The sequence below is a fragment of the Leopardus geoffroyi genome, chromosome C1, assembly GCF_018350155.1.
Source record: "Leopardus geoffroyi isolate Oge1 chromosome C1, O.geoffroyi_Oge1_pat1.0, whole genome shotgun sequence".
In the NCBI taxonomy this organism is placed as follows: Eukaryota; Metazoa; Chordata; class Mammalia; order Carnivora; family Felidae; genus Leopardus; species Leopardus geoffroyi.
Window position 1 is genome coordinate 15,022,014 of NC_059328.1, and position 70,201 is coordinate 15,092,214.

General features: G+C 49.6%; 3 protein-coding genes, 1 long non-coding RNA gene and 1 pseudogene across 5 annotated transcripts in view; 4 read left to right on the forward strand and 1 right to left on the reverse strand.

Annotated features, from left to right (window-relative positions):
- The first annotated feature begins 1,161 nt into the window (after positions 1–1,161).
- Positions 1,162–3,787, forward strand: FAM43B (family with sequence similarity 43 member B). The gene has a single exon (XM_045475921.1). It carries the CDS (start codon positions 1,725–1,727, stop codon positions 2,700–2,702), a length of 978 nt encoding a protein of 325 aa, XP_045331877.1. The 5' UTR covers positions 1,162–1,724; the 3' UTR covers positions 2,703–3,787.
- A 19,822-nt stretch (positions 3,788–23,609) lies between these two features.
- Positions 23,610–37,929, reverse strand: LOC123597321. Its single transcript, XR_006712074.1, has 2 exons — positions 37,817–37,929; positions 23,610–24,166 (listed from the first exon to the last, which is right to left on the reverse strand). It is a non-coding gene; the product is annotated as an uncharacterized LOC123597321 (long non-coding RNA).
- LOC123597320 lies at positions 31,798–32,656 on the forward strand (annotated as a pseudogene).
- On the forward strand, positions 36,466–58,371 carry CDA (cytidine deaminase). The gene is made up of 4 exons (XM_045475922.1): positions 36,466–36,695; positions 48,482–48,593; positions 54,135–54,192; positions 57,837–58,371. Exons 1-4 carry the CDS (start codon positions 36,542–36,544, stop codon positions 57,951–57,953), a joined length of 441 nt encoding a protein of 146 aa, XP_045331878.1. The 5' UTR covers positions 36,466–36,541; the 3' UTR covers positions 57,954–58,371.
- Positions 58,372–69,899: 11,528 nt separating this feature from the next.
- Positions 69,900–70,201, forward strand: part of PINK1 (PTEN induced kinase 1) — a 23,315-nt gene continuing 23,013 nt past the window's right edge. Inside the window, exon 1 of one of the 2 annotated variants that reach the window (XM_045475923.1) lies at positions 69,900–70,201. This exon is cut by the window's right edge and continues 195 nt beyond it. In XM_045475923.1, coding sequence (XP_045331879.1) covers positions 70,001–70,201 — 201 coding nt within the window. In that variant the 5' untranslated portion in view covers positions 69,900–70,000. The other variant, XM_045475924.1, reaches the window with a different exon arrangement.

A 70,201-nucleotide genomic window follows, 5' to 3' on the forward strand; every position in this document is an offset into this window, starting at 1 on the left:
CCTGAATGCTGCTGGGCTGTGGGATATACAATCTTCCCACTGCCCCCACTCTCCGAGGTCACCTGGTTTGGCCTGGCAGGGCCCAAGCCTCTGGGCTCAATCCTGACCTGCGAGACTCCCCAGATGACCTATTCTGAGCCAAGGAAAGAGCCCGGCTGTTGGCTGTGTGACAGCCCAAGGCCATGAGTCTCCTGGGCCCCATCAGAGCAGGCCAGGGATTCTACAGAACTTGTGGCTTAACAATAATCCTGACAGGGGGAGATGTGTCCCCATACCCGAGGACAACTGTCTCTTTCCTAGTACACTAGAACCCCTGCCTAATAAAAGCCCCCACTGATGGGTCCCGGGGAGGGTGGAAATGTCCCATCTATAGGCATCATATGTGGACTCATAGAAGGGTGAGGACTTGCTTATGGATCACCCAAAGCTGTCATGGAGCCCTAGTCCTACCCCTTACCAGCCCTGTGACCTTGGGCAAGTCATATAACTGAGCCTGGGTTATTCCAAGGATTAAATGAGATAATGAATGCAAAACTCCAGGGCTTTGGGGAACCTGATTGGAGTTCACAAACCGGAGTTTTATCTATTTAATCCTCAGAGGGCCCAGAGGCAGCCCTTTGGCCAGAATGAGCTTTTCATCTGCACTTCCCACAGACCCAGAACTGCTCTGGAACGTTCCCCCACCCTCAAAAAGTACCCTCCCTGCTTCAGGCCAGGCGAGGGGCTCGGTGACTGCTCTCCCAGCTCAGGCGCAGCGGCCTGGCCCACGACCTTGGAAGAACCTAGGAGAAAGCTTCACCAAGCGACAGTACTTTTCCACTGCACTGCTCGGCCACCTCAGCAGGCTTTCTGCTGTGCAGACAGGAGGCAAAGTGCGCCAGGCCAGCCCCATCAGGAACCCACCCAAAATCACTCTCCGAGATGGGGGTAGGGACAAGCAGTGGCTGAGAAGCAGCTGGAATCCTAGAGAGAGGAGGGGGGTCCCGAAAGTGCCAAGGGGAGCGTGGAGACCACGAGTGAGGTCAGAGAAATTTGCATTCGCAAAGCCCTCCGGTACATTTCAAAAGATCCCTACTTCTTAACCGCCCCTCCACCCTCACCCCTCCAGTAATAATGATTAAACCCGTTCCACCGCGCCTGTGCCGGGTCCCGGGCGAAGAGCAGCGCTAGCCGGCGCGGGGGAGGAGAGAGAGGAGGGCGAGGGGAGGGGACAAGAGATCTAGCGGTCCCGCCCGGTGATGTAGACAGCCCGGGGAGGTGGAGCCGCGACGCCTGAAGGAGTCCCCACCGCAATCGCGCTTTCGGTCTACCCCTCCGAGCGTCCAGCCGCCAGCCCCAGCTCCGGCGACCTCCCTGCCGCCGCAGTTTGGGCGGCGGGGACTGCGGGATCCTCCCTGCTCGGGCCTGGGCGGGGGGCGCCTCCACCACGCCCAGCCCCTCCCCTCCTGGCTTCCCGGACGGCTGGAGCTACTCCCGGGGGAAGCTGTTCCCGGACGCTCGGCCGCCGCCCGGGCATCTCGGCTGCCAGCCCGGCTGGGCACCGGGCATCTGCGAAGCCAGCCCTGCCAGGCACTGGGCATCTCCGGGCACCGACTGGCTCCGGCGCCGCCCAGCTGCTCGCGACCCCCGGGGCCGCGGGCTTCTCCGCGCTCCCTCCCCTCCCCCCGGCCGCCGGGCAGGACGCCCGTGAGCTCCCGGTGCCCCCAGCCCCTTTGGCCGCCGCGATGCTGCCCTGGAGACGCAACAAATTCGTGCTAGTGGAGGACGAGGCGAAGTGCAAGGCGAAGAGCCTGAGTCCGGGACTCGCCTACACGTCGCTGCTCTCCAGCTTCCTGCGCTCCTGCCCGGACCTGCTACCCGACTGGCCGCTGGAGCGCCTGGGCCGCGTGTTCCGCAGCCGGCGCCAGAAAGTGGAGCTCAACAAGGAGGACCCGACCTACACCGTGTGGTACCTGGGCAACGCCGTCACCCTGCACGCCAAGGGCGACGGCTGCACCGACGACGCCGTGGGCAAAATCTGGGCGCGCTGCGGGCCGGGCGGGGGCACCAAGATGAAGCTGACGCTGGGGCCGCACGGCATCCGCATGCAGCCGTGCGAGCGCAGCGCCGCGGGGGGTTCGGGGGGCTCCGGGGGCCGCCGGCCGGCGCACGCCTACCTGCTGCCGCGCATCACCTACTGCACCGCGGACGGGCGCCACCCGCGCGTCTTCGCCTGGGTCTACCGCCACCAGGCGCGCCACAAGGCCGTGGTGCTGCGCTGCCACGCCGTGCTGCTGGCGCGGGCGCACAAGGCGCGCGCCCTGGCCCGCCTGCTCCGCCAGACCGCGCTGGCGGCCTTCAGCGACTTCAAGAGGCTGCAGCGCCAGAGCGACGCGCGCCACGTGCGCCAGCAGCACCTCCGTGCAGGGGGCGCCGCCGCCTCGGTGCCCCGCGCCCCGCTGCGCAGGCTGCTCAACGCCAAGTGCGCCTACCGGCCGCCGCCCGGCGAGCGCGGCCGTGGGGCCCCGCGCCTCAGCAGCATCCAGGAAGAGGACGAGGAGGAGGAGGACGGAGACGCGGAGGAGCGCGAGCGGCCCGAGGTGCTCAGCCTGGCCCGGGAGCTGAGGACGTGCAGCCTGCGGGGCGCCCCGGCGCCGCCGCCGCCGGCGCAGCCCCGCCGCTGGAAGGCGGGCCCCAGGGAGCGGGCGGGCCAGGCGCGCTGAGAGCGCGGGGGGCAGGACTTGCGGCCCCAGCCCCCGCCGGCCTGACTTCCAGCCTCCAACCCCGGCCCTGCCCGCTTCGGCTCCCCTCCGGTCCCCCGGCCCTTGCCTCCCTCGTGGTCTCTGTTGTCTGCCCCGCGCCTCATCCTGGCTCAGGGTGACGCCTGATACGCCCTTGATTACTGGGGGACTAAAGGGACAGGGGGAGCAGCGGTAATCGATTGTTCACCTCTCCCCACATCCGGAGTTTCCGAGAGCGCCCTCCATCGTGGAATTGCCCATAAGCTTTACAACAGGTCTTTGCCCATAGACCACCCCCTCCCTCCCAAAACAACCTCTCAAAAGAAGAGGGAAGAAGTTTCCAGAAATCCAGGAGGGTGGCCTTGGATCTTGGCCGGGTGGAAGCCGTGGTCCTGCCCTTGGCCAGTCAAGCCTTCCTCCCTGGGATGGGACCAACTCTGGGGAGGCATTCTTGCAGGGGAAGAATAGTGGCCCCGGAGAACTGAGGCCGGGCCCAAGGCGGGAACTGGGTCGGCGGCGTTCATATACACAAGGTTTCTCAGGCCCTATGCCTGGCCTCTCTACCCCTTGGAGGATTTCTGGACTTCACTGCTCTGCGTCTGGAGAAGACTGGGCTGGTCCTACCAACGCAAACAACAGGCTAGACCAGGTAACGGCCCCCTGCACCAGGCAGCTGCCCAAGACTGTGCCCGGGCACCTGGCACCCCCACAAGGCTCCTCACCCACCCCATCTCTCTGCAGACAGATGTGTGTGGTTCCCCACTAGGTTCCCCCAACCGGGACCAAGATGGGGCCTCCAAAGGAGGTAAGGAGAACCTTTGGCAGGTGCTTGAGGACACGGACTACCCAGGAAGTGGACACAAGAGGGATGCCCCCCAATTTGGGGCTCGTCACAGGGGAAGGGTCCTGACAGCCTTGTGTTCTCATAGCAAGCTGAGGAAGGAGAGTGTGTTAACCCCACAGTGGGAGTGCGCCCCGCCCAGGTGTCCCTCAACAAGGCCACAAAAAGCCCAAAGATCTATGTGTCATCAACTGATCATTGTAAATAAAGTGGACCTGCTTTTTCATCCTTGTCACCACTCCTGTGTTGTGTTTGATGCCAGGCCCGCTGGGGACAAAAAGACTATCATCAGAACCCCAAGGGACAGGAGAAGTGGCCCTCTTAAGCAGCTAGAGCCAACCCCGCAGGACTGGGGAGGAGGGGCTGCTTCCAGGAAGCTGTTCCTTTAATGTCAGGGAAGAAGACACTAGCAGGTGTGAGGTCGTACCTGCCAAGCCTTGGAGGAGCGTCAGCTGTCTGTCTGGGCCGCCCAGGACGTGTCTGCCTGGGCACTCACATGCGAGTGTCCCCGAGACATTTGGCAGGGAGGGGGCACTGGGCTGGGGACTTGCCATCGGCCACACGTCTCTGAGAAGATTCCTATGTATGTCAAAGCATGTGATATATATATATACTGCATCTCCCCGGGGACGAAAGTGGGGCTAGGTCGTAAAGGAGAGGGGCGGGGAGCCCATTTTTCCTTCAGGGGAGCTCGAGACGTCTGTCCAGACGTCAATGACAGTGCGAGTCTTGAGCTTGGATATCTTCTTTATTCCTGTGCTGAGCCGGGCACTGATCCCAGACTTCTCCAGAGCCCAGACAAGTGGCCTCTGCAGCGGCCAGCAGTCAGGACGGTCCTGTTTCCTGGAGCTACTGGAACAGAGGGTCCCACAGCCACTTCACCCGGCAGAACCCAGGCCGGGTCGGGGGACTTTGAAGGGGAAGCTGGGGTTGACGCCACATGTTGGGGAAGAGGGTACCCTGCACGTTCATTGCCTCCCTCTCACGCACGGGCAGGGGTTTTGTTGGTGTTTCTCCCCATTTGCAGGAAGAGCCGAGGAAGCGGGAAGAATGTCAGACCTGGGAGACCAGGATGGGCTGCGGGTGAGGCAGCCGCTGGTGTTTGAGGCAACCTCACCCAGAAACAAGGTCACACGCGTGCCCTCTTTAGTCAGACTCAAGCGACAGATGCTTACTCGGCGCTTGTGTTGGGACAGGCACTGAGCTGGGCACTGGGGGTCCAGGAGTCCCTCCCCTGTGGCTCTTTACGGTCTCAAGTGAGATGCACGTGATTAAAGGAACCGTTGCTGTATAATAATTCACGGGTATGTTCTCAGCCTGAGCTCCTACTCCACTTTTCTCTGGCGGCCTCCCCAAACACACACCCACACACCCTTCCTTCCCTCCTCCACAATATACCTGGGTTGAGGAGACCAGGGTGAGGGGACTCTGCCTCCTTACCAGCTGTGTGGCGTTGGGCGACTCACTCAGCCTCTCTGAGCCTCACCTTTATCGACAGTAAAATAGGGACACTATCCACCTCCCAGGCTAATTGTAAGAAGGAAATAGGATCCCATCTGAAAACGCGTTGGTAAACAATAAGACACGTGTGGAGAACAACCATTTTACCCGGAGGGCCCTTCTCTTCAGATTAAGACTTCAGTGTGTTTCCCCACAGCCCCACGCCACCCCTGGCAGCAGGGATCATAAGCTGTCTTCCCGGCCTCGTCTCCACTTTCGATGTGTGTGGTGGAGGAGGGACCCAGGGCAACTTCTGTCCATCAGCGGATTGTGTCTGAGCCACAGCACAGCACCGGCTGCCCCCAGGCCACAGAGAGGGATCTCTCTCTGGGGCTGCTCCAGCCACCAGACCCCAGGCAGCCTCACCACCAAGAGAGGGAGACCACTCCCACCTCCATCCCCGCACTGACCTTGGCTTTCTCCCTGGTCTCAGGCACAAGATGGAGAAGAACCTTGAACCACTAGTCAAGCTGTCTGGTGCCCCTGCATTACCTCTCCTGCTGGTTTCAGATCCCCCACCCGTGAAATGCAAATTGAGCGGGTTGGGCCAGTGGTGTTCAAACTGTGTTCCCCTGATTCCCCGGGGGTGCCCAGGGAGCTGCTGTGGGGAGTGATGGGGAGACAGAATGGGAAGGCCCCCCCCCACCCCACAACCTGCTTTAACTGAAGCAGCTTATCTGTTTTCTCTTTGGGGGTTTCTGGGATCCCATTTGAATAAGGGCGTCCTCCCGATTTGTCTTGCTTAAGTTTAAATCGCTGGGTGACACGCTCCATAAGCTCCCCTTCCAGGCCTGACGCTGCAAGTGTCTAAGGCCCCTGGGGCTGGTGAGGCCTGAGGAGTAATTCTGGCGCGTGTCAGTGAGACAGTGGGGAGGCTTTCCAAGAACACACAGCCGAGGGCTGTGTGGGAAGTATATCTCAGCTAGACCCCTCTTCACTTCCCCGCCCCCTTCAGTACCTGGACCGTGGTGGAGCAGAGAGTGGTGCTCAATACTAATTTGTTGAATGAGTGCATGAATGAGTGAGCCAGATGGAAGGCCCAGCACGGGATAGGGAACCAAGTGGGTGGAGAAGCATTCCTTCTGCCAAGCTTCTGCCTGGAGATGCTGAAGGAGAACTATATCCTCAGATGCCCTGTTCAGATGGATGGCTATTCTTGGGGGGAAATCAGCAGTCTGAGATGGGACCAGTGGAGGAAACTGAAGCCTCCGTCCATGGAGTGTGCTCCAAGCTCCAAAGCCTCAGGACTAGATCTGCTCTGTGGACTAGACCAGCACCCAGCACAGGACTGGCACTCACCATACGAGCTCCTCACCATAGGCACTCACCATACCCTCCAGGCATGCTGGCTGGGCAGCAGGAAGACCATCCCGATAGCTGCAGACTCTGATTTAACACACAGGCAGTTAAACCTGGCCTTGGGCGTCAGACACACCCGAATACCAGTCCCAGGGCTGCCTTTTGATGTCCGTAAAACTTTGAGCAGGTTTCTGAAAGCTTCTGGAGCCTTGGTTTCCCATCTGTAAAAACAGGGATAGATGAGTCTGGGTCTTCTACGGTTGTTAGAATGATGTAAGGCACTGTGTTGGGGTAATTTACTTAGCACAGGGTGCCTGATGCACCCAGGAAGTGGTAGCTGATGCTATTCCGGTTATTATTAGCATTTTAGCTGACACTGCTAACCGACAGCGCTGGGCTGAGAGCAGGTGCCTGGTCTCTGAGACACTAAACATGTTGCTCATTCACACCCCAGGTTGGCTCTCCACCTAAAGTCCCGTCATTCAACTACAGCTTGTCTCATTTTTATCTCCAGTTATTCAACTAACATAAACCTGATCATCTTCACACTACATTAATATCTTATGCTTTTTGTATATCCCTTTCTTTTTGCCTTAGCTCCCAGCACAATGCCAGGCACACAGCAAAGCACTATGAGGTGAAAGAAAGAGAGAAAGAGAGAAAGAGAGAAAGAAAGAAAGAAAGAAAGAAAGAAAGAAAGAAAGAAAGAAAGAAAAGAAAGATAAAGAAAGAGAGAAAAGGGAGAGAAAAAAAGAGAAAGAAAAAAGAGAAAGGAAGGAAGAGAAAGGAATAAAGGAAGGAAGGAAGAAAAGAAAAGAGAGAGAGAGAATAAAAGAGAGAGAAAGAAAAAAGAGAGGAAGGAAGGAAGGAAGGAAGGAAGGAAGGAAGGAGAAAGAAAAGAGAGGAGTGGAGGAAAAAAGAAAAAAGGAAAGAAAGAAAAAGAAAGAAAGGAGAGAGAAAGAAAGAAAAGAGAGAGGAAGGGAGGAAAAAAGAAAGAAGGAAAGAGAAAGAAAGAAAGAAAGAAAGAAAGAAAGAAAGAAAAGAGAAAGAAAAAGAGAGAGGAAGGGAGGAAGAAAGAAAGAAAGAAAGAAAGAAAGAAAGAAAGAAAGAAAGAAAGAAAGAAAGAAAGGGAGAGAAAGAAAGAAAGGGAGAGAAAGAAAGAAAGAAAGAAAGGGAAAGGAAGGAGGGGAAAGGAAGAAAGGAAGGAAGGGAGGAATGAAGAGAGAAAAAGTGAATGGTTGTTGCGGACAGGGACATTGACACATAGCCTTCCCAGCCAGTTGGGCAGGCAAGAAACTGAAGGCAAAGCTGGAGGTCAAGCCATCATGAGGGAGCCCTCGGCCGGAAAGAGTGGACCAGTACTGCTGTGTGCTGGAACACCCTGGCAAAGAGGCTCAAGGATTGTCCTGGAAAACTCAGGCAGATCTTGGTTTTGCCTGCCCAGCATCCCACCATTGCTCCGTTTTGGTGGAGTCGCCTTCCTCTTCCTCCTGGGCACACAACTAAACTCTCCCGTTCTATCCCCGCCCCACCCACCCTCTACGACCTACCCCTCCCACCCTCCACCTCCCCATCCCACCCCACCCCCAACTCAGAGGTGTGGCCACGTGACTGGGTTCTAGCCAGTATACGGTTGATGAATGTCACCTTGGGGGCCTGGACCGCAAAACATCACCTTTGCCTTATTTTCCTGCCTTCTTGATGGATGCCAACACCCAGAGTGTCCTTGGAAGCTGTGGATTCAAGAGGACAGAGCCTCCACCAGCCTGGGTCCCTGAATGACCACATGAAGTGGAGCCCACCTCTGCCACCAACGGGAGCAAGAAATACAATTTTCTTGTTAGCCACAAACACATCAGGGTTGTTTCGGGCAGCACATAGTTTAGGCTATTCTTGTGACCCACTGCCCTGATGCTCCCGCTGAAACCACGATCCACTGCCCTCAGAGCCTGGATACTAATGGAGCTGACTTCACACACATGGGTTCCAAGGAAGGACATGTGATCCAGGCCTGACCAATCCGGATATCCTGTCTCCTCAGCTCCAGAGATTGGTTCTGGGATGGGCATTGGCTTGATCAGAGCCAGTGAAACTTAGTTCTGGGGCTACAGTTGAAACTTGACAAAAAAAGACACTCACTTTCTGCCGGAGTTGCTGAGAGGTGGGGAATATATCTGGTGTTGCTGGCAGCCATCTTGTCACCATGAGGAAAGAGGGCCTGAGAGCCCAGCAAGGTGAAAAGCAGAGCAGGACACAAAGAGAGCAAGACCAAGTCCCATGACATTGCTCCAGCCCCTGGATCCCACTGGACATGCCCAGCTCTGCTCTTGGTGTTTTCAGTTCCTTGAACCAATAAGTTGTACTTAAAAAAAAATTTTTTTTTAATGTTTATTTATTTTTGAGAGAGAGAGAGAGTCAGAGTGTGAGTGTGGGAGGGGCAGAGAGAGAGGGAGGCACAGAATCTGAAGCAGGCTCCAGGCTCTGAGCTGTCAGCACATAGCCCAACGCAAGGCTCGAAATCACGAAGCAAGAGATCATGACCTGAGCCGAAGTCGGATGCTCAACCGACTGAGCCACCCAGGCGCCCCATAAGTTGTACTTTTTGCTTAGGCCAGTGTGAGTTGGGCTTCCTGTCCCTTGAGTCATAGAGAAACCTGGTCCTGCCATCACTGTTCTCATCGGGTCCCCCGCTCTGGAAAAGGGGGATCATCGAAAGGCTTCAGGGTCTGTCACGGGTCAGGTGTGGTTATGGGACATCAGGACAGCTCACAGGATCCAAAAGCTCCCAGGCCCTTCCCCTCTGTGAGGCCACCCGGTCTTCTGTCCTGGCTGCCCCTCACATACCTTCCCAGTCTCCACTCTGTGGAGTGACTTCCTTCTCTGTTCACAGCACCCGTCCCTCCATGCCTTTGGCCGGCATGTGGCTCTGACCCCAACTCCACATGCCTCCCTCTTCAGTATCACCAAAGCCTCTGGCCTCGGTTCCAGTGCTAGAGAATGAGGCGGATCCGCGAGACCTCATCCCCCGGTGGTCACCCCCGATTCACGAATCCACCCTGGTCCGCGCAGCTGCAATGGAGGAGTAGGCTTACCGGATGTAAATTTGGCCAAGAAGCCAGTCTCTTAGGGGACCTTCAACGGGGAGGGTCCCTTCTGACAATGGAGCCCAGGGTGAGCAGGCTGATCTGGAAGGCATAGGCCTGAAACCGCCTTTTATTCAACCCTGGATGTTGGCAAGTCACTTAACCGCTCCAAATCTCCCATTTCCTCTGTAATATGGAGGTAACACTCCCAGCCACTCCTGCCTCCCAGGGGTGTCCTCAGGGGCCATTCAAGTGGGACAGAATGCCAGAGGGCTCTGAAAAGCCGCAGGTACCACACACACACAAGAGCCTGCGGCAGGGAGTTTCCTCATTGGCTCCAGGACAAGAAAGCTGGAGTGAGGCAGCTCCACAACATCCAGGCCGAAGGGTTCCCATTTGGAGGAAGGAGCCCGCTGCAAAGGAAATGAGCCCAGAGCACATAGCAAGGGAGGTTTAAAATAGACATCTGCAGGGATTTCCTGAAGGGGAGAGCCACATGGCCAGGAAACAGCTTGGGGAGCTGCGGATAAGCCCACACCTTTGCGCGTGCACACATACCTCCCCCCAGGGTGGACTTGGGGGACGCATCGTGCACCCCTGTCTGCAGAGGGGCCCCCAAAGGCCCTGGCACCTGGAGCTAGCTCTGAAGCAGGAACAGGGAGGAACTTAATCACACCTGGGATCTCCCACCCACAGGCCCTGGACAGACAGCCCGGTGCATCGCCAGCCGCCAAAGCCATCTCAGATCTCATCAGTCAGCAGCCTTTGACATCCGGGTGTGGATGCAGGGAGGGGAGAGGGACATTCCAATAAGATCAAAGTGGACACTTCCCACTCACTCAGTCTCCAAAGGACAGGAGACTTACAGCAGGTCAACCCCTCCGCCAAATTCCATTAATGTGCAGGCACAGGTGGCAGGATGGGCCCTGGGAAGTCTCCCGCTATCCTTAGGGGAAGCACACAGGGGGATGACTTCCGAGGGTTAAGCATCGCCCACGGAGCAGTGCACGCGGTCAGTGGGCAGGAGATGTCCGCAAGGATGTGTCCCCCAGCGGCCTGACTCCTTAGAGGTGAATTAAATTCTGTGTCCAAGGTTATAAAAGTAACATGTTTTCATTTGCAACTAGTGGAACAGCAAAGATGTAAGAAAAAATTAATACCCTCTCCCAAGCCCTCTCCATTCTCTGATCCCCGGGCCCTCAGCACACACACTGCTAGACAACTTCTGGTACAGCCTGGGGGTTCCTCCCTCCCACTGTTCTCCTTACTTGTGAACACAAATAAACCCACACGCACACATAGAGAGATTTTGCCATTTGCCTTCACGAAAAAATGGAGTCGTTCTCAAACACATTCTGCAACTAGCTTTAGTCTTCTCACTTCCATCAAGCACTTCCCTCCAGTCCCCTGGATTTGATCCTAGATTTTATTTTATTTTATTTTATTTTATTTTATTTTATTTTATTTTTTGAACACTTATTTATTTTGAGAGAGACAGACAGAGCATGTGAGCAGGGGAGGGACAGAGAGAGAGGAGAGAGAGACAGAGAAAAAAAATCCCAAATAGGCTCCGCACTGTCAGCACAGAACCTGACTCGGGGCTCGAACTCACAAACTGTGAGGTCATGACCTGAGCTGAAACCAGGAGTCAGTTGCTTAATGGACCGAGTCACCCAGGCACCTCTTTGGTGTTTTTAAAAGCACCAAATAAACACCGGCTGTGTGCAGATCTCCAGACCACGCCTCTGGGAACTGGACCACAAGTTCCTATGGGCCCTTCCATCTGAGACACCCCAGCATTATGGAGCTGGAGGGGCCCCTTCCCCGGGGTGAGGTCTAGGAAGAAGGAGGAGAGGTATGCTAAGCATATCCACATGTGGGCTGAAAATAAATAGAATCAAGAAAAGCTGGCAAGAATTCCTGGTGCCAGTAAGCGACCACTTCTGCTCAGGTCATGATCTCGCGGTTCTTGAGTTCGAGCCCCACATCTGGCCCTGTGCTGCCAGCTCAGAGCCTGGAGCCTGCTTCCAATTCTGTCTCCCTCTCTCTGCCCCTCCCCCACTCACACTCTGTCTCTCTCTCCTTCAAAAATAAATAACATTAGAAACAATGAAAAAAAAATTCCTGGTGCCGGGATGTCTCAGCCGGAAGGGCCCCTAAAACTTGTGGTCCAATCCCCTGATTTACAGAGGAGAAGAGGGATTTGTCCAAGGTCACTCCCCCTGCCCCTTGCCCGCCCCCCCTCCCCCTGCTCCCCAGTTGGAATCCTGGCCTCCCTGTGGTTTTCCCAGCAGGTAGAGGAGATACTGACCATCTGTCTAGGGCTTGCTGTGCTCTAGGGATTGGGGTGCAGACCAGGGATCCATAGCCTGCATCCCTTCAACTTGCTTTTGATAAATGCTGCGTGCCTACTGCATGGTAAGCACTGTCCTAGGTGCTGAGGAGACAGTGGTGAACAAAATACACAAAGATCTTCGTGCCCACATCCTAGTGGGGGAGGGGCCAACAAGAAGCAAGAATCAGTGAATGAATAAATTCTGTTCAAAGGTGACACATATATGGGGGGAAAAAAAAGTAGAGTGGTGTAAGGAAAGTGGGTACCTCCTCCTTCCCCTGGTGCCTTGAACGGGAAGATTCCAAGGCTATCAAATTTCTGGGCTAGCAATGGCCATGCTGGCAGAAACTTGTTTAGAAAGTCACCCAACCCCTTCCTCCAGGACCGTAGCTGTGCTTGGCCCAGCCTCTCGTGCTGGCGGGTGTGGCCATGTGACCAAGTGTTAGCCAATAGAATGCGAGCTCTTTCAGGCCAGGCCCAGAAAACCTGCCCTGAACACAGCCTTGTTTTGCTCTCCCGCTTTGCTCTCCTGTTTTGCTCGCCACACACCCGCCAGCTGTGTAGAGAGGACACTGAGGAACCAGCGGACAGCAGAGCCACAAGATGGAAGGGGTCTGGCTCCCCGAAAACTGGGGGAAGGGGGAGTCCCTGAAGAGACTCCACCACCAGATTAGACTTTGCATGAGAAATAAGGGGGATCACCACGGGGCTTGAAGACCAGGGAGGTAGTTTGCAAACCATTTCAGGCAGAGAAGAGAAGCCAGGGGCTTTTAGACATTTTTTGAAAGACTTCTCGAAGCCACGCTTCTCTTCTTTTCTCACTGTCTGCAACCTGCCCTACTCCTCAGCCCCCATTCAGCCATCTATGTGCATATTCACTCAACCAATGTTTATCGAGCACCTACTCTATTCCAGGCACCGTTCGAGGCACTGGGGATACAGCAGTGAACAAAGCAGATGAAAATACCAGCCCCCAAGGGGTTTCCATCCTCTCCAATCTACCAGTCATCAGACAAAAAAAAAAAAAAAAAAAACTAAGAAAAGAGAACACTATTACTAGACCCATTTTACAGATGAGCAGCCTGAGGAGCAGAGGGTAAGTGACTTAAGTGGATATAAGTGTGGCTGGCTGTAATCAAAGTGAACCTGGGAGCCTGGGAAAGACAAATGACATCTCATCATCTCACGAGGTGGGAACCTAATTGCCTTTACAAGGCAGTGGGGCTCCCGAGGCCAGTGAGCCAAGGACGGAGGTACCACTCTGCCTCTCAGCAGCTGAGACGCCTAGAGCGTGTTTCTTAACCTCTCTGATCCTCAGTTTCCCCACCTGTAAAGCATGGGTAATCACATATTAACCTCCGTGGCTGATTGTTCTATAACGGTCTCTAACGAATTCTCTCTCCCTGGACCCTCTCCTTGTGTGGTCCCCTCTCACATGGAGTCGGAGCTCGGCCACGTGACTTCAGCAAACGTGACTCGCGCAAAGGCAGCGAAACCGCACAACGGGGCTTGCTGCCTTGGAACTCTGCCGTCATACGGAAGACGCTCAGGCTGGCCTGCGGGAGACACGTGGCCCAGTCCGCAGTCAGTGCCAACCTCCAGACAGGCGAGTGAGCCCGTCTTAGACCATTTAGCCCCAGTTGTGCCCCTAGATGATTGCACACGAGGGACCCCAGGCAAGACCATCAGAAGAGCTGACAGCTGAGACCAGTCCACGTTTGCTGGCCTATAGAATTGTGAGCAAATGCCATGGGTATTCTTTTAAACCACTGAGTTTTAAGGTGGACAGTTTTACAGCGGTAGATAGCAGATTCCACAGCCTCAAGGCGCGTTTCTGAGGATTCAGTGAGCAAATGCATGGAAAACATTTAAAATCTTGTTTGGCACGAAATAATGGCTCGATGGAATGTAGTTATCATTAATACCGTATCATTTGGAGCCAGGTTTCTTAGTTCCGGGAACCCTGCACATTGGCCTCGTTAGTTACCCAAGTGTGCCCAAATTCTGGAGAATTCTGTGAGTTCACTGAAATCTGCCTGCGGTGGCTACAGACTGGGGGGTTAAGAGCTACCTTGGGTGGACTTTAGCCTGACTACTCTTGAATGAAGAAAGAAAGGAATTACGGGCAGAGACCGGGTGGGTGGCCCCAGCAGGGAGTTATTTAAGGTTAAGTAACCAACTGGTAACTCTCTTATGGACTCTTGGGTGTTTTCTGCGGCCCCGGAGTTTGCCCTGAACTGTATCTTGGGGGCTTCTTCCCTCCCTTCCACGTCTGTTTTATGAACCTCTCCTGTGTGCCAGGCACTGGTCTAGGTGCCCAGGACACAGCAGGATGTAAGGGAGACAAGCATCCGTCTATAGGCAGAAGGGCAGTAAACCCATCACCGATATGCTATCAGACAGCAATCACGCGCTGAAGGAATGTGGGTAGGGTAAGGGTAGGGTAACCGTAGAGGGTGATGGGGAAATGCGGTCAGGAAAGGTTCATGAGGCAGAAGCCATGTGAAGACCCCTAGGGCTGTCCAGGGAGATAGAGGAACCCGTGCCAAGATTCTATGATGAGAAGAACCTTGGGGTGTTTGATGAGGCTGGCAGCCGAGGGGAGACTGGCCGGGCCTGAGGCCAGAGGGATGGGTAGGGCCACTCAGGCCACGGCAAAGACTCTGGGTTCTCTTCTAAGCGGTGGAAACATCTGGAATGCTTGCGTTTTTGAAAGCTCACTCAGGCCACATTTTATAGGATGGGCTTGGGAGAGGGAGAGAGGAAACAGGAGAACCAGTTAGAGATGCAGCTGGGGACCAGTGAGGTCTTGGAGTAGGGCTGGAGCCGTGACCATGGGGAGAAGCAGCCGGACTCAAGACCGAGTTTGAAGGACGAGCCGGGGCTTCGTGCTGGAGTGCGGCTGGGGATGAGGAGGAGTGAGGCATGGGGAGTCACTGCCAGGTTTGTGGCCTAAGTAACTGGGTGACCGGCCAGGCCTTCAATGGAGGCACAGAGGGGGTGGGGGCAGGGCAAGTCGGGGGCTGGGTGAGGGGAAAAGCAGTTCTGGTTCAGACCACCTTGAATTCAGATGCTAACAGACATCTCAGCCGAGAAGCCAGTGGGGGAGCTGGATGCCATTATTCTAAAGCCATACTTCTGGATGGAGTCATCTGGGAGAGGAGAGGATATAGACAGAGGCAGAGAGGCCCCATCGTGCTTGGTGGCTGAGCAGAGAAGGAAAGAGCCCAGGCTGCAGACACAGAGCGGCAGGAGGAAACCGGGAGGACAGGGCTTCCCGGAAGCCAAGGGAAGAAAGTGAACAAGAAAAAGGGAATCCACACATCGAACAACACTTCGAGGTCGAGGACGATGACCTCAGAAACCTGACTAATGGCTTTGGCAAGATGGAGGTCACTGGTGACCTCCGCCAGGGTGACTCCGGCATTAAAGACAGGAGAAGAGGCGCCTGCGTGGCTCAGTCAGTTAAGCGTCTGACTTCGGCTCAGGTCACTATCTCGCGGTTCGTGGGTTCGAGCCCCGCGTTGGTCTCTGTGCTGACGGCTCAGAGCCAGGAGCCTGCTTCAGATTCCGTGTCTCCCTCTCTCTCTGCCCCTTCCCTGCTCGCGCTCTGTCTCTGTTTCTGTCTCTCCTCTCTCTCTCAAAAATAAGTAAACATTGAAAGAATTAAAAAGGGAGGGAGAGAGAGAGAGAGAGAGAGAAGTGAGAAACAGACCGGGAGGGAGTTTTGTTGAGAGCACCTAAAACCAGCAGTGGCTGGTAGGAACTGAGGTGTCAGCCCCTCACTCCCCCAGCTCGTGGCTTATGAAGCACCAGAAAGGGCAGGCACCGAGCTCTGGGGGACGGTGGGGAACGGGACAGTCCCCTCCTTCAGCCTCGGCTGACAAACCACCTCCTCAAGAGGACTTCTCAATCCCCCTACCTAAAGTGGGACCGCTGTGCTAGTCGCTGTGCCAGATCCAACTCATATTTATGAGATTCGAGAGGCGCTTTCAGGGAGACTGACAATGGTGACTTGATCCCCCTTCGCTGCTGACTGCAGTAGTGATTTGGAGTTAAAGGAGACATACTCGGGTGCAGAAATACTCAGGTGCTTGGAGAGCATCTCACAAGGGGCCCCGACCTGGCCTCAGTGAGGGGTCAGAGGCCTATTGAGGAGCTGACATTTGAGTCAAGCCCCAAAGGACAGTGCATCTCAGGGAAGAGCATCTCAGACTCAGGGAACAGCAGGTGCAAAGGCCCTGAGGCAGCAAGGAGTTCAGCACCCACAGGCTAGAAAGTAGGCTTTGGAGAAGGATGACCAGGACAGTGATGGCTTGGGAGCTACAGCTTGAGAAGGGACATCTGAAAGAAGCTGGATATAGAGCCAGGAGGGAAGAAGACTGGGAGGGGGGCAGGGGTCAGGAGGTAAGATCTCTGTCCCTGCCAGTCTGTCCCACCCTCAAAGCTAAACCTGGGAAAAGGAGCAGCTTCCTTCCTCCCTCCTGTGCAGTTCCGGGGTCCAGTAGGCAGCACACCCATCCTCTACAGGCAGAATGTGGTTTAAAAAGACCAACAGGGAGAGAAGTGACAGGGGACAGCTGAGGTGGCTGGCTGTGAGTAGGAGAAAAGAAAAGGGAAGAAGGCTTTTTCTCTAGGGGAGGACTGGAGGGGGCTGATCAGGCCCTACACTGTAAGGGTCTCAGTCCTTTAATTAGCAACCACTGAACCCCCTTCTTCTCCCTCTTCAGTCCCCCAGCCCTATTCCAGGGGAGATTTTCCCCTGTGGGTGGGCCTCATTCTGGGTGAAACTTGAACCGTGTAACCCCCCCCCCATTTGAATCTTTGCTGGCAGGATGGGGCCATCATAGCCCCCCAGCCCCACCCCACCATGAGCCTCGACTCAGCGATCCTCTCATTGTCCTCTCCCATTTACTGGCTTCCCCTGGGGTCCCCCTGAGCATCAGGGCTGGCGGGGAGGTGAGTGCAATGAGTCCTGGGCCCTACAAAGGCCTGGCCCGCACACCTCACCCCATAGCCGGTATACTGGAAGGGGCTTCTGCCTCCCCCACCCACCCACCAGAGCCCCACCCCAGGGAAGGCAGAGGGCTCTTGTCTTTAAAGAACCAGGGTGTGTTCCTGGAATGGGACAGTTGGGCTGCCCATGCACAGGAGAGTAATGCCGCTGCCTAGTTTTGTCACGTATTCTCTTCCTTGATGGCATTTAGGGTCATGAAAATCGCGGGCCTCATCTTGGTTCTGCCACTCTCTCGCTTGCTGCAGGATTCTGCGCGAGAGATGTCACCTCACAGAGCCTCAGTCGCCTCATCTATGCAGTGGGCAGCACATCTCCCTTGCAGGGTGGCTGTGAGAATGACAGGTGTATCACAGCATCCAGTTCAAGGCCTGGCACTCGGCGGGCATTCATCAAACTCTGATGTCCCCCCTTTCACGGCTGCCCGATCCAGTCAATCACTTGAGATGTCTTTTCTCTGGGACTAGCCATGGCCTCGAAAATTCTCCCCAGCATCCTCCTTTGCGGGCCCCAGAATAAGCCCACATACCTTTGACACTTTAAAGATGTTACCACTAATCTCTATAGGGAGACAGAAAGTGCAGCAGGAGAGTGGACAGCATCTCTGAGCCATTGTGCAAGCTGTTCCCTCTTCTTGGAATGCCCTTCCCTGCTTAACTCACTGGTGAGCTACTCATCCTTCAAGATCCAGTTGTCATCGCACCTCCTCTGGGAGGAGGGGGAGTCGTTTCCTGCTGCCCCCTTCCCAGGCAGACAGAATCCTACAACCCCTCCTTGCAGCCTTGACCCATGAGGGGAGAGAGTATTGCACAGATGCATCCTGGCTTGCCTTGGTCAGAGCTGCATGGAGGGTGAGCGCAGAGGGAGCGTCTCTGTTAGCCCCCCTGCTGCCCTCCCCCCAAGCCGACCTCTACCCTACCTAAGGATCTCTGGAAGGGAATGGGATTCAGGGTCTCAGAGATGGGAACTCAGCCCTTTAGACCCCGGACCGTGTTAAAAATTAATCTACAAGTACTTCTCGCTACCCGGAGTAGGCCACTCAGCATAGAGTTCCAGAAGAAGTCGTCCCTCCCCCACTAGCTCTGCCTGATTCCTCTGTCCCCAGAGCTGTGAGAAGGGGAAGGACTGGCCTGGGGGCTCCCCCAGGATGTCTGGAGCAAAGAGACTATCGTCTTCAGGTACTCGGGTAGGAAGGAGTAGCTCAGCCAACAAGGTCCCAAGTCCCAAGGTTTATAATAATTATACTTTTGCCTCAACAACAACAATAGCCATAATAATAATAGCAGCTAAGAGTTAGTGAACATTCACCCTGTGTCAGGCCCCACGTGCATTATCTCATGTTATCCTCAGAACAGGCGCAGTAGGGAGGCGCTGATGTTACCCCCACTTTACAGATGAGGAAAATGAGGCTCAGAAAGAAGCTAAGTAACGATCGAGGTCATGCAGCTAGCCTACTGGTCCCCATGTGACTTAGCCATTACCTCTTTTTTCAAATAAACTTATAAGTAACTCATATATGAAACAGGAGAGGTCAGTGCTTTATTAGTGCATGTGTCTTCTTGGTTCAAACGTATACATTCATTTAATCTTAAGCCAATCACTGAGAACCAGGAGCCTGTTGTAATTTTTTGAGAATCTCGAGCTGGAGGTCTTGGCTGATCTTGCAACCTTACGGCAGCCTCAGTATCCACTGGACTCCTATGGTTTGTATGAACAGGCAGTAGTGAGAAAATCCTCATTCTTGCAAAGGTAACCACTTGTGAGCAGTTCACCCACAGTATCCCAATATTTTCTAATTGTTCTGATTCAGAAACTTAAAAGAGGCATAATAGTCACATTTTATTTTAAAAATGAATCGGTTAGAGGCGCCCGGGTCTGTTAAGCGTCTGACTTCAGTTCAGGTCGTGATCTCATAGTTGGTGGGTTTGAGCCCCCCCATCGGGCTCTGTGCTGACAGCATGGATTCTGCTTGGGATTCTCTCTCTCTGCCTTTCCCTCTCTCTCTCTCTCTCTCTCAAAATAAATAAACTTTAAATAAATATGAATCAATTGTCTAAAAGATGTTCACCTTCCTAGCAGAGAAGAGGGTCAGGAGTCTTCAAAATGTATCACTAGCAGTAAAATACACCTTACACAAAGTCATCAGTTGTTGTACAATCGTCTAACTCAGGGGTTAGTAAATAGCAACCTATCTAGGTATTTCAAACAGAAAGGAATTTAATACAGGGAACTGGTGCTTACAAAATCATTGCAGGGGCCCGAGTAGTGGAAGGCAGGGGGTTCAAGGTCATACTACAATAGCTGCCAAGGTCACTGCTGCCTCTGCTACTGCTGCCCAGCTGTCTCATACCTATGACGCTGGTAATTAGACTCTGCAACATAAGAGTCTGGTCAAAACTTGCCTACCAGCTGCTGGTATCACAAGGAGATAGCTCAGTCCCATGTGGGGCTTCCATATCTCACGTGAGTGAGTCTCATCGGCAGAAACTACACCTCATCCAGACCCTAGCTTCAAGGAGGGGGGGTCCTGAAAAAGTAGTTTTTGGTCATTTCACCCCTATAATAGAGGACAGAACAGAGGAGGAGTCGGAGTGGATATCAAGTGCCAATGGACAATATCCGGCCCACCATGCGGCTAGGCACACACTTTAACATGCAATAATGACCAAGACTTGCCTAGTATTTAAGCAAGCATGGTAAATGATGGTGCTATAATACATATTTGCTTATATAATTGTACATAGCCTGAGATTTGAGAAATTCAAGGGGGTAAAGGATGCTTATCAATGACACATTTAAGAGAAGTTAAGATACAGCAGACTCGCTCCAGGCTCTGGGGCCCTTGCTACAGCTGTGCCCTCTGCTGGGAACTCCTTTCCCTGGATAACATCTGTGAGATATGTGTTCACATCCTCACCTGCTTCAAGTCTTTGCTTCTTAATGAGGCCTGACCACCAGGTTCCATACCACGACCTGCCTTTCCCTCCTTCTCCTGACCCTGTTCTACTTGTCTATAAGACTTATCACCTTCTCACATACTAGATAATATACACATTTATTATGATCATTTCTATGACCCTCTCCCCTGCTAGAAGGTAAGCTCCACAAGAGTAAGGATCTTTGTCTGCTTCATTTACTGGTGCATCCCAAGAGCATGGGACAGTGCTTGGCACATAGTATTTACTCAAGAAATATGTGTTGAATTATCAAATGTATACACAGAGGGGGCAGTAGAAATCTGATTCCCAGGCCTATAGAAAAACAAGCTAACTGTGCCCATTAAAAAAGCATTGGCAGGGCACCTGGGTAGCTCACTTGGTTGAGTGTCAGACTTCGGGTCATGATCTCACAGTTTGTGAATTTGAGACCCGAGACAGGCTTTAAGCTGACAGCTCAGAGCCTGGAGCCTGCTTTCAATTCTCTGTCTCTGTGTGTGTGTGTGTGTGTGTGTGTGTGTGTGTGTGTCTGTCTGTCTCTTTCTCCCCCCCCCTCTCTGTCCCTCCCCTGCTTGTGCTCTCTCTCTCAAAAATAAATAAATAAACATTTAAAAAATCATTAGCACTCTTCTATGTATTAACATTCTTATGTGAAAAATTGGGGGATGCGTTGTTCTTCAATACGATTTTTTAAAGAGTTAAAAATACATGTTAGAAATGATAGACTTCTGATTTATGATGATTATCAGAAACTAGCAAAGTCCACTGTCTCCCTCCCTCAAACCTTGCCCTGGGAGTACCACAGAAAAACAACCTGGCAGTGGAGTAGTGGTGGACAGAAGGAGGTGAGAATATACTAAGATGTTGTCTTGTTGGGAAGGAAAATATAAATATTGATAAGCTTTAGAAATTGACAGAGGAGGGATGCCTGGGTGGCTCAGTCAGTTGAGTGTCCAACTCTTGATTTTGGCTTGCTCTGATCTCACAGTCATGGAACCGAGTTCTGCATTGGGTTCTGCACTGAGTGTGGAGTCTGCTTAGGATTTTTGCTCTCCCTCTCTTTCTCTGCCTCTCTCTCTCTCTCTCTCTCTCTCTTTCTTTCTCAAATATAAATAAATAAACATTAAAAAAAAGAAATTGACAGAGGAAATTAGGATAAGCGTGATTCATAATAATTATGGATAGCTGCTAAAAAGAAAAAGAAAATGAATAATTTTCAAACCAGTAGGAAAAAAACCTATGGATTTAATAAAAGTCAGAAAAGGTGGTGAGGGGAGAAAACAAAAACACTAAATCAAAAAGATATATGAGCCCCATGTTCGTTGCAGCGTTATTTATAACAGGCAACAAATGGAGAAACCTAAGTGTCCGTCGATGGATGAATGGATAAAGAAAATGTACCATATACATGCTGTAAAAAGGAATCATCTTGCCATTTGCAACAGTGTAGATGTACGTTAAGGACATTATGCTAAGTGGAATAAGTCAAACAAGCAAACAAAAAAAAAATACTGTCTGATCTCACTTACATGTGGAATCTAAAAATTGGAGAAAAAAAAAAAGAAAAAAGAAACAAGCTTAAGGATGGAGAACAGACTGGTGGTTACCAGAGGTGAGGGGTGGGGGTGGATAAGATGGGTGAAGGGGATCAAAGGTATAAACTTCTTGGGGCACCCGGGTGGCTCAGTTGGTTAAGTGTCGACTTCAGCTCAGGTCACGATCTTGCATTTCCAAGTTCGAGCCCTGGGTCAGGCTCTATGCTGACAGCTTGGAGCCTGGAGCCTGCTTCAAATTTTGTGTCTCCCCCTCTCTCTGCCCCTCCCCACTCACACTCAATCTCTCTCTGTCTCTCTCAAAAATTAATAAACATTAAAAAAAGGTTTTTTAAAGGTACAAACTTCCAGTTATAAAATAAGTAAGTCCTGGGGATACAATGCATAGCACAGTAGCTATTGTTAATACTATATTGCACATTTGAAAGTTGTTAAGAGAGTAGATTTTAAAGTTCTCCTCACAAGAGGGGCACCTGGGTGGCTCAGCTGGTTAAACATCTGACTTCGGCTCAGGTCATGATCTCACAGTCCATGAGTTAGAGCCCCGCATCGGGCTCTGTGCTGACAGCTCAGAGCCTGGAGCCTGCTTCAGTTTCTGTGTCCCCTTCTCTCTACCCCTCCCCCGCTCACACTTTCTCTCTCAAAAATAAATGAACACTTAAAAAAAAAGTTCTCACAAGAAAAAAAATTGTAACTATATATGGTGATAGATGTTAGGTAGACTTGTGATCATTTCACAATATGTACAAATATCAAGTCATTATGTAATACACTTGAAACTAAAATCATTTGTATGTCAATTCCATCTCAATTAAAAGAAAGGAGGGGTTGGGGCACCTGGGTGGCTCAGTCAGTTAAGCATCTGACTTTGGCTCAGGTCATGATCTCATGGTTGGTGAGTTCGAGCTCTGCACTGACAGCTCAGAGCCTGGAGCCTGGTTCAGATTATGTGTCTCCCTCTCTCTCTCTGACCCTCCCCTGCTCATGCTCTCTCTCTCTCTCTCTCTCTCTCCTCCTCCTCCTCCTCCTCTCTCTCTCAAAAATAAATAAACATTAAAATTTTTTTAATAATAAAAGATAAAAGGGGGTGACTAAGGTGATTAGGTTGGCTTCAGACTCGTTTGAAGGGCTGAGAAGCAGAGTCTTTCAAGAATAACCACCCCCCACCCCGAATCTCACTGCAAAACCAGCCTGGTAGGGGAGTTTCTGCCACCACTATCACCATGGCTGATGTTAAGAACCTTAGGGCCCCAGTTACAACCAGGAAAGCTTCCAAGCAGGCAGCGGCTGCTCTGCACCAAGAAGGCAAGCACCGTCCTGGCACTAAGGCTTCCACCCCAGCTGCCTCAAAGGAACTGAGACACCTCCAACAGTGCATCCGGAAAAGCCACACGGCCACCTCCTGCCAGGACTCTACCTTACACTTCCATTTGCCTCTCCCTGGAAGAAGCCAAGCAATGTACGGAAATCCTAGCTGCAAGAGAGTCTGGAAATGTCCTGCCAGGCTTCGTGGCAGAAGTCATGATGGAAGGAGCTTTGGAGGGGTGCTGAGTAGAGTTGGTCTTCAGTACTTGCCACAGTCCACTCCTTAGTTCCTCAACATCCAACACCACCCTACTTTCCATTCTCTCTCTCTCTTTTTTTTTAATATTTACTTATTTTTGAGAGATGGAGAAAGAGGGGGAGGAGCAGAGAGAGAAGGAGACAGAGGATCCAAAACGGGATCTACGCTGACAGCAGAGAGCCCGATGCGGGGCTCCAGCTCCAGAAACGTGAGATCATGGCTTGAGGCAAAGCTGGAAGCTTAACTGACTGAGCCATCTAGGTGCCCCCACCCTACTTCCATTCTTAACCTTCCATAAAATGTTACCACCCAACCTAAAACAAATATATCTCAATCAAACAAGAGCATCTTTATCCTTCCCTCAGAAAAGCAAATCCTATATTTGTTACATATTTATTTTTATATTTAGTGTTATATTTATTTTTTCTTGAGAGAGAAAGAGCGCAAGTGGGGAAGGGCGGTGGGGGTGGGGGGACAGAGGATCTGAAGCTGGCTCTGCACTGACAGCACTGAGCCCGATGTGATCATGACCCAAGCCAAAGTCAGACGCCCAACCAACTGAGACACTCAGGCCCCTCTCCCCTCTCTTCTCTAGTCTTAACCCCATCTTGATATCCTGTAATCTATGCACTTAATTGTAAAGTGAACCCCCAAACAAACACACTATCCAAAATGGCAGAGGAAGGAGGGACAAATGGCACCATCAGTAAACATATACATGACTAAGGAAAGAACGTATAAATAAATGCTATAATTCTCATTTCTGTCACAGGTGATGAGGCATTTATAACATCTTTCCTGTACTATTTATTCCACATTCCCTTTGCCTTCAGCAACACCTCGTGTAGTCAGGGTTTTTACCTCATAGGATGATCTGAGCTTCATTCAGGAGGAATCTGAGCCCACAGTGGTCCTGCTCATTCTGGTTTGCTGTCCTCTTCCATTGACTTTTACCACCAGCCTTGGAATTAGAAAGCACCCCAGAGGATTTCAGGGGATCCAGAGACACACGTCTCCCTGTCCCCACTATGCAGCAGCAACTATATTTCCCCCTTGACAACCAGAATCAGTCACTCCAGCCAACACAGAACAACCCCCTGACCCCTTGCTTTTTTTTCCCCTGTTCATCCAGGGCATGTGGAGTCTGAAATGGCCAGTCTGAAATTGGTCTCAGTTTCCAAATAAGTGGGATCTCTGTGATTTGCTCTGGTGGAAACATTCTTCCTGAGCATATGTAGACCTCTAAATTAGCAGAGCCCAAGGTCTTGGAGAGCAAAGATTTTCGAAGTTATCCAGCTCCAGATTCCCTGATCCATGAATTCTGGAAGAGAGAGAAATATCATCTTGCGTTGGTTACTGACTCACAACATATGCCAACTTTAGGCCAGCACTTCAGATTCATACAAGGTTGCCTTCTGGTGGATACTAGTCAATTCACCAACCCATAAAGCAAAATGATTCTGGTAATAAGAGCATAAGACCAGTGAATAAGACCAGTAAATCTCATGCTTACATATCACTTTCTTTACTACTTTTGCTGGAAAATGAGGTCTCTGGTCAGAACCAATGTTATCTGGACTACCATGATTGTGTAAGACATTCAGTAAATCTACAAATGATGTTGGTGGCAGAGAATGCAAACCCATAGCCAGAATAAACGCCCTTTTTAGGAAGGGCAAATTAATCCCGCCTCCATAATGAAAGGATTCCAATGTAACCAACCTGCCACCAGATGGCAGGCTGGTCTTCTCCAGATCAGGTACCATATTGAAGGCTTAGAGCTGCGGCTGACAGTTGGATCCTCAACTGTGGTGAGACTTAGGCAGAGATTGCTATTATTCACTCAATATCAACTGTCCTCTTCTTCCTTAGTAAAATAACCCTGATTTTGTTCATGCCATCCACGTATGCATCTGAAAGAGAGCGTTTCCCAGCTTCCCTTTCTATTAGGTGAGACCACATCACTAAGCTCTGGCTAATGAAATGTAAGTAGAGATGCACCCTTTTTACTCTTCTACCATTCTTCCTGCTGCTCAGAATGAGTTTATAAATGCTAACGCTCCAATTAGCCATCTTGGGTCATAAGATGAACTTGAAGATGGAAACTACAAGCTAAGAAGGTGGAAACTGGGTCCCTGATGACTGTGGGGTTCTAGACTAAAAGAATGATAAAATTGTATGCTATTTAAACCATTATTTGGTGTTTTTTTTAAATATAAGTTAAACCTAGGGGCGCCTGGGTGGCTCAGTCGGTTGAGTGTCCGACTTCAGCTCAGGTCACGGTCTCGCGGTCCACGAGTTCGAGCCCCGCGTCGGGCTCTGGGCTGATGGCTCGGAGCCTGGAGCCTGCTTCTGATTCTGTGTCTCCCTCTCTCTCTGCCCCTCCCCTGTTCATGCTGTGTCTCTCTCTGTCTGAAAAATAAATAAACGTTTAAATAAATAAATAAATAAATAAATAAATAAATAAATATAAGTTAAACCTAATTCTAACATATATATATATATATAGACATCTTATTCATTATATATATAATGAATATATATGAATAAATATAGATAATGAATAAGATGTCAGAGGAAAATCTAAAACATGGCAATAATTACAATAAGTATAAATGGACTGAAGTATCTGATCAAAAGACAGAGACTTTCAGAAGAGTTTTTTAAGTGACCATTAATATGTCATTTATAATGGATTCATTTACAACAAAGGACCAAAAGATTAAGAATAAGGCAGGGGTTCTTGTCTTAGGGCCATTGAACTCTCAGTGAGTCACTGAATAAAATCCAAGGAGACTATGAACTTGGAAGGAAAAAATATGCCTTTATTTTCACTAACCTCTAACTAAAACTTAGCATTCCTGTTATTTATAAATGCAGACAACAAATCACAGAAATATTGGTGCATCTGTGATTTTGTCACCAATGTAAATCATAAATATTTTCATATCACCTTATCATAGTATCCTAAAATATCTTTTACTCCTATCACTACTTCAAAATCACAGTATTTGTTAAGCCAACTTAACATATATTCCACATCTTCTTTATCCATTCATCCATCGATGGACATTTGTGCTCTTTCCATACTTTGGCTATTGTTGATAGCCAACTGTTAGATCTTGCTATTTAATACATTAATAAAAAACTAGATAGGGGCCCTTGGGTAGCTCAGTCAGTTGAGTGTCTGACTCTTGATTTTGGCTCAGGTCGTGATCTCAGGGTCGTGGGATCCCCGTATCAGTCCTGCATTGAGTGTGGAGCCTGTCTGGGATTCTTTCTCCTTCTGTCCCTCTCCCCCACTCATGTGCGCTCTGTCTCTAAAATAATTTTTAAATATACATACCTTGTCTGAGAATTCAAGCTGGTGCAGCCACTCTGGAAAACAGTACGGAGGTTCCTCAAAAAACTAAAAATAGAACTACCCTACGACCCAGCAATTGCACTACTAGGTATTTATCCAAGGGATACAGGTGTGATGTTTCGAAGGGACACGTGCACCTCCATGTTTCTAGCAACACTATCAACAATAGCCAAAGTGTGGAAAGAGCCCAAATGTCCATCGATGGATGAATGGATAAAGAAGATGTGGAATATATGTACAATGGAGTATTACTCAGCAATCAAAAAGAATGAAATCTTGCCATTTACAACTACGTGGATGGAACTAGAGGGTATTATGCTAAGTGAAATTAGTCAGAGAAAGACAAATATCATATGACTTCACTCATATGAGGACTTTAAGATACAAAACAGATGAACACAAGGGAAGGGAAGCAAAAAGAATATAAAAACAGGGAGGGGGACAAAACATAAGAGACTCTTGAATATGGAGAACAAACAGACGGTTGCTGGAGGGGTTGTGGGAGGGGGGATGGGCTAAATGGGTAAGGGGCATTAAGGAATCTACTCCTGAAATCATTGTTGCAGTATATGCTAACTAATTTGGATGTAAATTTATAAAAAAAATAAATAAATTAAAAAAAATACATACCTTGTCACAAATATTTTAACTATTCTGATAACTATTTCAATACAATTGGTTTGCATTATAATTCCACGCATTTAAAAAACCCATTATTTTGAAAAAGGTTCATAGGTCTCACTAGGCTGCCAAAGAGATCTATGGCAAACAAAGGTTAAGAACTCATAAAATAAAGGGATTCCCAGGTTATTAGCATTAATTTCAGAAAAAGAAATTTTTTTAATTGTGAGAAACAAAAGGAACACTCTATATAAATAAACTAATTGATAAATCAAAATGATATAATGATCACAAACATACATGCACCTAACAATATGTATTCAAAAAATAGAAACTGAGTAGAGATTACTTTAAAAAAAATAAGATCTTTTTAGGCTCTTGGGTGGCTCAGTCAGTTAGGCATCTGATTCTTGATTTCAGCTCAGGTCCTGATCTCACAATTCATGATATCGAGCCCCGCATCGGGCTCTGCACTCACAGTACGGAGCCTGCTTGGGATTCTCTCTCTCTCCCTCTCTCTCTTCTGCTCCCTCACTCGTGGTCTCTCTGTCTGTCAAAATAAATAAATAAACTTAAAAAAAAAAGAAATAAAAAAAAGAGTACATTTATCATGATGAGCACTGAGAAATGTATAGAATTGTTGAATCACTGTATTGTGCACCTGAAACTAATATAACACTGCATGTTAACTATACTGGAAATAAAATTTAAAAAGTAATAAAAAATATAAAGCAAAAACTAATAGGAATACATGAGAAAATATGCATATATAAAATAACATGTATATACATGTATGTATAATGTATATACAATAAATAGAGATTTTAACAAGTCAATTAGATACAAACAAAAAGGTAAAGTGTTTTGAATACCCTGATTAACAAGTTCAAAATATCATACAGAACTTTATGTCCAACATATGTCGAAAATGCACAAATTTTTCTGTACCTATGGAACATACACAAAGATCAACCATTTGCTAAGTCACAAAGATTGATAACATATCAGAAATTTCAAAGAAAATAATAGACTACCATAGGGACGCCTGGGTGGCTCAGCTGATTAAGCATCTGACTCTTGATTTCAGCTCAGGTCATGATCTCACAGTTCATGAGTTGGTGCCCCATGTCAGGCTCTGTGCTGACAGCACGGAGTCTGCTTGGGATTCTCTCTCTCCCTTTCTCTCTGCCCCTCCCCTGCTCACATTCTCTCTCTCTCTCTCTCTCTCTCTCTCTCTCTCTCTCTCAGAAATAGTAAATAGACATTTTTAAAAAATAATAGAATACTATATATAACTTTAGGCCAACGATTTTGAAAATTTAGATGAAGTTCTTTAATAAAACACACACACACGGGGCACCTGAGTGGCTCAGTCAGCCAAGCATCTGACTCTTGGTTTCAGCTCAGGTCATGACCTCACAGTTCGTGGGTTCAAGCACACTGACAGTGCAGACCCTGCTTGGGATTCTCTTTCCCTCTCTTTCTGCCCCTCCTGCATGCTCTCTCTCTCTCAAAGTAAATAAATAAACTTAAAAAATAAATAAATAAAAATTTCTGAACACACACACACAACTGGTTTACTAAAACTGACACAACAGAGCAAGAAGCAATAGAAAACGCAAATAGCTGTACAACATTTAAAGAAATTTGGGGCGCCTGGGTGGCTCAGTTGGTTAAGTGTCCAACTGCAGCTCAGGTCGTGATCTCACAGTTCATGAGTTTGAGCCCCACGTCAGACTCTGTGCTGACAGCTCAGAGTCTGGAGCCTGCTTCGGATTCTGTGTCTCCCTCTCTTTCTCTGCCTCTCCCCCGTTCGTGCTCAGTCTCTCTCTCTCTCTCAAAAATAAATAAACATTAAAAAAATTTTTTTAAATAAATTAAATTAATAGTTTAATTTTTTTTTATTTTTTTTTCAACGTTTATTTATTTTTGGGACAGAGAGAGACAGAGCATGAACGGGGGAGGGGCAGAGAGAGAGGGAGACACAGAATCGGAAACAGGCTCCAGGCTCTGAGCCATCAGCCCAGAGCCTGACGCGGGGCTCGAACTCACGGACCGTGAGATCGTGACCTGGCTGAAGTTGGATGCTTAACCGACTGCGCCACCCAGGCGCCCCAATAGTTTAATTTTTTAAAAGAAAACATGAGACTCAGGATGGTTTGACAGGAAAATTCTTCCAAAACATCAAAGAATAGACTATTCCAACCTTATACAAATTCATGCAGAGGCTAGAGAAGAGAGTTTTCAGACAATAATTGAAAAACTGATTCTAAAAGTTATACAGAAATACAAAGGCATGAAGGAAAAGGAAAAGGTAGGAATATTTGGCCTCTAGAAATCAATACCTATTATAACATTATAATAATAAAGACAGGTATGATATGGGTGTAAGAATGAAATGTTCACCAATAGAAAGTATTAGAGACAAAACGATTTCCACTCATATAAATTTGCAATTTGACATAGCTGGCATTGTGGATCATTTGGGAGAGGAAGGAACATTCAATTAGTGGTCCTGGGATCATTGGATATCCCTATGCAAAAAATTAAATTGGACCCCTACCTTACACAAGAATTAATAAAAATTAATTCCAGATGAATGAAAGACTTAAAAGTGAAAAGTGAAACTCTGACACTTTTTAGAAAACATTCTTATACAAATCCTTTTAAGGATCCACGTACCTGATTTCACTAAGTCCTGCTACATTTCTCTCTGAAAGGCCTTACTAATTTGCAATCCCAGCAGTGGCACATAAGAGTTCCAGTCTCCCCTTATCCTTACCAATGCCTATCACCATCCTGCTTTTCTCTCTCTCTCTCTCTCTCTCTTTGCCATTCTGATAGGTATAAAGTAACATCTCGTTGTCTTAATTTCATTTCTGTGACTCTAAGGAGGTTGAGCAAATACCTCCTTGGTCATTTGTATTTTCCTTTCTGCAAATTGCCTATTGATATCCTTTGCCCATCTCTCTATAGACTTTCCTGTCCTTGTTGATTTGCCATGAGCTCCTTACATAATCACTATACTGTTTGTTTGCTGTCGTTCTAGCCTTTGAAAATATTTTCCCTCCCATTTTTCAATCTTCTGCCAGCTTTGTCTATGAAGTCTTTAACTGAACAAAACTCTTTAATTTTTTTGTGTGCGGCTAACTTTGAAGACGTGAAGATTTGGACAGAAGTTCTTTCTATCCCTATTTCTTCTGTAAAATACCTGATCAAGTCTTTTGCCTACTATACTATTAGGACATATGTGGATGTGTGCACCCAGTTCCAACACTGAGGATGGGGTGTTCCCCACACATCCAACAACAAGCAATTCTCAGACTCCAGTTGGGCGTCCTGCAATTCAGCTCAATTCTGGCACTCTCTGCCTGGAGATCGCATCAGATTCCAGGTTCCAGGTTCCAGATTACAGGTTAAGGGCCCAGTATTACAGGACAGCACCCTGCCCTCCCAATTTCAGGCAACAGTTGCAAGTCCAGATTGTCACCTGTACTTCTGACCAACCAGCTATAGATGGAAGGTTCCAATGACCCCTCTGTAGGTTCCACTGATTTGCTAGAGCAGCTCACAGAACTCAGAGAAATAGTTAACTTACTAGATCACCAATTTATTATGAAAGGATACAGCCAGATGAAAGAGATACCCAGGACAAGGTATGAGGAAGGGACGTGGGACTTCCATGTCCTCTCCAGGTGAGTCTCCACGTGTTCACCATCTCGGAAGCTCTCCAAACTCCTTCCTTTTGGGTGTTTATGGACACTTCATTATATAGCTTGATTAAATAATTGGACATTAGTGACTGATTCAGCCTCCAGCCCCTCTCCTTTCCCTGGAAGTCAAGGGGTAGGACTGAAAGTTTCAACTGTCCAGTTGTGAGGTTGGTCCCCTGGCATGCAGCCCTCATCCTTGGGTAGGGTCCAAAAGTCACCTCATTAACGTAACCAAAGACACCTCTCATCACTTAGGAAATTCCAAGGGTTTCTGGAGCTCTGTGCCTTGTGCCCAAAACACCAAATTAATATTTCTTACTTTTTTTAAGAGAGAGAGAGAGAGACAGAGTACTAGTAGGGGAGAGGCAGAGAGAGACACGCACACAGAATCTGAGGCAGGGTCCAGCTCCGAGCTTTCAGCACAGAGCCCGATGTGGGGCTCGAACTCGTGAACTGCGAGATCATGACCTGAGCCGAAGTCGGACACTGAAATGACTGAGTCACCCAGATGCCCCCATATTTCTTATTATAAATGAAAATATTACAGGATGCTTGCCATTTTCTACTGATTTTAGGAAATTGTGATGTATTATGGATACCTAATGCCTGTGGGGGAGGGTGTTAGTTGCCCTACATTTCTGGTCTACCCTATGCATGGACTGAGCCCACTCCTGTGCCCAGGGTACGCTTAAGGCAGGAAGCCATGGGCATGTCCAGGAACCGCCCACTAAAGCTGGAGGCAACAGCTGAGGTGGCAAAGGGGGTTTAGCACTGACAGCACCTGCTATGCTCACTATATTAGGTTTCCTAGGGTTGCCCCAACAAAGGACCACAAACGGGGCTGCTTGAACAACAAAAGTTTATTCTCTCACAGCTCTAGAGGCTAAGGGTACAAAATCAAGGGGTTGAGAGGTTTGGTTCCTTTGCAGGCCTGTGAGAGAGACTCTGTTCCCCTGCTTTCTGGTGATGACCAGCGGTCCTTGGCAGTCCTTGGCCTGTCACTGCACCATTCCAACTCTGCCTCCATTTGTACAGGGTGTTCTCCCAAGCCTCTGTGTGTTCACATGATCATCTTCTTATAAGGAAACCAGTCATCTGGGATTAGGGGCCCACCCTACTTCCCTGTGGCCTTATCTTAACTAACTACATCTCCAGTGACGTTATTTCCAAGGACAGTCACATTCTGAGATGCTGGAGGTTAGGATTTTAACACCTCCATTTGGGGCAACACAATTCAACCCATCACACCTACTTTGTCCACTGTGAACATCACCCATCACTTAATACTCCTCTGAGTCTCGATTTTTTTTTTCTCCTAAAGCTGTTGCCAGGGACATGACGGCTCCCGGCCCTGTGACTCCCGAGGTGCCCTTTGAACCATCACAGCCCCCAGTCATTGAGGGCTTAAACCCCACTGTCTGCAGCACTCCAGAGAGCTTTGAGGAAAAGTTCCTTCACAAGACACGAGAACCCAGTGGTACCCATAGGCTGCCTGGGCGCGGTGGCTGCCCTAACCTATGCGGCCAGAGTCCCGGCTCTCAGCTCATGACGCACACCCAGATCACGGCCCAGGGCTTCACAGTCGCAACCATTTTGCTGGGTCTGGCTGCATCTGCTATGAGGTCTGGATCCTGAGCCCGAGACCTGGCCTCCTTGAAAGTTCCCCAGAGATCATTCCCAGCCCCAGGAGCAACCACCAGTCCTGCCACCTGACTTATTCCCTCATCTTCCCTGACAAGTAAGTCCATGAGTCAGTCTGGGAAGAGGTGGCCAATTGTGTAACTGACACGTTTTTTCAGGAACCTCAGATTCGGTTCAGTTTGGGTGTTGCATACTTCTGTTTGTGCATACTTCTGTTCACTTTCTCCACTTCCTACTTAATAGACTGATCCACTTGTGTGTAAAAAAAAAAAAAAAAAAAGTATTCCTCTTAGTCTCCTGTCATTTGGGAAGCTTTCTCCAACCCACCTATCCACCACTCCCTCCAGACAACAGGTATTCAGTATGGCCACGGGCCCCAGTATCTACTCATGTGTTAGGGTGCTTTACACCTGTCCACTGACTTGTCTGTCTCCCTCCCTGGACCGCGAGGTCCTCCAAGGCAGTTTCCAAGTCTCGCTCACCTCCCATTCCCTAGCGCCCTGCACAGGGCCCGGCACACAGTCCTCGTGATAATATGAACCAACACTAGTTGAGCACTTACTATGTGCCAGTCAATGTACTAGGAGTTTTACGTTGATTACCTTGCTTTACATTGATTACCATTGATTTACATTGACTTTTTACAACAACCCTAGGAAGTAGTATGTTAGTCTAGAGGCCATGGGATTGCCAGAAACAAAACTCAACCAAGCTTACGCAAGAAGCGAATTTATTGGTTCAGTTGAAAGGAAGTCTGGAAGTGTGTTCATGGCCAAATCCAGACACCCAGAGAAAAATCAGGGTGTCCCCCCCCCCCACCCCGCCTCCATCTCTCAACTCTGCTTTTTTCCACATGGCTTCACTTTACAAGTAAGCTTTCTCTACCCAGGGGGCAGTCTAGCTGTCAGCAAGAATCAGATCCTCCTAGATGAGGAACCATGGCGGGAGAAACCATCGGCTCCCACTGCTCAGCTGGAAAGCGAGGTCTGACTGGCTACCCTGTGCCAACTGCCTACAGCTACCAGGCAGTGGAACACAGTGACTAACAGCCCACCAGATGGTCTCCCCCACAGGAGCCACAGTGAAAGAAACGGGAAACCTTCTTGAGCAGAATGGGATTCCAGGCACCATGATCCACCATAGTGGGTACTTATACAAGGGGGATCCACTCCCGCCCCTTGTATAAGGAGGATAGAGGGGCCCCGAGTGATGAGCCATCCTGCCTAGATGCACAACTGGTAATAAGAGGCAGAAGAAGGATTCAAACTGTCTGGTCTGATGCCAAGAACTGCCCCCCACCCCAACACTGGTCCATTATGCCGGTTCTCCGTGAGTTCTGGCACAGACCAGAGCGCACGATTCATTCAGATGGAGGCAAACAGACTCGGGTTTGAGATCTCCCCTTCTGATCTCCGTGAGCTCAGGTGCCCTCATCAGTAAAATATGGGCAGCAAAAACCTACCTTGTGGTGAGGATTGCATGAAATAATTCAAACCATGCATTTGGCACAGGGTCTGGCACGTGCAAAGAGCTTAATAAGAGTTAGCTGTCGGGGCGCCTGGGTGGTGCAGTCGGTTAAGCGTCCGACTTCAGCCAGGTCACGATCTCGCGGTCCGTGAGTTCGAGCCCCGCGTCGGGCTCTGGGCTGATGGCTCAGAGCCTGGAGCCTGTTTCCGATACTGTGTCTCCCTCTCTCTCTGCCCCTCCCCCGTTCATGCTCTGTCTCTCTCTGTCCCAAAAAAAATAAATAAACGTTGAAAAAAAAATTAAAAAAAAAAAAGTTAGCTGTTACTACGAGTAACTATTCGCTGAGTGAAGAAGTGAGTTGATGGCATCTGAGCTCTAACAGAGGGACTGTGGGTGGCTCCCATCACAGAGGAAAGGCTTGGGGTGGGGGGAGGGCTTTGGCCCTTGACAATCTCCACCACCACTCAAAACACCTCTCTCAGAGGGGCGCCTGAGTGGCTCAGTCAGTTAAGCCTCCGACTTCGGCTGAGGTCACGATCTCACGGTTTGTGAGTTCGAGCCCTGCGTTGGGCTCTGTGCTGACAGCTCAGAACCTGGAGCCTGCTTCAGATTCTGTGTCTCCCTCTGTCTCTGCCCTCTCCTGCTTTGTCTGTCTCTCAATAATAAATAAAATGTTAAAAAAAAAAAAAAAAACACCACCCTTCTTAGATACTCCTATTCTTTGATCTGGGCAATGAACTTCTCCTAATTTTATGTGGAGTGGAAATTAAAGCATGGTTAGAAAATGTTAATACGATTGACCTAAAACTTAGCTCTATACCTGTTTCCAGGCCTACTCTCCCCTTTCAGATGGCCACTCCAAGCCCCTTCTGTAAGGAATTCTAGAACTACTACTGGCTCCCAAAACCCGTACAGCTGGGTTTGCAATGGGTGCTGTCCCTACTTGTGACCAAGTGCAGGTAAAGAGCTTCAAAGAGGCCAAGGCCATAACTTGCCTGGAGGCCATCCAAGTTCTCTTGATGCTATGGAACCAAGGAGTCCAGCCCCAGTCCTGGGTAGGTCTGGGCTTAGCTGGTGTGAGTCAAGACAGGGCAGGGGACAGGAACAGCACCACCCACGGGGGTTCCCGACAGGCCTGGCAGGCCGGCAGGGCCTCTATCCCTTGTCCTGTTGCAATTATACTTGGCCCCCAAAAGCCTTAGAATTATTTCCATGTGGAATGGGTACACATGGTCCCCAGACACCCTTTGCTTTCTTTCCTGGAACCCTAGGAGAGGGCCCCTTGGGGTAGCTGGGTAGTGCAGGGATAGAGAAGCCAGGGGGACACGGTTGGTTTCTCTGCCAGCCCTGCTTCAGATCCAAGAAACTGCACTAGATGCCAAACGTGTAGAACCAGAAGAAAATTCCAACAGCAGGCAGGAAGGAACCAGCTGCTTCTCTAAAGGCTGGATGTGTAGAAAGGGGGTGGGGGAAACCTGGAGGGAAGAGGAGAGACGAGGGGAGAGGAAAATGAGGCCAACTTTGCCCAGTTTGCCTGTATCTCTACATGGTGAGAGCTCCAGGCTGTAGGACACGAAGATGCTGGGTTGCACAGCCCAGAGATGTCAGCATGCAGGACAAGGACACCCGGCCTCATTTTCTCCCCACCTTCTACCTTCCCCCCTTCCTCTTCTCCACCCTCTATCCAAGCCCTCAGAGAAGCTGCTGACTCACTCCTGCTTGCTGGGGGTCTGTGAACATTTGGACGCCTCTGGACACTCTATCTGGCGTTCTCTGCCTTTCCTATGTGATCTTGGCCAAGTCACTTAATGCCAATCACCCGATCTGCATGGAGTCACAAAGCGTGCTACTGTCATGATGTCCCAGGACCCTCTAACCACGCTCACCGTACGCACATTATCTCATTTGATCCTCATGACAACTCTGCAAGACACTGCGAGTGCACCCACTGCACAGATGAAGAAACTGAGACCCAGAGAGAGGTGGTTATTAATTTCCTAAGGTTGTATGGCTAATAAATGGAAGAACTGGACTTCAAATTTAGGTCCACTAAACTCCAAAGCTCAAGCTCTTCTATAATCCGAGGAGGTAGAACAGAGATGATCACTATCCTCGCTGTAGCAATGACGAAACTGGCTCAGAGAGGTCAAAGAACCGGCCGGTGGATGCACACGTGGAAAGTGGTGGTGTCAGCATGCAAAACCCGTTTCTTTGGCCACCAACCCAATGTTCATCTCGCCAGCAAAACAAATGAGGAGGGGTGAGTCGATGACCTCAGAGGTTCCCTCCGGCGGGGATACTTTTAACTTCTGGGTTAAGACCGGAGTTGGAAGGAAAATGGGTGAAAATGGAGAAGCAATTTGGTCTTACTGCTTTAGCTCACGCTCTGCCTCAGGAAGCCAGAGTGGCTGCTCCAGCTCTGCCCTTTCAACCTCATCACATCCCCCAGTGAAGGAGAGGGTCATTCAACAAACAGGGGCATTTCAACCTTTGGAGCTTGGACTCCCCATGACTCACCCTGACCTTGACCCCCAGCAGCCTCTTTCCTGAGGAGCGTGTGTCCACAGTCGCCCGCTCCACGGGGGCACCCATGTCCCGTCCCACTGGCCCCTCAGTGTGTCAGCAGTGAAAGTGGTCCCCAGGGGGAGAGGGGGAGCCCGCGGGGGCACGGTCGCATTCTTCACGCTGGGCCGCCCACCACACTGTGGGACCCCGACCTGCGGGGCGGGAAGGGGGGTGGGAGCTGGGGGTGGGGCGGGAGGTCCCTCTCCAGGCCCCGCCCAGCGCCCCGCAGGGACGCGCGCCGCGGGGGGGAGGAGCCAGCGTCGCGCGGGCCTGGCCGGCTGGCAGGGGACTGACTTCTGCGCCTCCGCCGCCCTGGGGCACAGACATGGCCCAGGAGCGTCCCGCCTGCGCCCTGGAGCCCGAGCTCGTCCAGCGGCTGCTGCTCTCCTGCCGGGAGGCCAAGAAGTCCGCTTACTGTCCCTACAGTCACTTCCCTGTGGGCGCCGCGCTCCTCACTCGGGACGGGAGGATCTTCTCCGGTAAGGACGGCGCCCCGATCCCCCCTCGGCCGCAGCCCGGGCAGGTGGTCGCAAGAGGACGGGCGGGAGCCCGCAGAGCAGAGGGCAGCACTGGCCGCTCCCAGTGACGCTGCCACTCGCCCCTGCCCTGCCTGCTGTCCCGGACCGTGGGGAACGCAGGTGCTGCTCGGATGCAGCGACGTCCAATTCTTAGAGGACTGGGAAGCCAGAGGTGGGACGGGGAGGGAAGTTGGAAGGGGAGACCATAACTCAGTGCTGGGGGGAGGGGGGAGAGAGTTGATACTTTCTCACACACACACACACACACACACACACACACACACACACACACCCCACCCCCCGTCTTTGTGGGGCCCTCCTAAGGCTTCCACAGGTTTTATCAGCAAGGCCTCCCCTCGCACCCACTGACCTCCGTGTTATGCCCACTTTTCAATGAAGAAACTGAGGACCAGAGAGGTGACACGACTTGGTCAAGGTCGCACGGGGCACTGGGGGTGGAACCCAGGGCTGAGATCCCCCAGACCCTGCTTTCTTCGCGTCACCTGCTGTGCTAGGAAAGAAAATGAGGAACCGAGGCCAACGGCCGGTGACTTGTTAGTGGACTTCAGGGCTTGCAGAGGGCCTTGGAGGAAGCAAGGAGGCCAGGCGAAGTTTGGGTGACCAGCAATGAGTGCTGGCCTGGGGAGGGTGGGAATTGGAGTCAGCACTAATCTGTTCCTAAGCTCCTTTTCTTTGGTTTGTTGGTTTTATAGAGAAAGCTCACTCGAACAAAAGTTCAGACTTGTTTTTGCTAAGCTGGGAGGCATTTTCATTCAAAAGAGCGGGGCACCGTGGTGAGGAGGTGGCAGGGAAGCCATGCCCCTCCCCGCCACTCTGGGGGCAGATGAGAATTGGCACAGTGGGCAGATGGGGACACCCAGCCCTGCTGCCCAGAATCTGCCTCTGCCTGGCAGCGGCAGCTATTTAAAGGAAAAGAAGCTCACATGTGTGCCTCTAATGGGTAACCTCCAGCAGCCTGAGGCCAGTTGTGGCCTCTCAGCTGTGAGCCTAGCTGCGAGCCCCCGCCTCCCCTTGTACAGTCCCCCTTCTGGGCTCTCCTTGCTGTTCCAGTTATCTCTCACCTTTGAGGTTCTTTCCGGTTTCACGAGTTACCTGAATCTCAAACATCTTTGAGCAGGAGAAGTAACCTTGAGTCCCTACGTGAAAGGGTGGTGAGGAATGCTCTCCATTGACACAACCCGGCAATCGCAGAGAACGGAACTGAGGCTCACAGAAGCTAAACGCCCGAGATCACAGAGCTGGGATTCTAATCCGGAGTTCCCCTGACGCCAAGGTGGCTACTCTGTAGGGAATCCAGACTCTCCATGTGTCTAGTGCGAATTCAGGCCTGGCCCGGTGGCTCAGATGAGTATTAAACATTAACCACCACCACAAACAACACTGCAGCCCACACTGCCCCGTGGCTCCAGGGTCTTAAACATCGAATCAGCCGTTGGTGCTTTCCAGTGCCTCTTTGCATGGATTCATTCATTCAGCAAATATTTGCTGTGTACCGTGACGTGCTAGGTAATGTGTGGGCCAAGCCCCGGGGATAGCGCCATGAGCAGAAATGGCATCGTCTCTCCCCCTATGGAGGTCCCTCCTCTTACACAGGTCATGGTTCAAAAGGGAGGCCTCGACCGATGACTGCAGGAGTGGTTGAATGAGGTGAGCAGGAGTGTGGCCTATGTAAGTTGCAGGAAGGAACCTGGTTGTGCAGTGGGGATTTAGGGATGCCCCCTGGGATGGGGCGAAGGCCCTGGATTAGGGGCTGCTGGGTTTGAATCTTGGTGCTGCTTTTTATCAGCTGAGGGATGCCGGGCAACACCCTTCACCCAAATGTGCCTTACACATTTGTTGAGCCGAAGACGGTGTGCCCACCTTTCTGGATGGCTCTGAACAGAGCTGCTTTGCCTAGCCCAGCACGGCACCAGGGTCCTCCCTGATGGCTGGTGCCTGTTATCATCAGCCCTGGAACCTCAGGTTGTGAGGCTTTAAGCAAGTCGATGCCTGTAAAGTGACTAGCCCAGTTTCTGCCGCAGTGGCTGCTTCTCCTTCTGTTAAAGGTATTGTTCTATCATTACTATTTGGAGGCAGCTTCTGGATGACTTGTGAAGGCCAAGCATTGCCACTGAGATTTGATGAGGTAGGAAGTAGGGAACCAGGGATGTTAAGAAGAAGAGTAACATGGGGCGCCTGGGTGGCTCAGTCGGTTGAGCATCCGACTTCAGCTCAGGTCGCGATCTCACGGTTCGTGAGTTCGAGCCCCGCGTCAGGCTCTGGGCTGATGGCTCAGAGCCTGGAGCCTGCTTCCGATTCTGTGTCTCCCTCTCTCTCTGCCCCTCCCCCATTCATGCTCTGTCTCTCTCTGTCTCAAAAATAAATAAACATTAAAAAAAAAAAAAAAAGAAGAGTAACATGAAAATAGAATTCAAGGACAGTTGTCTGACAGGTACTCAAGGAGGGCCAAGACAGAGGAAAGAGTGTCAGGGGGAGGATGTCTGTCTTATTTGCTGATCGTCCACAGGACCAGCGCATTGCCCAGCCTGGAATATGTCCTCCGTTGAGGTTTGTTGAGTGTGCGAATGAATGACTCAGACTGGGGCAGTGGCCATTGGAACAAGGAGGAAGGAAAGACCTGAGGAAAACCGTCTGGGACAAATGGACTGGGCTTGGGATGAGCAGTGTAGAATGAAGGAAAGGAATATGGTTCTAGAGTTTCAGCCAGGTAGACCAGGGGCATGAGGAGGCACTGACCAAGGTGGGAGCTGGAGGCAGAGCTGGGTGGTGCTGAGGACGTCACGGGCAGGGACCGACGGCAGTAGTAATAGTTACAAGGCACTGATCATTCACTAAGCACTTGGTATGGAAGATGTAATCTCACAGCCACCACATGAAGGGAGACGATGAGTGTCACGTGTTGTAAGTGACAGAAACCAAGCAGAACCATTATGGGCAAGAGTAGATGGTATCTCCAGGACAGTTGGATCCAGGAACTCCGATGTCACCATGTCCTTCTTTATCCTCCTGGGTGCTTCTTTTTCTTATCCTGTAGGTGGGCTTTCTCCAGGCATCAGGGGACATGAGTGCAGGCAGCCTCTGGTCCATATTCTTTTACGGCCTCAAAAGCAGAGAGGAAAGAACTCTCCTCAGGGTGTCTGGGTGGCTCAGTCAGTTAAGCATCCAACTTTGGCTCAGGTCATGATCTCACAGTTCGTGAGTTCGAGCCCTACATTGGGCTCTGTGCTGACAGCTCGGAGCCTGGAGCCTTCTTTGGATTCTGTGTGTGTGTGTGTGTGTCTCTCTCTGCCCCTCCCCCACTTGCACGTGCTCTCTCTCTCTCTCTCTCTCAAAAATAAACATTAAATTTTTTTTTAATTTTTTTTTTAACGTTTATTTATTTTTGAGACAGAGAGAGACAGAGCATGAACAGGGGAGGGGCAGAGACAGAGGGAGACGCAGAATCTGAAACAGGCTGCAGGCTCTGAGCTGTCAGTACAGAGCCCGACGCGGGGCTCGAACTCACGGACCATGAGATCATGACCTGAGCTGAAGTTGGACGCTTAACCGACCAAGCCACCCAGGCGCCCCAAACATTAAATTTTTTTAAAAAAATCAAATTCCCTATTTAAAAAAGAAGAAAGAAAGAAAGAAAGAGAGAGAGAGAGAGAGAGAGAAAGAAAGAAAGGAAAGAAAGAAAGAAAGAAAGAAAGAAAGAAAGAAAGAAAGAAAGAAAGAAAGAAAGAAAGAAAAGAAAAGAAAAGAAAAGAAAAGAAAAGAAAAGAAAGAAAGAAAGAAAGAAAGAAAGAAAGAAAGAAAGAAGGAGAACTCTCCTTCACTAGCTGGAGATGGAAAAACTCCAGGGAAGAGCTCTGATGGGTCCATCTCCAACCACATGCACATCCCTGGGCCAATCACTGTTGTCATGATAGAGTAGTGTGATTGGCCCAGCAGCACATCCCTTCCCAGTGGGGGCTGGGTGGGTCTGTTACCACAAGAAGGAGTGTGGAACTGCCAGAGCAAAAGCCAAAGGCACCCTCTACGAATGACACAACTGAGGTCGTGCTCTTTCTGCCGCCCCATTGCCACAGGGTGCACGTGCAGACAGGGACAGAGAAAGTGTGCTGAGAGAGGGGGACAAATGGAGGGCATTTAGCCACAATCCCTGGATCTCCTTCTGTAGATGGAAAGGGAGGGCAGATGGTAGTAAGGTAGTAGATGGAGAGGAGGGGACCTAGAACAGTCAGAGGAAACCTGACAGGGCACATGGGAGGGGGGGGCGGGGATTAGAGACAATTAGGAGGCAGAGAAGGTACAGCTGGACTTAGATGCAGTGAGTTTGTAGTTGATCGTGGGACAGGTCTGCCCAGCTCGTGACTTTCTCCAGCTGCACCAAAGCCCAGCCCGTGTGGAGTTTCCCTCCTCAGAGGCCACCGGTGTCTCATTCAATTCAAAAACAAATCTGACAGCCTTGTTGTCATGATCTTGTAATAATGGTCCTTTCCCCTCGATGCTGACTGACCAGGGCCTTGTGCCCTCCCGGGGTTGGGCCACCGGGAGGGTGATCGATCCCAACAGTTACCTTCTGTGATTGCTGTGGGAGAGCTGTGGGGAGAGGAGGAGCCCACGGGGGGAGGCAGAGCTGCAGAGGGAGAGGGGGGTGGGGACACAGAAGAGATGGGGCAGCAGGGGGTTGGCAGGGACAGCCAGTGTCTGCACAACGCCAGATAGGAGGTGGCAGAGGAGAGTCATGGAGACCACTCTTTCCTGGCACCCCCGAGGGATGGGCGAGTTTGTCCTTGGGACACTGGTCTATCTCCCTCACTCCTCCCTGGAGGAGCTTCACACTCTATACGCCCCTTCGCCATTTAGCGGAAGAGCCACTTTACTGGATCAGCTGTCATGAATTCTGAGAGGAACAAGCTGCATTTCTAAAAAGATTCTTAAAGATGTCCTGGTCAATCGCTGAATCCAGCTTGTCTGGGCTTTAACCTTTAAATCTGGTCCTTCATCGCCTTCCCTTAGGCCAGCCCCTGGCCTCCCCTTCTCCTCCAGGACTGCTCTCCAAGCACCCTCCCCACCCCTGACCCCTCATAGCACTTCCTGGTAAGTCAAAGCAGGTGTCTCTTAACTGGCTTCCTGTCCTTACAGCCCTCCTCACACCCACCACACCTGTCTTCCCAGCTCATCCATTGGTCCTCTCCACTGTCACTCAAAAACAGCTCATTACGAAGAGGAGCTTCACTAAAACCCCTGGGCTCTGTAGTTGAGCTCGAATATAATTCATATATGATACTGTGTGTTGCCTGTGCAGTGGGCTGGGAGGTGGGAATGTGGAAAGAGTGTAGTATTGCTTCAAGCCCGTGGACGTGACATTTTTCTGGTTCGGTGATTCTCAAATACGGTCCCAGACCTGTAGCCTCAGCACCTCCTGGGACCTTGCTGGAAATGTGAATTCTTGGGATCTGACCCAGACCTACTGAAGCAGAAACTCCAGGAGGAAAGAGGAAGGTTGAAAAAATTTTTTTTCTTTTGAGAGAGAGAGAGAGAGAGAGAGAGAGAGAGAATCCCAAGCAGGATCCACACTGTCAGCTCGGAGCCCGATGCAGGGCTCAATCCCATGAACAGAAACCAAGAGTCAGATGCCTAACCAATTGAGCCACCCACGTGCCTCTGAGAAACCTCTTTTAAGAAGCTGTCCAGAAGATGCTGATGCCCGCTGTGTGTGACAAGGACCGTTTTAACTGTATTTAGGTCCCTCAAGAGAGAGAGTGCTCAGAAGCACTGCTCTTTTCTCTGGGTGGCCAGGCCCAAATCCCCTCTTTGGAACTTCTTTCCTTGCTAATGGCTTGATCACATCTGACCCTCGCCCTGCCTTAAGCGCCAAACCCACTCTAAAACATGTCCTCACTGAACTGCCGTAGAGAAAAAGGACAGCCCTTTGTATCTGACAGGTCAGGATGTGAGTCCAGGCTCCCTGCCAGCAGCCTCAGCCTTTACCTTCTCTAAAATGGGGTTATAACAGCCTCTGCCCTACAGGGTTGTTAAAAGGGCCAACGACACGATACAGATAGAAGTGTTCCACGGACTGCCAGGCAGATAAAAGAAAAACAATGAAAGAAAAGAAAAGAAAGCAGTAATGACAGCCCTATCATCCTGGTGTTATTTGGTCCAATCTTACAATTGTGGATTCCTAACTTGGCATCACACCAGCCCGTCTCGCACGTGTGTTTCAGAGTAAGTGAAGGCCACACTGGCAACGGCGTTGCTTTGCCTGGCTAGACGACAGCCTGTTTTCTGCGCGAGGGAAGCAAAACGAACCTGTCTGGCCTTTCTTGATCAGAGTACACGGCCGAGGCCTTTCTTCCCATTTTTTCTTTTTCTCTTTTTGAACAAGAGGAGGAAACTCCACTTGAACTTGCTGGAGGCCCCACATGAAATTATAACTTTGTACCTTAGAGGTCTAGCACCCCAGTGGGAAATTACAGTCAGTGAAGTGCGGAGAGAGTCTCACGGGCCTCATTGTTCCAGGCCCTGGGCATTCTGCACCCAGGAGCCCCCGCCCTCAGGAGGTTTACACTGTGACCTCAGAATTAGACAATAAAGACGTTTATTTCAGGAAAGCGTCAAGGGCTGTGATGAAATTAAAGCAGGAGAAATGGACCGAGAGGGTAGGAGGCCATGAAGGGAGGAGGCACTCTGAGACAGGACGACCATGGCAGGCCTCTCTGAAGAGGGGACATTTGAGCAGAGACAGGAGTAGGGTGAACCATAGGCATGTAGGGGAAAAGAGTTCCAGGCAGTGGGAACAGCCGGAGCAAATGCCATGTGCCAGGAGGGCGCTTGGCATCCTTGGAGAACAGCTGGAAGGCCGGCAGGCCTCAAGGGCAAAAGGAGATGAAGTCTAGGAGGTAGGCAGGTTGGCACCAGATTAGGTAGGACCTCGTTGTCGTGGAAAGGATTTCAAAGTGCCTGAAGGACAGAGGCGGGGCCACTGTCACACCTTATCCAGCAGGAGTAGAAGCTCAGCCACACAGGCCTAGAAAGTCCAAAAAGCTGGACTTTTGTGCCATTAATAGCAGCAGCTGGGCCACTGCTGAGCACTTAGTCTGTGCCACGCTTTGTGCTAATTGCTTTACGTGCGTGGTCTCAACTCATCCTCGCGCGCGTTCTCCGAGGAAGGCGCCATCGCTTTCATTTTACAAATGAGGATACTGAGTCTTGAGGAGGTTTTAGTCTCTTGCCCAAATTCTCAGGGCCAGTGGGGCAAAGGGTCCCAGGGGTGGAAGAGAACCCAGGGGCTCTTTCTGCAAAGCTCTGTTTGGGCAGTGGGGTGGGTGAGTGGGCTCTGGCCCTTTGAAATTTTTAGACACAGTTAAGGGAAATTTCTCTTGATGAGGCCATTCTGAATTTCAAATGCAGCCACAGGCAATTGTCCTGAGGGACTAGCCTTCTGTGAAACCCAAGATTTATGTGAATCCCGCTTAACAGGGAAAGTGTCCCTGAGGGACAAGGCAGGGCTGGGATGGTTGCCAAGACAGGGAATGAAGTGGCGGGACAAAGTTAGCAAGGATCTTACTCTGGGAGAGGCAGAAGTCAAATGCAGCCAGGCCAAAGTCAGCAACAGTGGGCCAGGGCAGGCAAGGGCATGTTTAAAGGAAGTCATTTCAGGCAGGCATCGAGGAACCTGGCCGGGGAGACTCGGTGGGGAGCAAAAGAGGCGTATTCATTTATTCATTTAACTTCCGTTGACCCTGAGAGAGGGCCGGTTATCCTGGCTATAGTGACTCACATAGGAATGTGAACAGAGCTTGGTGGAAGTCAAAAACATGTGGCGTTCAATAAATGTCTCAATCATTACTTTCAGGGTTGCACCTCCCTGATCGCTCTTGGTCCCGTCTCCCAACTGTATTAACTGACATCTGTGTGGTTGTAAACAACAGACCTGCCCGCTAACTAGTTTAGACAAAAGGGAGTACTGGCTCCTAAAAGTTGGGGAAGAGCTGGCGCGTAGCCGGGCCTTTGGGGGCAACTGCGCCAAGCCAGACCCTTTTCCAGTCTCTCTCATCTCATCTTTCATCCATTCTTTAGTGTGTCCATTTCATCGTCTCCTAATGGTCTCCTCCGTAATGAATGGAAACCAGGCCACCAGCAGGTCTCAAGCCCACTCTCTCAGTCTGCGAGAGAATTCTGACTGGCCCAGTGTGGGTAAGGTGCCCGCCTCTGATTGGCCCAGTGAGTTTGGTGCTCAACTCTGATTGGCCCAGCGAGGGTCAGGCACGCAACCTTAGACCAATAAAAAAAAGTCACGCGAGAAAAAGATGGCCGCTCGCATCCGTAAGACGCGTTGAGAACGTAGGTGAGGGTCATTCCCCTGCGGCGGGGAAGGAGAAAGATGCTACGTTGCCGAAACAATAGATGCTCGCTGTCATCCACCCTCTGGTGCCCAGTAGGGACACCCGTCCTTCTTCCCAAAAGTGGAATTCCAAACCTGTTCCCACCTAACACCCCACAGCCAGTCCATGTGCCACTGTTAGTGAACACATTTATCCTGTCCTAGCAAGACACTTGCAGCAGAGGTACCCAGCCCAGGGGATGGCAGGGTGGGGCAGGCCCTCTAGTGACATCCATTCCTCGCCATCAGTTGGACATGAATACCTGCGATCCTGAGAACCATGATGATGTTTAATGGAGCAAATGATTAATCGAACCCCTCCAAAGAACATCCATGTAAATAACGCAAGGACAGAAAATTCTGTGGGCAAAATATATGAGGAGATAATGACCCAACAACTTCCAAATTTGGTGAATTCAGGAGAAACCAAATCCTGCCTAATCACTTAGAAAAAGGGAGTGCCGTAGGTAAGGAACAGTCTCAGGTGATGAAACAAAATATACACAGTGACTGGAACACGATGGCTGCCTGCTTCTTTCATCTAACAGACCAGGGGGTGGGCTGCAGTGCTGGGCATACGGACTGTTCTGCTCTGCTGTGTTCCACACAGCTGTTCAGGAGGTCAAATTCCTTCTGTCTTGATGTCCTGCCATCCTTAGGTGGTGTCCACATCCACGTGTTCAAAACTGGCACATCCATGTTCCAGAGCCTGGGAAAGGGAAAGATGAAGCGGGGGAGCAAGCATTGTCCCCACAAAAATGTCATCTGGAAGTTGTACCCGTTACTGCCATTCATATCTTGTTGGCTAAAACTACAAGGCTACACGAAGTTTCCAGGGAGGCCAGGAAATGTGGTCGCCGGCTGGATAGTCATGTGCCCCAGTCAACTCCAGTGGCTTCTAGTGGGAGAGCAAACCTTGGGAACAGTTAGTCTTTGCCACAGAACTGGCTATGGCCTGTAAGTGTCTGTGTACATCCTTCCACACGTAGGACCCACTTACCACCTTCCTAAGGGAGGCAGCCCAAAGTCCCACTCAGTCACTGCATCCAGCTCTAAGAGCAGGATCTCAAGGCGGAGCGGTCTCCTTCCTCAGGTGTAGATGTGGCCCCGCTGGCCTACTGGCCCCAAAACTAAAAAGTAATCACCCACACCTCACTTCACACTCCCACAATATTCAGCGTGGAGTGGGAACAGGAAAGAGTAGGACAGAGTAATAGTCACCAACTTTCCCAACGGGAAAAGGAGAACAGGGCACACACGGTGGCCACCAGTCTGTGCAGTTATCAAACTTGCCAGGCAGTTCTTGTGAGAAGACTCCCCACCCTGGCATGCACTCTGCCTTCCCTTTCTGCCCTGGCGGCAACCCCTTGTCCCTGTCCACTGGGGACCCAGGCTCTGCCCTCTGGGAGCTTCTTCCCTGATCATCCTGTCATTGGCCACACATCTGAAGTGGGTTTTGGAGAGAGTGACCTCCTTGGGGGCACACAGCTCTGTCAGCTCACTTCTGATGGTAGGGTTTGGGGGACCCAGGAGTTTCTTTAGGGACTGAACGATCACAGGGTTTAACAGGGCAGACTTTTGGCTTCTCTGGCTAGCCAATTCTATCTAAAACTTAGAAACCTTCTGGTCTGTTTGCTTCCAGTCATTTCTGAACTGGGGTACCACACCCAAAGATCCTTTCTCGGCATAGTTCTTAAACCTGCCAACTTCCCCTTTTTTTTTTTTTTTTTTTTTTTTTTTTTTTTTTTTACTGACTGGCTTCCCTGCCTGGCCCATCCCTGGGTCCTTTTGATGGTGACTGCCTTAAGCCTTGAAACAATAGACTGAGAAGGTGACACCCTTCATCAGCTCTTTGCCACAGGGCTGTTCCCATTGTCAGGTAGAAAGATCCCATTGGTAGGCAATGAGTAACATAATCTGCCCTCCAGGTTATTGCAGGGTGGGGCTTTACCAAATCATCTGCCACAGAGTAACAAAGCCAACAGCTCTCCACCTTGCCACATCTGTATTGCCCAAGTCCATGTGTTTTAGATGTTTTTTATTAAAGCCGCATCTCATACTGAGTCCAAATTTGTCTATCAGTTAGATCTAGGTAAAGCTGCTATAACAAAAATCCCCAAATACAGTGAGTCCAACATGGCAGAATTCTCTTCTCTCACATAACAACTCAGAGTAGGCAGTTGTGCCAGGGCAAATAGGCATCTCAACTCTGCTCTATCCTTGAGTTGGACCAGGGTCCCTAGTGCCTTCTCTCTTGTGGCTTCTCCATCCCTATGATCATAAACCACATGGTCAGAGCTGTCCCACCTCATCCCAGCCTGTAGAGGGTAAAAGAAAGGAAGTAAAGGGCAATCAATCAACCTCTTTACAAAAAATGTGATCCATAAGTTTCCCACCTCACTGTGGGCCACATGCCATTGACCAAAACTTAGTCACGTAGCCATACCATGCTGCAGAGGAGTCTAGGAAATACGTTCTGTAGCTGAGTGGCCATGTGAGCAGCCATATTGGAATAGGGGGTCACTCGTATTACTTAAAGGAAGAAGAAGATACATCCTGGGGAACAATATCTCTGCCTCAGAGAGAAAGGCAAGCTATAAAGAGCACATCTCAATAGTCAGGGGGAAGCCCAGCTTCTGTGGGCATTTGTTCACGGCCTTACCTCCCTGAAAATGGGGAGTTTGTTAGTCAGCCAATCTGAGTATGCCACTGTTTTATGTCATTGGGAATAGGCTTTGCCCCTTGTCCCCCAGGAACGCTCCTGAGAGGGACACTGGGGAGAAATCCCTTGCTGTGAACTCTGCTACCTTAGCAGCATGCCTCCCATTGGAGGGCTGGGATTGCTCTAAGGCTTGTGCAATCACCGACACCTTTTGCAAAGCTTGAGAGTTCCTTGTTTGTTAGTTTGTTGGTTTTGACAGTTCATTTTGCAACACAATTCACGGGGAACTCGGTTGAACTCTGATAGCTGGTCAACAGCACCGAAAATTTTGTGCAGGCCCAATCTTTGAACCTTCTGTCTCTTAGATCTGGGGCTGGGGGCTCTGCTCATCTTAAGGCTCAGTATCTCCCTTGGCCTTGACGTTTGCTGGGGCGATGGGGCTAGGTTCATCTGCTTTGCTCTGCTGCCCCTGCTCCCGGGCTATGCTTCAAGACAGAGGCATTGGGTGAGTGACAAGGGTGGGTGTTCTGGGAAGGGCCATGGCACCAGTGTCCCCGCACTTCCTGTCAAATTGCCCACTCTGAGTAACAGGTCCCTCCCTGCGTTGGAATGGGGTAAGCCTCTTACTCAACACCTGCCATGGGAAGTGGTTCTGCTGGAAGTGTCATTGGTTCCCTCCTCTCTTCTCAGGGTGCAACATTGAAAACGTCTGCTACCCAATGGGCGTCTGTGCGGAGCGAACCGCCATCCAGAAGGCTATCTCAGAAGGGCACAGGGAGTTCAGGGCAATTGCTATCTCTAGGTAAGTGGTGGGAAAGGCAGGCTGCTGCTGCATTCATCCATCTATTTGGCCATCACTCTCCACGCGTGTGTCATTCATCCGTTCATTCATCCAACGCATTTATTCTGTACTTCCTGCGTGCCAGGCACCGTCGGGCTTGACAGAGTGCCGAGGATAAAGAGTTAAGTCAAAAATGGACTCTGCCCTCAGTGAGCCTACAGAGCAGGTAAACAACCGAGGCACCTCTAACTCAAGGGCAGGTGGGGTTTTTGCTCTAGTGACAGTACAGACAACAGAACGCCTACAAGATACAACAGAAAGGCAGCATAGAAGTCTAAAGCCAGAGGGACCTGAAAATCACCTGGTATAGACCCCCTGGCCACCACCCCCGTTTTACAGATGAAGAAACTGAGGCCCAGAGAGGTTGAGCAACTTCCCTGGGAATTCGTGGCAAAGCTGAGACCAAACTACATCTCTGGAGTCTCACTCTGGGCTCATTCCACGGCACCATGCTGTGCCAGGAAATCAAACACTCTTCCCTGCTCTCTTTGAGCCGCCCCGGGATCCTTCGCTGTGAGAGCTGACTACTGCCCTTGGCATTGCCCACCTCTAAGTGCCAAGAACCAGGCTACCAACGCAAGCTGGTGGGGTGACAGCCAGGTAAACCCGGGTTACAGTTCACACACTAATCAGAGTCCAGCCCAGGTCCTGGCTGAACAATGATAGCATTAACCTACTCTCTCTACATGCCCCAAACATAAATATCCAAGTTCCCACGTGCAGACCCTCACAGGATGCTCGTTGAGTTCTTGTTGGCCCTGGACCCAGACTCAGTGGCTTCAGGATTTGAGCGTGTGAGTGGGCTCTTGTATTAATTTGGACCCTGTTACGCTCCCAATTTAATAGTGAGTTGCTCTTGTGTGTACCTTTGCACTGTGAGAGAGTTTTCTTAGCAAATTAACGGTGCAGGGAAAACGCCACGGGAAATGTTTCATCCACCCAGAAAGTGGGTGCATGACTGACCAAGTGTTGGTTTTCAGGACATCCAGGTGCATGGGTTCCGTACTAGGAGTGAAGCACCTCTTCATTGTGGTGGCGCTAGAGGGCCTTGCTGGCAGAAATGCAAGCCTCCAGAAATGCAGGGACCCAGCGCAAGGCCAGCAGGGGCCGTGTGACAGAAACAAGCTCCCGTTTCTTTCTAGCTTTGTCTCAGTCTGGTCCCGAGGCGGACCAGGTTATTGAAGGTGATTTTCCTGAGTAACTGAAGGCAAGGTGCACTTAGGGAGAAGGTCGGTCCCGGCTTCCCAGAGCCCTCCCTGTCACCAAGGTCTGTCCTGGCTTCCCTTCGGCTTTGGGAGGAATAAATGAGGCCATGCTGGGAACATTTTGTGCAGATGAGCAGAGCTCAGGATGTGGATTGCGCTTTATTTAAAAGGGGGGAGGGGAGAGTAGCTCAATTCCAAACCTGATCCAAGAAAATAATGATATTCTGGGTGAAAAAGAGGCCAAAGTCAACAAAAGGATAATGGCACGGTGGCCTTGCTCTGTTTAGAGTGTTCTAAATGAAACGCTCCTTCTCCTGGTCATTATCTACTTTTAAAAAGGCCTGGGTATCGCTAGCGATGATTAGCAAATCTCCTTATTTACATAAAACCTGCATTTTTCTAGCCACCCAACTGCTCTGCTCCAGGGGTTCAGCCTGCACCAGCATCCCTGAGCCAGAAATGTAGTCATTATTGCACTAATGACTTGTTAAATTGAGAGCGTGGGGTTTACAAGATGAGTGGAAAGTGCCAGCTCCCTCGTTAACACTGACCGGTGGGAACGGTTTCAGAGAGCCCCTTCGAGATCTCCAGAATGCAGAGTGTGGGGCCCAGGCTGGGCTTCTGCTAATGGGGAGTTAAGCTTGTCCCATGGGGGCCCCAGCATAGCCATCAAAGCCGAGAGGTTTCCAGCCCATCGCGTCTGATAAGGATGGCCTCAGCGCGTGACCAGAATCAGCACAAAGCAGGGAAACTGTCAAGCCCAGCACAGGGCAGGAGAGGTGGTAGGCGTCCTGCTGCACCCAGTACGTTCTGGGATGCGTCTTCCTTCAGCCTTTTGATTCTTACTCTAGGAGGGAATGTTGAGTAATGATTAAAAACCCTGGCTCCAAGGTTAGTAAGACCTGGTTTCACATCCTGCTCCGCTGTTGCCCAAGGATCTGAGCTCAGCTTTTCATCCGTAGAAAGGAGGAGAGGAATGCTGACCCACTGGGCTATTGTGAGGATGCGGGAAGTGATTTCTGTAAAGGTCTTGGCCCAGAGTAGGCAACAGATTAAAACTATTGTTTTAGGGACGCCTGGGCGGCTCAGGTGGTTAAGCGCCTGACTTCGGCTCAGATCATGATCTCACCATTTGTGGGTTCGAGCCCCGCATCCGGCTCTGTGCTGACAGCTCAGAGCCTGGAGCCTGCTTCCGATTCTGTGCCTCCCTCTCTCTGCCCCTCCCCCACTCATGCGCTGGCGCTCTCTCTCTCTCTCTCTCTCAAAAAAAAAATAAATAATGGGGCGCCTGGGTGGCGCAGTCGGTTGAGCATCCGACTTCAGCCAGGTCACGATCTCGCGGTCCGGGAGTTCGAGCCCCGCGTCAGGCTCTGGGCTGATGGCTCAGAATCTGGAGCCTGTTTCCGATTCTGTGTCTCCCTCTCTCTCTGCCCCTCCCCCGTTCATGCTCTGTCTCTCTCTGTCCCAAAAATAAATAAACGTTGAAAAAAAAAATTAAAAAAAAATAATAAAATAAATAAATAAATAAAAATAAAACTATTGTTTTAACCTTATCCTTAACTACTTTTGCAAGCTGAAGACTACCAAAGGCAGGGTCTACAGATCCTGGGTTCAAATCCTGGTTCTGCCACTTAGTAGCTCTGTGACCTTGGGCAGGTCATGTCATCTTTCACCATCTATAACGTGAGGACAATAAAAGTATCTACACAGTCCCTACCTTATGGGGTTGTTAGGGGATTAAATGAGTTGATGGACCTAAGGTCCTCAGCACAGTGCCTGGCACAGAGAAGTGCGGTGTGAGGTAAGGGTAAGCCAGTGTCGTGGTCAGGCTCTCTCTCAGCTCTCAGAGCTACGCTGCCTGGAAGCCATATCTTGTGACTTTTGGTGGTTGAAGCCTAAGCCAAATCCAACTTCCCACTGGAGTGCCTGTTCACCCCACCCCCTTGAAGACCCTAATACAGGTCACTTTTTCCAGGGAAATGTTCTTTGGGAAGCTGGCCACGCATGTCACAAGATTGAGAAAGGAAGTGGTGAGCTTGGCAGGGGCCAGATTATATAGGGCCTTAGCGGCCACGGAAGGGAGGTTGAATTTCACTCAGAGCACCTCTCCCACGGTCGTAACCACAGCCTGCCTGTGTCATAGTACTAACATGCAGACTTTATCTCCCCTCCCAGACAGTACTAGACCCCTGAAGGCAGAGATTCTCCCAGTTGGTCTTTGTTTCCTTTCCCGTGCCTGTCTGGCATGGTCAGTCTGTGTGGAAAGAAGTAAAAAAAAAATAACACAGAGTCTAGCCTCCAAAGATCCTATGGAAACCCGAGCCGGAGCCTGGCAATCACAAGGGTTACTTTGGCTGTGTGTGCATCCTGGGCAAGGGTCCCCACCCTCTCACGTCCCCATGGGCTTTTGTTCTGAAGCTGGGAGCATGCTCAGAGAGGACCCACCTTTCCATGGCGCAGAACCTTTCTTTGACTGGAATCCCACATACGACAGCGAGTTATCATGAGGATAAAATAACAAGCCATCACTCTCTCCTCCCTCAGCTGCTTTATGCAGTTCATGCCAGCTATGGCCATATCCACTTGACACATGGTTGGTTGGTTTGTGGTCTGGCTCCTCTCACTAGTGAACATCTCCTGAGTGCAACGAGTTTCGTCTGTTTTGTTCATTGCTGTATCCCCAGCCCTGATAGTGCCTGGTACGAAACGCCAATAAATATTTGTCGATTAAAACGAGGTAATAGGGGCGTCTGGGCGGGTCAGGGGGTTAAGCGCCCGACTCTTGTTTTGGGCTCAGGTCACGATCTCGTGGTTTCATGAGTTCAAGCCCCACATCGGGTGCTGCCCTGGTGATGCGGAGCCTGCTTGGGATTCTCTGTCTTCTCTCTCTTCTCCCTCTCTGACCCTCCCCCACTCATGCTGTCTTGGTTTCTCCCAAAATAAGTTACAAAGTAATAATAATAACTTAAAAAAAATAAAATGAGATCCTGCATTTCAGTGTTTCGCTGGATGCCTGGGACATTCTAGGCACATATCAAGTAAAAGGATAATCATTGTTAATATATGGAATTTTAAGTTACGGTATATAAGTTATATTTAATAAATCTGTATATCATAAGGCACTGAAATTCAGACAGAGCTTATATGTGTAAAGGAATAAACACCTAGTAGAACAAGCAATAACAATATGTGTAGAACACTAAAGTTTACAGAGTGCTTTCTGCCCTCTATTTCATTTTATCTTCTAGCATTCCTGGGAAGTAGGTGACACGATTCCCCTTGTTTTACAAGCCAAGAAATGCACGTTGGATGTGTTAAAACGACTTGGTTCAAGTCACACACGGTTAGCGAAAGGAGGAGCTGACCAAAAACTAAAATTTAAGCCCAGTGTTCTTGCAGAGATCTCACAGAGCTGTGCGTCTAGAAGAGCAGGGACGATGGTGGCTGCTGGCGTAACCTCTGGTCCTCCGGCGGGCTTGGCGGTTCCTACTGTTCAGTTCACCCTTCGTCCTGCTCAGAGCTGGAGGACTGCCTGTAGGTGCCTCGATTCTGAGAGGCGAAGGAACCCGTTTTTCTCTTTTGACTCACACCGTTTTTTTCATGCCACAGGGCCTTTGCATATACTATTTCCTTTGCCTGCAGCACAGAAAAACGCGGGCCTTCAGAGTACCACCTCTGTTAGTTACTTAGTTTCACTGAACCTGTTTTCTTGCAGGTAAAATGGTCCTTCTGACACTCAGGTTGTCCTGGGAATTCAAAGGAATGGATATCGAGTGCCTGGCACAGATCTTGGCACACAGTAGGTGCTCACTAACGGTGATTTATGAACTCTGCATTTCCTCCAAGGACCGCACCGAACGCCATCTCCTCCACAATATTCTCTGTTGTTCCTCAGGCAGGGATTGTCTCCTCTCACTGTGCATTCTTATTGCATTTTGTTTAAAACGGTAACTCATTTAGTTTTCTATTTGTCCACTGGGCTGAGCGATCTCCTGAAGGCCAGAGACCAATTCTTCTTCACCCTTGTGTTTCTGGAGTGTGGGCGACAGCAAGTGCTCACTAAACATTTTCCAAACGCGCTAATGAAAACAACGGGCCTGCCCGTGGCCTTGCCCCCTTGGAGGTGTGGAAAGCCACCTGGTGTTTCTTCTGAGCCTCTGCGACACCATGCGTCTGTGAATCAGAAACTGCTTGGCAGGGTTTGACTTCATCAGGCCCGAACTCAGGGCCTGCATTTCAGTAATTGTCTTCATGCCTCAGGAGAGATTGACCCATGTTTGATTCTCTTTTTCTGCAGTGACCTCCAGGATGATTTTATCTCACCATGTGGAGCCTGTAGGCAAGTCATGAGAGAGGTAAACACCTTTCTTTTCTGGGAAATATAAAGTAGGTGCCTCCCTGCCTTTCTAGGCCGTGGGAGCAAAGCCAGGCTGCCAGCCAGGTCACACAGCTGCTGTCCGGTTTGCCCTGTTGGCTGACATCTAAGCTGTTCCAAGCCTGCGTGAATCACTGGAAATTATTCTTTCATCCAGTAGCTACTTGAGTCAGTATCTACTGTGTGCTAGGCCTGACCGAGCTCTGGGGAGACAGCAGTGAAAATACAAGCCAGGCCTTGCCGTCATAGTTCACAGTCTAGTGCAGGAGGCAGACAGACAACAAATAAGGAGCAAAATAAACAGAGTTTCTGAGAATGATGAGGGCTGTGGAGAAGAGAATGCAGAAAAAGGAGTCAGAGATCAACAAACATTGGCCCAGGACAAATCCAGCCCCCCACCCCTTACTTTTGTAAATAAAGTTTTATTGGCACACAGCCACGCCCATTTCTTCATATTTTGTCTATAGCTGCTTTGGCCCTGCAACAGCAGAGCTCAACAGTTCTGACAAAACCCTGTGGGCTGCCGAACCTAAAATGTTTCCTGTCTGACCCTTTATGGAAAAATAGTTTGCCAACAACTACTTTATTTTTTTTAATGTTTTTAATTAATTTTTGAGAGAGAGGGAGAGAGAGAGAGAGTGTGTGTGTGTGTGTGTGTGTGTGTGTGTGTGAGCAGGGGAGGGGCAGAGAGAGAGGGAGGCAGAGGATCCAAAGTAGGCTCTGCAATGACAGAAGAGAGCCCAGTGCAGGGCTTGAACTCACAAACCATGAGATCATGACATTTGAGCAGAGATATAAATAATAAAGAACGAGGCAGACAAAGGTCCACAGGAGGAGATTTCCAGGCAAAGGAACCAGCAAGTTTAACGCTCATACATTTGGTGAGTTTGATTAAGTTGGAAGAGGGCTAAAGAGGCTAGAACGCGGCAAGTAAAGGGTAGGGGTGACGGGGCAGGGCCTTATAGGCCGTGGGACAGAGGGGATATTGTATTCCAAGAACAAATGGAACTGAATTGTACCCTTAAAAATGGTTACAAGTAGATTCAATGAGATTCATTGAAAAGTAGATTCAATGAGACCCAGGCTGGCTCAGTTGGTTAAGCGTCTGACTCTTGATTTGGGCTCAGGTCATGATCTCACAGTTCATGAGATCAAGCCCCACGTCTGGCCCCGAGCTGGGCATGGAGGCTGCTTTAAGATCCTCTGTCTCTCTCTCCCTCTGACCCTCCCCTGCATGCCCTCCTTCCCTGTCAAAACAAAACAGAACAAAACAAAATGGATTCAATGAGTTCTTATTCTTGACTCAGTGGAAGTTTTTTATGTGTGTACATTTTGGGGAGGGGTGGGTTGTCAGCTTTCACAGACTCTCAAAGAGGTCTGTGTCCCCCAGAGTCCCAAAAGGTTAAAGCCACCGTCTTGGAGAATCCCACAGGCTTGTGAGCTTCCTTGTGACATCATCGGTCCTTCTAAATACAGCATCTCACTTAATCTCCACCCCAGCCTATGGGAGAAGTGTGGGTGGTTACCCCCATTTCTGAGAGGAGTAAAATGACCTGCTGAAGGTGGTAAGCTGGCATTCATGGCCAGTTCTGGCTGACCGCAAGGTCCATGCTCCTCACAGCCGCCTCCCTGCTTTTATGGTTCTATGACGAGACAAATTCTTTTCAGCCACAGAGGAGATGTAACGGTGCTTGTTTCACGGGGGCTTCTGCTTTGGAGTTGTTTAATTCCGGGGGGGTGGGGGTGGGGAGAGAGGGGGTAACAACCCCTTTCATTTGCCTTTGTGCCTTGGGCTTTCAGAGCATGTGTCGAACAATGCAAACATCTCCATTTTCTTTCTGCTTCTTGCCAGGCCTGCCAACCAGCCACGGTTAGCAGAACTCCCTTCCCAAATTCAGCTGAAAATGCCACCATAAAGGCACTGAGTTCACAATATGGACGTCATCGCCATATTGGGGGCGGGGGGGCGGATAGAGGGGCAGAAATGGCTGCCCAGCACCTTGTCATGTCCAAGGCCATGGAAGGAAACCACATCAGGATACCAGCCCCCTGGCTCCCGAGGCCCCAGCTTGGTCCAATTGCTCATTGCTGTTTTCTCCAAACAGAGTAGATGTTGGCAAACGAGAGAAGGCGGATGAAAAAGCCGAAAGGAGGGAGAGGCAAAACTGAAACCAAATTGCAAGTAACAAGAGAGGAAGCTCGGGGGCCGGGGACCTGGTGCTTAGATTCGCACTGCTCGGCTTTCATCTGTATCCTCAGGCAGAACCTGCCAAGCAGAAAAATCGCCTTCTTTAAAGCATTAATTAAAAAAAAAAAAAAAAATCCAGGGGTACCTGGGTGGCTCAGTCGGTTAAGTGTCCGACTCTGGGTTTCGACTCAGCTCGTGATCCCGCGATTTTGTGGGTTTGGGCCCTGCATCAGGCTGTGTGCTGACAGTGCGGAGCCTGCTTGGGATTCTCTGTCTCCCTCTCTCTCCACCCCTCCCCTGCTCGCTCGCTCGCTCTGTCAAAATGAATAAACGAACATATAAAAAACAAAAAACGCCGAAGACTGATGTGCCTGGAAATGATGTAGTGGTTCGGACAGAAAGCACAGTAGAGCTGCAGAGCTGAGTGGTCACGAACAGCCAAGTAACCAGTAAGAACGGCTTCCATTAACTGAGCACCTACTGTGTGCCGGGCACCGTGTACAGGTGCCTTCCACCCATGGTAACACGACAGCCAGGCTGAGCCCTAGTTTGTTGAGGCCAACTTCGGGGCTCTGCATCACACACAGCCGTCTTCCTGCCTGATACGTTCCTCGGTTCTCAAAGTCATTTCACAGATCAAGACACGGAGCCCCGGGGAGTTTAATCATTTGCCCAAGATCAAACAGCAAGCAGGTGGTAGCTCCTGGGAGTGGGAGAGACCAGGGGTGGGGGGACAGATTTGGGTTAAAATTTATGCTTTACTGGTTTTGCCCTGCTAAACCTAAAATGGGAATCGTAATAGCACCTACCCAGGGGCGCCTGGGTAAGCCGGTCATTTAAGCTTCTGACTTCTGCTCAGGTCATGATCTCACAGTTCGTGGGTTCGAGCCCCGCATCTTTCCCTGTCTCTCTCTCTGCCCCTCCCCCACTTGCACTTTCTCTCCCTCTCAAAAATAAATAAATAAACTTTAAGGAAAAAAATAATAACACCTACCTCCAAGGGCAGAGAGCGAAATCACACGTGGGCAATATCTGGTGTGTGGTGAGGCAGGCAGGCATCTGCTCGTGCTTGTGAAGAGAAGTTGCTTTAAGGAAGCAGATCTTAGCTGTTGTTTGTCACAGCAGGTGCAGGTCTGGCCCTGGGGGTTAGATGTTGTTCCTCTGAAGCCCTGGGTGGGTCTCTCATCATAGAACAGATCACTCGTTGCCCTTCAACAAGGTGCCGAGCACTTCTACTAACTGCTCGACAGACATTCTCTTGGTGGCTCCTTCCTCAAGCTCGCTGGGCCAGGTATGAGTATTGCCATCCCCATTTTACAGATGAGAAAACTGAGGCACAGAGAGGAACGTTAGAGGTGGAGCCAGACTCAAATCCAGGTCAGTCCCAGCCCCTCGGTCACGCTGCCTCCCTCACGCTGGCTTTGCCTCTTTTCCAGTTTGGCACCAACTGGGCCGTCTACATGACCAAGCCGGATGGCACATATGTTGTCAGGACAGTCCTGGAGCTGCTACCTGCCCCCTTTGGGTCCTTGGGCCCGCAGAAGATCCAGTGAAGGTCGGAAAACACCCACCACCTGGAAGAGCCTGGGTTTTCACGTGTGCTTGAGGAGACAGCCGCCCGGAGAACTTGATGAAGATGTTCGCACCGACCTGGGGACATCGGCCAAATGGGGCCCCAGCCCTTCCGGGGGCTGGGCAGACGAGGCTTTTTCCAAATTACACTCAAGCATGACGGTCTTCACCTGAACCGATAAAGCGTTTCATTCCATCCTGGGCCAACGTCCCTCCTTGCAACCCACCTTGTCCTCTCCGGGACAGGACCACCCATCCCTTCCTTTCTTTCCTGCGGTCCCTCTTTAAAATTCCAGCCAAGTCTGGACCTCTTCCCTGTCAGCCTTCCCAAGGTCCCATCCTGTTCTGAGTGACTTTTCTAATTATAGACATCACGGAACATCCCGATTCGGGAGTGCACGTTTTGCTCTGTCTCTATCATTGTTCACAACTCTTAGGACGACAGTGTGATTTGTCGTTATAGAAACGCCTGGATGTTTTCTGCTGGGAGAGGAAATGGGCACCGTGGAACCGTGCACCCTTTGGTGTGGAGAGCTGAGTTTGTAGGCTCTTGCTCCCCCAGATGGGAGGCCCCGCTGGGCTGGGCCAAACTGCCAGTGGCCATTTCTAGAGTTTGTGTTGGGCTCTCCGGGCATCGGATGCCATCCGCCTGCGTGGTTGTAGCTGAGAGATTCCAAAGTGTAAAGAGAAAGGCATGAGTTTGTCTAGACAGGGTAAAAATGTATCTCTGAAGACCTACTGTGTGTCTGGTACTATCACATGGATTCTTTTTTTTATTTAAAGTGCTCAGCAGCTCAGTGAGATGGGTACCCCCCACCCCCGCTTCTTCTAGACAAGGGCACTGGACTTGAGAGAGGTTGACTGACTTACCCTAGGGCTGTAGCAAAGCTCAGGCCCGAATCCAGGTCCTGTAACATCTATGAACCCATCTAGTCCTCACTCGTCAAACTTAAAGTCTGTGTTCTCACTTTATCCATGAGCAAATCGGAGCTCAGAGAGGTAAAGCCACTCGCCCAAAGTCACACAGCTGATTTGTGGCAAAGCTGGAATCGGAAATCAGGTCTGTCTGAGTCCAAATGTTTTTTCCATTCTCCCACGGCTGGTATTTGGCTGCCTCTATTTATACCCTTTATATGGCAAATACTGCAGAGAGAAAGATATATAAGAAGCAGTCTCTGCCCTTGAGCTAACTCCCAGTCTGACAGGAAGAGAGGTGTAAACAGGTCAGAGGCACGGAAATATAAACTGTGATCCAGGCGGATACCGAGTGCAAGGTGGGCACGGTGGAGGTGCCATGCTGCCTTCTGGGGTGTGAGGAGGGTCAGGAGGGGACTCTTATTGATCTATTGGTTATCAACTTTGTCTCTCTCTTTCTCTCGTGAACACACACAGTTAGGAAGGTGAGGACTGAATAAGGGAAGGAGCCAGGCTGGCCCTCTAAAGGGGGCTGATGGCTCTGGGTATCCTTCCTGGAAGTTGGCCTTGGGACCAGCCTCGCTGGCTGGTAAGAATAGAGCATTGATTTCCTCTTTCCTAGGCAAGCAAATTGCCAGGGTCACAGGAAGTGGACAGGTAAGTCACCCCTTCCCCATGAGTTCTTTCTACTCATTTCTGGAGCACCTGTAGGTGTTGCTGTCTGGCTTTTTCACAACACACCCAGACCTACCTGCCGCCATCTTGGGAGGCAGGAAGGTAATTCCAGCATTGCTGCATGGCACAAAACTCTACCCTGCCTTTCTTTAGGAATGGTTGTCGGGGTCTTAAGCACGGTCTTCTGAGTGTTCTCAACAAAGGGGGATGGAGAAAGAAAAAAAGAAAATTGGAAGAAAATATACCAAGATGTTGACATCAGTTCAAATTCTGGTCAATGGGAATCCAGATTTGTGATTTTTTTCCTTTGTACATATCTGCATTTTTTAAATTTCCAAAACATTAAAAAAAATGTAACAAGAAAAAAATGAGAGAGCACAATGGGTTTCAACTTTGGAGTTAGCCTCCAAACTGTGTGGCCTTGGGCAAGTTATTGCATTACTCTGAGACTCGATTTCCTCATCTATAAAATGGGGATAATGGAGTCACTGTGCAGATGGAATGAAATCATGAGCCCAGTGGTGGACCCTCAAGAAGTTCTTTTAATAAATCAGCCATTACTTTTAGTAAGGGTGACAAATGTTGGTCCTTTGAAGATGGATTTGATTGGTACCAACAAGCCAATCCGTTCCTTTAACAGTTATTGATCAGATGCCTACTGTGTTCTAGGGCTGGGGTGAGACCCTGGGGACGCAGCAATGAATAAGAAAAAAAAAAAATCCCTGCCCGCACGGAGCTCTCGGTTATAGTACTTTATGATGAATATCACCGAGGGAAAGACTCTGAGTGGAGTGGTGGAAAGACTCAGAGTGGTGCTCTGAGTGGAGCTTGCCTGAGAGTGGGAAGGCGGCCCTGAGGAAGGATGTTGCAGCCAGATCACAAGAAGGGTCATCCGGTTAGGGAGTGGAGCTTGAGGAGGGGCAAAGACTGAGGACCACCTGAGGCACTAAAGCCCAGTACCCTCACACTTTGTGCAAACAGACTGGGGAAGGCAACCCTCAAAGAAAGATTCCAGAATTATTTGAATGATGTCCGCTTGGAAAAACAGCACTTATTTGGCTAGAGAGAAGCTGGGATGTTTGTTTAAAATCAAAGGGCTTTAATTTTGTGTCCCCTGTTCTGAGCGCCTGCAGTTTCAGAGCAGCACATGCTCTGTTATTCGGAGCTGTCTGTGTTTTTTAGGACTCTGAAGCGGAGTCCCAGATTCCCAGGGAAAAAAATAGAAACAGAAGCATGTATATTTTTGCTTCTCTTGCCAGCTGTTGCTAATTGCTTATGTAAAATACAAGGTTCTTTAGGATTTCCTTTTAGTAGGGAGGAGAGCATGACTATAATTGATGGGCGCCAGGGATACTTTGGGTGCCTATGTTAGAAGTGAGGCTACAGGGGTGCCTGGGTGGCTCAGTCGGTTAAGCGTCTGACTTCGGCTCAGGTCATGATCTCGCAGTCCGTGGGTTCAAGCCCCGCGTCGGGCTCTGTGCTGACAGCTCAGAGCCTGGAGCCTGTTTCAGATTCTGGGTCTCCCTCTCTCTCTGCCCCTCTTGGTTCATGCTCTGTCTCTCTCTGTCTCAAAAATAAATAAATGTTAAAAAAAATTTTTTTTTAAAGAAGCGAGGCTACAAAGTGCTATTCAAGAATAAATAATGGAATGGCCTAGTAAGTCTCTCACACACGCTTAATATTTTGTGCATGATTACAGGAGCACAGAAACAAGCATGGAAGGAACATCCAGTCTGTTAACATTGTTTTTGAGGGGTAGGATAAGGGAAAATTAAGAGGAGGGGGTTAAAAGCTTAATAACTGAACAGAAAATAATATGGCATAACGATTACATCACTTACCTATTGCTGTGTAACAAATGATGCCAAACAAATTCGCAGCTTAGGACAACAAAAATTTATTATTTCACAGTTTCTTCAGGCCAGGAATCTGGGCAGAGCTGGGTCATCTGGCTCACAAGGTCTCATACCAGACTGTGGTTGAGATGTCATCCGGGGCTGCGATCTCACTTGAAGGCTCAACTGGGAAATGGTGCACTTCAAAGCTCGCTTGCAAGATTGTTGACAGGATCCAGTTCCTGTGGGCCATTGCTGTTACTATTTGGTTCCTTGCTACGTGGGCCTCCCCACAGGGCAGATTAGGACACAGCAGCTGGCTTCCCACAGAAGCAAGCAGGAGAGCAGCAGAGAGCAAGCAAGACAGAAGCCAGTCTTTTTGTAACCCAACCATGAAGATGGACATCTCATCACTTTTGCCAAATTCTGTTCCCTCAGAGCAAGCCGCTAAGGTCTAGCCCACAGTCAAGAGGAGGGGACAACACAAAGGCATGGTCACTCTAAAGATGTAAACACTGAAGCTGCCCAAGGAGAAGGAAAAGAAAAGAAAGACACAGGTAAGAATGGCTGAGGGTTGGAGAGAGCAGGCCTGGCCCTGGTAAGGGGTTGACCTTATTGTGAAAAGTAACTGTCAGTTTCAGGCAGTGACATGGTCAGCTTTGTGCTTTAAATAGCTCAGTCTTCCGAAGCAGGTGACATTAGAGACCTGAAGAAAACTATAAGAGAAATACTAAAAGAGTAAAGTGTCACTGCCTCTGGGCTTACAGGGAGTTGGAACAGAAGATTGTTGTTTTTCATGATGAGCCTATCCACATATACCATTAGTATTTTCTAACCCATATATTCATATTACTTTTATTTAAAAGAATCTTTACTTTAAAAAAAAATAGAAAGATGGGGCACCTGGGTGGCTCAGTCAGTTTCGCATCTGACTCTTGATCTCGGCTCAGGTCATGATCTCACGGTTCGTGGGATCGAGCCCCACATCGGGCTCTGTGCTGACAGTGCAGAGCCTGCTTGGGATTCTTTATCTCCCTCTCTCTCTGACCCTCCCCCACTTATGATCTCACTCTCCTTCTCTCTTTCTCTCTCTCTCTCTCTCAAAAATAAATATTAAAAAAAAAAAAACAGAAAGAATGTAAACAAGCCACAGAAAAGAAATTCAGTCAGCAATCATGTAGTGTAAATGCTACAGCAGATGCAGCAGTCGATCCTGTTGGGGGAAGGGGGAGCTATTTGTCACTCCTGTGGCTTCCTTCTGGCTCCTCTCCACCCCCTCCCTCCTTCCCAGGAGTGAGTCCAGTGGCTGGGAATTTAAAAGGCTAGCCCAACCCTTTCCCCTCTCCTCCCCCTTGGGTACGAGGCTGCCCACAGAGGGCTTGTGTTCCCCGATGGCTCTCAGGCAAGGGCTAGAGATCCAGCAGGCCCCATGCTGGGTGCTAGGGACCTGTTTCAAAATCACAATCCCTGTCCTAAGAGAACTAACAATTTAGAAGAGGAGACAGAGAGGAGGCATCTAGCCCAGTCTAGGAGAGGTCAAAGAAGTCTTCCTGGACAAGGTGACCTCAACTATAAATAGGGATTCTTTCAAAGAGGTAAATGAAGACAGAGGAACCGGCATGATGCTTGGGGTAACGGCAAGTAACCATAAAGGGCAGGGCAGGGGGACAGCAAGAAAAATGCCAGGGCCAAGTAGTGAATAACCTCTTGTGCCAGACTAAGGAGCTTGGGCTTTGGGGCAGGGGGGTGGGTTGCGGATGGGCAGAGGGCAAGGGCAAAGAGCCCGTGAAGGACGGTAACAGAAAGTGACATGGCCATGTTTTTACTTTGAGTAATCACTGCAGGGCAGCAAATTCATGGGACGGCCTGAGCCGCAGATGATCTGAATTTCTCAGCAACACAACATCTCCCCAATCGGCCACCACTATGCTTTCCTCCATCTCGGCAGGGTGAAACGGATACCCTTCTTCCCAGTGAAAACTCTCTCTCTCTCTCTCTCTCTCTGCCCACTGCTGCCTGGCTCGAACCTCCCCAAACTGCAGCCCAGGAATTTCGCGTGGCCGGATTTTGATCTAATAGCAGCTTTGCTCTGTCAACAGTTTCGGCCAAAACTCCTCCACCTCTGCTGGCAATTTAGAGATAGCATTTGTGACATGGTCTGTGGATAAAGGATGTTGCTGCTCTGGGAAAATTTGTCTCCTGCCAGGAGGAGACAAAGAGCACTGAAATACTGCCAAAAGACGCCATCCACCAGGGAAGGTCAAACATCCCTCAACAGTTCTTTTTTTTTTTTTTTTTTTTTTTTTTAAGTCTTGTCTTTTTCCGTCTTTTTCCATCAGCATCAGCTTTTTCCCTCGAGTCCTTTGGGGGAAGGTTAAATGATGCTTCTTGGAAATATTACATACTTTCCCAAAACTACACAGTCTTGTCGCCTGGAGGAAAAGGGTACAATGAAAACAGAGGGATGCCCTCAGAGCAGAGCATATAACAGAGAAGAGTCCTGGGACCTGTCCAAGGACTCCCTTCATTTTCCTTGAATTCCCATGGCTGAGCATAGCAAAACCTGCCTGGTACATAGTTGATATTTAATAACTGTTCTAGCGGGGTGCCTGGTTGGCTCAGTCAGTTAAGCGTCCGACTTCGGCTCAGGTCATGATCTCGCCGGTCAGTGAGTTCAAGCCCCACGTCCGGCTCTATGCTAATAGCTCAGAGCCTGGAGCCTGCTTCGGATTCTGTGTCTCCCTCTGTCTCTGACCTTCCCCTACTCACGCTCTGTCTCTATCTCTCAAAAATGAATAAACGTTAAAAAATTTAGAAAATAAATAAAAGAAGAAATGTTCTAGGGATGAATGACACTCTCGTGTAGAACATTAAGTCTGCAGTATAAACAGATATCCTGGCAGAAAACCACATTCCATACCCCCGACTTCACTTTCTTGGGATAGCACTAAAGAGACAGAAGATGTTGGGGCGCCTGGGTGGCTCAGTCAGTTGAGCATCCGACTTCAGCTCAAGCCATGATCTCATGGTTCATGGGATCGAGCCCCATGTCAGGCTCTGTGCTGGCAGTGCAGAGCCTGCTTTGGATCCTCTGTCCCGCCCTCTGCCCCTCCCCTGCTCGCACTCTCTCAAAAATAAACATTTAAAAAAGAGAGAGAGACAGAAGATGTTAAGAGAGAACATCCAGAGGATGCCCTGAGACCTGAGGCTCCGTACCACTGTAGGAAGACTTTTCCTTCTCAGGAAGACAGACGGGACAAGTGGAATCAGGGCCACGATCGCTAAGAAAGGCAGCTGCTGTGCCTGCCGCCTGAGGCTGTATCTCTGCCCTGAGATGGAAAACACAGAACACCTATGATTTCTGCTAGAAGCGTCTCAAAAAAATCCACTTGCTTGCCCTTGCCATACAGAGGTCTGCTGAAGAATCAAGCTTTGTGCTGGGCTTGGTTCAGACCTGTCAGAAGAAACTTAGTGTTTTGTTTTGTTTTTTACAGGAGACGTGAACCATTTTCTGTTGAACATGAAACTGCACAGCCTACAGTGGAGGGTTAATTAACATGATCCTGGAGATTTTGTGTCTGCAGGTGGGTGGATTAAGCATGAGGGTTGGTGAGGTTATTTGCAGCGTAGGGGAACAAAACCAAAGGCTGATAACAAATGCCCTCTTTAACTCAAAAACATCAATACAATGGCTCATAGTGAATACGTCTTACAAGCTGTGTAATCATCACAAGCCTTATGGTAAAAGGTTACATTCTTAGGAGAGTAAAGAAAACCCTTGTGGTTAAAACGTTAAATCTCTCAGAGAACCTCTTATCCCTTCTCCGTAAACATTACAGAGAAGTGCTGTCATGATAATGACACACAGCGGATGGCTAGATTTGAAATTTATTTTGTTAATGTTTATTTATTTATTTTTGAAATGGGTTGGGGAGGGAGAGGTAGAGAGAGGGAGAAAGAGAGAGTCCCAAGCAGAGCCCGATGTGGGGGCTTGATCTCATGAACTGACAGATCATGACCCGAGCCAAAATCAATAGTTAGAGGCTTAACTGACTGAGCCACCCAGGCACTCCTAGATTTAATCTTTATTTTTGTAAGTTTATTTATTCATTTTGAAAGAGAGAGAGTACAAGCTGGGAGTGGCAGAGAGAGACAGGAGAGAGAGAATCCCAAGCAGGCTTGGTGCAGGGCTTAAACTATTGAACCATGAGATCATGACCTGAGCCGAAATCAAGAGTCAGATGCTTAACCAACTGAGAATTGAACTTTTTTTTTTTTAATGTTTATTTATTTTTGAGAGAGAGCAAGCAAGCAGGGGATGGGCAGAGAGACAGTGAGAGAGAGGATCCTAAGCATGCTCTGCACTGTCAGTGGAGAGTCTGATGCAGGGCTTGAACTCTCAGACTGTGAGATCATGACCTGAGCTGAAGTCCGATGCTTAACTGACTGACCCACCCAGGTGCTCCTAGATTTGAACTTTAAATGAGACCTTTGCCCCACCTAAGTTTCCATGGATGAGCCTGAGATTACTGGAATCTCCAACCTTCTCTTCCTTAGCTTTCTCCAAAGGACAACTTCAATGGAGCATTTAAAATTACAATTTATGGGCGCCTGGGTAGCTTAGTCAATTAAACATCTGACTTTGGCTCAAGTCATGATCTCATGGTTAGTGGGTTCAAGCCCCACAACAGGCTCTGTGCTGACAGCTCAGAGCCTGGAGCCTGCTTCAGATTCTGTGTCCCCTTCTCGCTCTCCGCCCCTCCCCCACTCGTACTCTATCTCTTTCTCAAAAGTAAACAAACATTGAAAAAACTAAAAAATAAAATAAAATTGTAATTTAAAATTATATGAGATCCGTCAAAAAAATTAAAGACACTATCGGATTTCTATGTGCACCTATAAATAAATTGGCAAGAAACTCCTCTATTTATCAATGTATGTGTCTCCCGAATAAATATGATGGGATATCGCCAGCATCCTGCAATTTCTCCCAATAAAAGAGATCAGAACGCACACGCACACACACACACACACACACACACACACACTGCTGAAACAGGTGACTACCTGTTCCTAGCCACGGGCCCACCCCATGGCCAAGCAAGCCTGGTGGCCAGAACTCTTCAGATGATTGAAGACTCCCTCTAACATCTACACATCCCTTGACTTCATATTTAAGGTGGAATAAAGGGATGTGAAATCTTTTTCTTGCTTTCTCTTGGTATCCTGCCTTTCCCACCCTACCATCATCAGAAGAATCAAAGTGAAGATGCTCCCGGGGCGCCTGGCTAGCTCAGGTGATAGAGCATGAGACTCTCGATCTCAGGGTTTTGAGTTCAAGCCCCATGTTGGGTATAGAGAGTACCTAAAAATAAAATTTGGGGGCACCTGAGTGGCTCAGTCGATTAAGCGTCGGACTTCAGTTCAGGTCATGATCTCATGGTTTGTGAGTTTGAGCCCCGCATCGGGCTCTCTGCTGTCAGCACAGAGCCCGCTTTAGATCCTCTGTTCCCCTCTCTCAGTCTCTCTCTCTCTCTCTCAAAAATGAATAAGCATTTTATTTTTAAAAAAATTTTTTTCATGTTTGTTTATATTTGCAAGAGAGAGAGTGCAAGCGGGGGAGGGGCAGAGAGATGGAGAAAGAATCTGAAGCAGGCTCCAGGCTCCGAGCTGTGAGCTGTCAGCACAGAACTATGAGCAGTGAGATCATGACCTGAGCTGAAGTCAGACGCTCAACCGACTGAATAAAATTTTTTAAACAGGCACCCCCGAATAAAAATTTTTAAACAGATTATAAATAAATAGATAAGTAAATAAATAAATAAAATCTCATAAAAAAAAAAAAAAAACAGCAGCTCTTTAATGTTGGCTGGCCCTAAACAATGGTAAGTCCTATCCTCTATTTCAGAAATAGGCTGACTCAGATGAGCTACTATGGCAGAGCAAAGTTCAACTCTAGGTTTATGATACAACAAAGTTCATTATTAAAATAGAATTGTTGTTTGAAACCACTAAGTTCAAAGACAGTTGAGTAAACTTTGTGAACTTTAATGCACTATTCAAAATAAGTTCATTTCCTTAAAACTTTGAGACCATGAATGAGTTAGACCAAACTTTTCAAAAAAGTTTTCATTATGTCAAGAAGATTATGTAAAACATTTACTGAAATATTACACCCAGAAAATTGCACAAACCAAAGTGTACATCTTGATGAATTTTCTTTTTTTTAATTTTTTTAATGTTTTATTTATTTTTGAGAGAGAGAGAGAGAGACAGAGTATGAGTGGAAGAGGGGCAGAGAGAGAGGGAAACACAGAATCTGAAGCAGGCTCCAGGCTCTGACCTATCAGCACAGAGCCTGATGCGGGACTCAAACTCACAAACTGCAAGATCATGACCTTAGCCGAAGTCGGATGCTTAACCTACTGAGCCACCCAGCTGCCCCTTGATGAATTTTCATCAAATGAACATACCCAGAGCAAGAAGAAGAATGTCACTAGCCCCCAAAATCCTTCTTGAATCTGCTTCTAGTAACAACCTCCCAAGGACAACTGCTATCCTGACCTCTAACACTGTAGATTAGTTTCATCTGCCCTTGAACTTTGTGCAGATGGAATTACAAAATATTTACTCCTTTTTATGTTCACTTTCCTTACTGATCAGTATATTTATAAAATACATCCCTGCGGTTTGCATTTAGCTGTACATACTTTTATGGCTGTTTAGTAGTCCATTGGGTGAATATACAACTTATCCAGCCCACTTACTATAGATGGCCATTTGAGTTGTTTCCATCGTCATGGAATAGCGCCACTACAAACATTCTTGGGGAAATACATATGCATTCCTGTGGGTCTATACCCAGGAGTGAAAGTACTGGGTCTCCATTCAATGTATGTATTAGTTTCAACATGTTTAAATTCACCAATTCAAAATGCTTCAAAATGAAGCATTTTGCAGTTGCCTTATTTTTACACGCTAGCCTGCTATTCCTACTTACTCCACAGCATGGAACCAGGGCTGTCCCGAAGGACCCAAGGGAGCCCTGAAATAAATGGATTAGGCTGTGCCTATTTACTCGGGCAATGTTAAGGTGAATCTCAAGCTAGACAAATGTCTCTGCCTGGAAACTCACCCCCTCACACAGAGATACATGGCCACAGTCCCCCAAACATTTTACATACCTTCCAGGACCTTTTTTTTTTTTTTTTTTTTTTTTAATGTTTATTTATTTTTGAGAGAGGCAGAGCATAAGCAGGGGAGGGGCAGAGAGAGACAGAGACACAGAATCCAAAGCGGGCTCCAGGCTCTGAGCTGTCAGCACAGAGCCTGACGCGGGGCTCAAAATCACGAGCTGTGAGATCACGACCTGAGCCGAAGTCGGACGCTCAACCGACTGAGCCACCTAGGCGCCCCTAAAAAGAATTCTTATCTCTTAGAGACAGATACTGAAGTATTTATAAGTGAAATAATGTAACGTTTGGGATTTACTTTCAAGTAATGGGCAGGAGGGTTAGTAGGAAGGTGTAATGGTTTTAGAAATGGCTATTTGTTGGTAATTGGTGATATGGGGTTCACCATATTATTCTATTTTTTGTGTATGCTTGAAATTTCCCATTAAAAAAAAGCCAAGAAAAGGAAAGAAAAAAAGTCACTCAGAACAAATCCCTTTATCAGCCATTCCTAACAGTGGGTTTGGGGAACAGGACTCTGCCACTGTGACTTTGGGCAAGTTGTTCCATGTCTTGGGGCCTCAGTTTACTCATCTGAAAAATGTAGCCTTTGGGTGGGAATTCTCTTGGAGGGTCCTAGGAAGCTACCAGGACTGTGGGCTTGTAGAGAGGAGCCTAAGGGCATGAGTGGTGGGGTGGGCAAGGACCCAAGAATCAGGGCAACATGAACTTTAATCTCAGCTCTGACAACGAATGGGACCTCAGTCACTGCCCTTTCTTATTATTTTTTTTTTAATGTTTTATTTACTTTTGAGAGAGAGAGAGAGGCAGAACACGAGTGGAGGAGGAAGAGAGAGAGAGAGAGGGAGGCACAGTATCCGAAGCAGGCTCCAGGCGCCCAGCACAGAGCCTGACGCCAGCTCCAACTCACAAACTGTGAGATCATGACCTAAACTGACGTCGGACACTCAACGACTGAGCCACCCAGGTGTCCCAGTCACTGCCCTTTCAATGCCTGTTTCCTTATCTGTAAAAATGACATTCCTATCTTTGTGCGAAAATTAAAGAAATTAACAGACGTAAAGAGTCTGGCGCAGCGGGTGATAGTCAATAAATATTAGTTTCCTTTATCAGTTTCTCGATTTGGCCCAGGACCAGCGATGTTCACACTCAGAATTTCCCTAACGCTTAATCCCTCCACGCCGGGTTCAAAGTGCGCAAGAGCGAGAAGCTACCCGTCGCGCAGGTGCGCACACGGCGCCCTCTCGTGCCCAGCCGGGGAACCGCTAGAGCGGCGGCCCCGCCCCGCCCCGCCCCGCCCCGCCCCGCCCCTCGGCGCCTGCGCCTGCGTAGAGGCGCCGTCCCTGAAGTTTGTTGTGGTGCGCGGCGTCCCGGAGGCCTGCGGCTGGGGGACCGGGTCGCGGTGCCGCCATGGCGGTGCGACAGGCGCTGGGCCGGGGCCTACAGCTGGGTCGAGCGCTACTGCTGCGTTTCACGGCCAAGCCTGGCCCGGCCTATGGCTGGGGACGGCCCGAGCGGCCGGGCCCCGCGGCGGGATGGGGCCGCGGAGAACGCCGGGGTCAGACCGCGGGACCCGGCGCGGAGCCGCGCAGGCTCGGGCTCGGGCTGCCC

Excerpts from the sequence above, each read along its gene's own strand:
- FAM43B (XM_045475921.1), top strand. The coding sequence starts at position 1,725 with ATGCTGCCCTGGAGACGCAACAAATTCGTGCTAGTGGAGGACGAGGCG.
- CDA (XM_045475922.1), top strand. The coding sequence starts at position 36,542 with ATGGCCCAGGAGCGTCCCGCCTGCGCCCTGGAGCCCGAGCTCGTCCAG. Across the intron at positions 36,696-48,481 it reads GGACGGGAGGATCTTCTCCG|GGTGCAACATTGAAAACGTC; the intron begins GTAAGGACGGCG and ends CTCTCTTCTCAG. Across the intron at positions 48,594-54,134 it reads AGGGCAATTGCTATCTCTAG|TGACCTCCAGGATGATTTTA; the intron begins GTAAGTGGTGGG and ends CTTTTTCTGCAG.